Source organism: Kryptolebias marmoratus, linkage group LG21 (genome assembly GCF_001649575.2).
Source record: "Kryptolebias marmoratus isolate JLee-2015 linkage group LG21, ASM164957v2, whole genome shotgun sequence".
Classification (NCBI taxonomy): Eukaryota; Metazoa; Chordata; class Actinopteri; order Cyprinodontiformes; family Rivulidae; genus Kryptolebias; species Kryptolebias marmoratus.
The window spans coordinates 6,968,297-7,040,385 of NC_051450.1; the positions used below are offsets into that span (position 1 = coordinate 6,968,297).

General features: G+C 39.4%; 1 protein-coding gene across 1 annotated transcript; it reads left to right on the forward strand.

Moving 5' to 3' along the window:
- Nucleotides 1-16,604: 16,604 nt before the first annotated feature.
- On the forward strand, nt 16,605-50,280 carry snx7 (sorting nexin 7). The gene is made up of 9 exons (XM_017414031.3): nt 16,605-16,793; nt 23,167-23,358; nt 29,142-29,252; nt 30,974-31,132; nt 31,237-31,435; nt 32,612-32,811; nt 35,316-35,402; nt 39,546-39,698; nt 47,903-50,280. The coding sequence occupies exons 1-9, from the start codon at nt 16,710-16,712 to the stop codon at nt 47,981-47,983; spliced, it is 1,266 nt and encodes a 421-aa protein (XP_017269520.1). The 5' UTR covers nt 16,605-16,709; the 3' UTR covers nt 47,984-50,280.
- Nucleotides 50,281-72,089: the final 21,809 nt, after the last annotated feature.

The window sequence follows — 72,089 nt, forward strand, 5'->3', positions numbered from 1 at the left end:
GTAGGTGAACGCAGGGTTCACCACCCCAGCTAGTTGAGGGTATGAGAAGGCCTGGCACGGCATGGTTCCATATGCAAGCTCAGCAGGCTGAACAAACAGCAAGTCTTGACCATCCTCCCCGGTCACAGCAGGCTGGGTGATGTTATCTTGATATGGAGGGTTGCTCTCCCCCTCCTGACCAGATAGGGCCTGGGTTTCCTCACTGTGAGGTCTCACTGGGTCAGGTTTGTGACTCGCCTCGTTTCCACCATTTTCACCTTTCAAACATGTCCTAACTTAAATCATTTCAGAATCAAAATATTTTAATAGCTCCAGGTCAATTTGTACTGCTAATTGTGTGAATGCAGCTTTGGTCACTTTGCATCCATATTTTTTGGATAAGCTGTCTACCACAGGTACCTTGTCATTCACTTCAGCCTGTTTTGTTCCTGCTTTTGACCATTTTTTTACCCACCTTATCAGTGCAGCATACCCACCTTAGCAATTGATCATTTTAATCTACTGGAGCACACTTTTTAACTAAAGATAAACAAATTTGGACTGGTTGAGACTGGACATATGGGTCTGTAGTCCCAGATATTTTCTAAAAAACACCAAAAACAAATTTAAAAATCACAAATTGAACAATTCAAATTGGACATAATAATATGATAATCCTATAATAATGTGATTATCTATAACGTCTTGCCTACAAACACAAGCAGGCTAAGTTATGCTTTCTCTGTATTTTATATAAAAAGTGTCTGCTTTAAAACTGGCACTGTTGAGAGTTTTTGCATGGCTTGTACATATTTTATGCACGGTGATTGACCCATCATGCATGCCCCATTGGAGCTGGTGCATCTGCACATATAAGTGCATGCAAGGTCATGGATATGTACAGTGCATGCAGGGTCATTTGCATGCTGGTGTACATGCATATAGTGAGGTGCATGGGTGTAAATGTCATGATTTCTAGTATTTTTTGAGTTTGTTCTTAGTTTTGGTGTTGGGTTCTTGTTTTTCCTGCTTTCACGGGTTTTGTTTTTTCCTTTGAATTTTATTTTATACTTTTGGTTTTTGTTCTCATGTTCTGTCTTTGTATTGTCTCTGCCTCTTGGTTCTGTCCTCATTGTCTTTGTTTATCATTATCCTCTCTTTGCCCTCAGTCTACTCCTGGTTTCTGCCACACCCATCTCCACCTGTCTGTAATCGTAATCACTCACCTGTGCCCACTTCCCATGATTTCCCTGTGCTTTAAAATCTGGTCATTTTCTCTACCTCCCCGCCGGTTCATTGTTGATTGTTGCTTGTTATTGTTGCCTTGCCTTGCCTTGTCTCGCCTCAGTTCACCCCTGTCTGCAGTTTGGATTTTTGTTATAGTTGTTTTGCTGCCACGCCAGCCCTTTTGGTTTCTCGTTTTGTTATTTTAATAAATCAGTTTTTATTTTGAAAGATGAGTCTGCATATTGGGTTCGCCACGCTTGCACCACGCCCTGACAGTAAAGTGGCAACCGTTTTGTATCTAATTAGTACAAATTGTTAATCAATCAGGACAAAACGTTAATGACTGGGTAAGAAATGACAGGTGCTGTGTACAGAGTGTACAGAGGTATAATTTGACCAGCACCCATTTTAAATAGTCTTTCAGTAATATTTATGCATTTGTTGCAGTAGTGCTTTTATGAACCCTTACTCCACATGACATCTCCATTGGAACAAAGATTAGTCCAAACGCTGCACACCTGTTGGGAAACGCTGCACAAACTGCTTGTACATTTTGGCAGATACATTTGGGCCTGCTGTAGTAGTCTATTTGAATAATACATTGTGCATTTGGATTATCATTATGTGGTAAAATAAACAGAGAACAAAAAACAATGACAAAGGGGTTTGTGTGTGTGTGTTGTGTATTGTGCAGTGCCCTTTAACAGAAAACCCCCTCTGGCCTGCATGTGGTCCTAATTAGAAGGCAAAGCTTTTTGACGGTAAATTGATTTTTAATTGTTCAGTCCCTGCATTCATCCAGGTGGCCAAGTTCCTGTCTTTTTTTCTGCATCTGTGTCTATCCCTCTCTCTGAGTCAAGTATGTGTATTGCTGCTTGCCACTGTTTGTGGCAATTTCCTGAACAAGAGCAATTCATTCCACATTAGACAGAGAGGGTGGATGGAGGCAAACTGACAAACACACAACAGTTGTACCATAATTGTCAGTAATGCTTTTCTACTTTAATCATTTTGGATTTGGTACAAAGCAAACAGTCACTCTAAATGTTTTCTTTCTTCTTTGATTTGCTCTCCCTTTCCATCTTAGCAAGAAGCCACTCAGCCCTCTATGGGCTAATGGCAATGACAGTGTGTAAAAGCAGTTTGACAGCAGTGATCTACGTAGGTCATTGTTAAAAGAAGCCTGGGGATTGGCTGATCTGATTTTTTCTTCTGTTGCTGGTGGCTGAGCACGGCTCTGAATACTGTGGCACTTCCCTTGTGTTTTCGTAGGCTTACATCTATTTGTCAAAACTGAATGAGCTGAGATCTAGTCCACCACATGAATGCTGAGATCCTCCTGTCATACTGACAGATAATTAGTGTGCTTATAATTGTAATTTTATCTGTCAGTTTGAACCACTGAATTTCAGGATGCTTAACAGCATGACTGTTGAGTAATTTTTGTTTAAACCTTCTAATGTACCCAGGTTCCCAATCTTCCCAGGAGTGGACAAACCCAGAGATAACCCACAGTCAGTCCCTGCAATGTTCAGAGAAATAGCCAAAAAAAAAGCAGGTTAAAGGTTATATCTTGTTTGGAAGGGTTGCAGGAGAAGAGCTTCCTCTTTCTAAAAACATGGCAGCATGACTTTGGTTTGTAAAGTTTTACCTGCATGAACCACAAGACTCCTGAAACATTGTCCTTTGGACAGATGTGACAAAAGTAGAGATTTTTACCCATAATGCACAGCACCATGTTTGAGAAACAAACAACGAACAAAAACCAGCATATTACCACAAACACCTCACATTTGTGGAGGAAGAGCAATCGCCACTTGCCACAACATTCTGCCACATGCTGAAGTGTCCTTAGGTTTTCCTTAATTTGCAAATCAGTATGCGAGTGTGAGAGTTGTAATGTAAAAGTGCTTTAAATGGTCAATAAGACTACAAGCAAATGCAGTCTATTTACCATTCCATTAACACCAGCTGTCGGCATGGCAGGGGAGAGATGATGATTTGGGCTTGTTTTGAAACCACAGGACCTTGCACCTTGCGGACATTGAGTCAATCATGAATTCCTCTTTAAAGCAAAGTGTTTTAGAGTCAAATGTAAGACCATCTGTCTGACAGCTGAAGCTTGGACCAAACTGGTCATGATGCAACAAGACAATGATCCCAAACACAGAAGCTAATCTACAATAGAACGAGTCAAAGGAAAGAATCAAGGAGCTGCAATAAATTAATTCTGGCAAAACTCCATAAAATGAAATATCGTGATAAAGAAGAGGGGAGAAAACTCCATGTCAATGTGAAAGACTAAAAAGGTCTGACAAGTACAGGCTGTAGAGTAGATGTATACTTCAAGTGATTGATGCTAAAAATGGTTTTACTAGTAATTAGCTATGGATGGGCCTGCACAAATTAAATGGTTAAGACTGTTGCCTCACAGCTGACATAATCCAGAGTTTGTCGTATGAGCGGCACCGAAAACCAGACACTGAGGCGGAGTAAAAAGGTAAGTGATTTTATTTACAGGTGAATGTATGTACAGTGGGAGACAACCAGGAGGATCTGAAACGGAGGAGCAAGGTGAGTCTCGGGTACAGGATTAGTTTGATTGTGCAGTAGGAGATTTCAAGAGTAATAGTTCTTGTCTTACAGGTCCAGGGAGATGGCGAGGCACGGAGACAAAGCAGAGCAAACCAGAAGCAGTCCAGGAAGGGAGGAGTCCAGAAGCAGGTAAGTTCCAGGAAGGCAAACAATTGCAAGGAGTAGGGCAGCACAACCTGAAGCAAGGGAGAAGTACAAAACGAGGTTAGCGTAGCCATGAGCTTGGTATTAGGACTTAGAGGCTGAGACTCTGACCCATAAGGCGTGACGCTCCAGCGAAGATCTGGAACCAGCCAGAGGCTTAAATACAGGTGCTGCTCGTCAGGTAAAATCTGTTTCAGCTGGGGAGGAAGAATTAGTGGCACCGCTAACAGGGCGGGGACAAAAACTCCAGATCCTCACAACAGCAAGGTGGTCTCTCTGGTTTGAATCTTGCCTGGGGCCTTTCTGTGGGAGATCTGCATGATCTATTTTTTATTGACTCACAATGTGGACAAATTTGAATTCATTTAAAAATTTCACAAATTTGGTTATTATTTAATAGAACTATTGTCATGTTGAGAAATGCGAAAAGTTAGAAACTCTGAAATGTGGAATTGCAACACCAGAACATTTTATGGTGTGCACACACCAGAGATGCAACTAAGACATGGAAACATGAAGTTAAAGGGAAAAATTACTTTCAGAAGAGCCAAATTGTGAACGTGTTTTAGTTAATGGTAGCTGGTGCTGCTACAGGTAGTAACTGGGCTGGTGAACAGCTTTGGAGAGAGACTTTCCAGAATGTTTTGAAAAGTTTTTGTGGTTCTCACTTTGCTTGCATGAGTTGCTAAGGCTCACATTCATGTCAATTGAGTTTTGAACCTGTTTAAAATTTTAGGCGGCAAATTTTCTCTCAAAATAATCACAGAATCATTGTGGGCGTCTTCAACCCATCTCAAAAAAGTTAGAGCTGTAATTAGATCCCTGCAAGGAATCTCTTTTCTGACAGAAAATAGGCCCAGGTCTAAAAACCACACAGATCATAAATAGTAATTATTTTTTAAAAAACTGGTCCAAATCTGCCTAGCTTTATTTCTGAAATGTCCACCTTGAGATTAAATTGCAACTGTGGGAGTTGCTGCCAATGTGGGTACAAAGCAAGCCAAGATGGGTACGATGTTAATGGAAATGGGCAAGCAAAATAATGTGCACACCCAAGAATGTAGTTTTGAACAGGTTGTGGTTTTAAAAAATTAGCTGGGGAAAATTCAGTTGCACAGCTCGTTGGTCGCCAGCACTTAAAATCCACTAAAACTGCAATGGAAAATTTGACTTTTTTTTTTTTTTCAACTATGAGTCTTCAACTAGTGTTGCTCTCGTGTCTTTCTATAGAAGGTGAGTGAGTGAGTGAATAGGTGAGAGAGTGAGTGGTTTATAGGATAGACATGGTTTTTCTTCAACAACTCTGCAACTATTTTGAGAGAATATTTGGCACACAAATTTTTAAATGTTTAAAATTCAAGTGAGCCTCTGAGTCTCATGTGTTGGGTACCAGGTTGGGTTTGCTTTCTTTTCAGCTCTGACCAGCAGAGGGAGCCAGAGGCCGGTTTTCCTTGGGGAAGGTGCCAGTAGGTGCCTGCTGTACGCACCTGGCTCCAATCATCATCTAGAGGAGTATTTAAGCGGCAGGCTCCTGCTCTTTACCGCCAGAGTGTTTTACCAATTGTGGTACCTCCAGCCTTTCTACTGTTCGTCTCATTGCGATCGTTTCTTGTAGCCTTCTAGACCTTACCTGTTGTTTTGTGATTCCTTCCAGGACATCTTCAAGTTTCCTCAGAGACTTCCTGTGTTCGAGCCAAGAGGAGAGTCCCTTCGCGACGCAGGGAGCGAGACTCGCCGACAACAACCTGAGTCCGCCCCGAAACTCCCGGGAGCTCTCTCTCTCCCTCTCACTCACGAGTCTGCCCGTTTTCCTCATCCCTCTCCTAGTCAGCCTCTGCTCCAAGCCGCAGCCTGGAACCGGAACCCCTCCCTGACCGGAAATCATTACTACAAGTAAGCTCCGAACCCTTACAAGCAGCCTGTTTTCCTACGGTCGTTGAACTCACCCCCGCTCTCCGTTTGTGTGCAGCCAAACCAGTCTCCCACCGCAGCTTCCCGACTGCGGAGGATTAGAACTGTTTGATCTCTGTCAATAAATTTTTGAACTCATACTCTGCTTCTCTGTGAGTTTCTGCATGTGGACTCAGAAACTAAAACCCAGCATGACATCATGCAAGGAAACTGAAAATCACCCACAACTGTTTCAAGACTTTTGGAGGCTACCTCACGAAAGCTGTTCGCCAACTAGTTACAGGCCAGTGAGTTCCACCTGTAGGTCACTCTCCCAAAAAGAAATGATGTGAAGTTCAAATTTAATGACATGTAGTTGGTTCCATTCAGTTCAACTTATTCCAATGCGACTAATTTTCAGATTGGTGTTGTCATTGTTTTCTTTTGCTTATCTGGCCCTGGGGTGCAGGGGTAGCAGTTCTAGCAAGGAAGCCTACACTGTCCTCTATCCAGCCACTTCCACCAGCTCCTCTGGGGCGACCCCAAGGCTTTCCCAAACCAGTTGAGAGATATAATCCCTCCAGCTTGTCCTGGCTTGGCGCCAGGGTCTCATCTTTAAGGCTGAGCCTGGCTACCCTCCAAAGGAAACTTATTTCTTATTTCACCTGGTTCTTTTGGTCACTACCCAAAACTCATGACTATAGGTGAGGGATGGGATGTAGATTAACTGGTAAAGCAAGTGCTTTGCTTTCTGGCTTAGCTCCCTACAACAGCTGATTGGCTGATCACATGCATCACTGCAGACGCTGCCCCGATCCGCCTGTCAATCTTCTGCTCCCTCCTTCCCTCACTTGTCAGTAAGACCAATACTTAAACTCCTCCCTTGAGGCAAAACCTCAGAGGAGGTAGTCCACCTGTTTCTATCTGCATTGGGTTTGCATCAAGAAATTTTGTGACTGATAGTTATTGGAGTCATGAATATACCTCAACACATATTTTCTTCTTTTCCATGTCCCATGTCCTAATATGGCTGCCATGCTTCTTGACAGCAGCAGAACACTGCTGTGAAAAATGACATTAGTCCACAGCCATGTGTGATGTGCATATACAGTATGTATTTTGTGAAAAAGTAACATGCTTGTATTCAGTGCTTCGAATTTGACTAGACAGCTAAAGTTAATACAGTCAGCTTAATTCAAGAGCCAAATCCAACTAACCTAGGCTAAGGCTCCTTGAAATAAACCAACAATGGAGAAAATCTGAAAGGGAGCTAACCAGACCATAAGTATCCTTGGAAATACAGGTTATTGTCATCTTATTGGAGCTGAGATAAGACTTAACAGCATCACCTCAAGGTATTTTATTTAATATCACTGCCATAGGTTTTATCAAAGACATTTGGAGTTCTAATGTTTGCTCAGTGTCACACAAGACTGTTGCTTTATTTAATCAAAAATGTGCGATGGTGGATCTCTCACAGCGGAGCACTAAAAGCAGACAGCAAAAAAGGTGTTAAACATATGGAAAATGAAAAAAGCACCATGTCCACAGATAATAATGATAATAATAATAATAATATTATTATTATTATTATTATTATTATTATTATTATTATTATTATTATTATTAATAATAATAGGCTGTGATGAACTTTCAATCTGTCCAGGGTGTGACTTTTACACAATGACCGATGGAGATAGACACCAGCCACCCAGCAACACTAAATGGAAAAGCAAATGGTTGCATAGAAGTGAAGTGTGAAATGAAGTGAAATTTATTTATATAGCACTTTTCAGCAACAAGGCAATTCAAAGTGCTTTACAACACAGAAACAACAATCAGGTACATAAACAAATACAGCAGGTACAAGCAAACATCATAGAAACATCATAATCAAATATAGATCAATCATGTATAATCTAAATGAAATATAGGATAATCTAAATGAAATCATGAAACTAAACATATCTAAAACATGAGCTAAAACAGTCAAAATAGTAGCTAAAATAATCTAAATAAAATCATGGTAAAGTTAAAGCTGAACTAAACAACAATTAGGCTAAGACAGTCAAAATATGAGCTAAGATAAACTAAACTAAACTAAATGTACAGGAAGGCTAAATAAGCTAACATAAACTGAAACATGACAATGCTAAGCTAAGGGTACAAGTACCAGACTAAAAGTACCAGAGGCTCGATAGACAGCCAACATAATAATTACTTAGATAAATAAGCTATCATAAACTGCTAAACTAAAGGTAACAAGAGACTAACTAACTAACTAACTAACAGTACCAAGGCCCACTAACAGCCATCAGAATAATTACTAACATACTAAAATAGTGAAGGGGGGAGCGGGATAACAGAGATGACTCAGAAACAGCGGAAGGTGTGTGTGTGTGTGTGTGTGTAGAGGCAGTGGAAGACGATGTTGTGCATGTTGTATGAGTGTGTGTGTGTGTGCGCGCGTGTTTTGATATATGAATGGCTAAAACAGCACAAAGTATGCAGAAATTGTTAGATTGCTAAAAAAAAAAGCTATGGAAAAATGAGAAACAGGAACAATTATAGTGCTCATAGAGTTCACACAATGAAACAAGTAGTCGATTGAAAATAAATACTATTGTTATTAACAATAAGAAGAATGGAAAGAAAAAAAATAATGAATGTAATATGTAAAATATGTAAAACCTTTTTAATGAGCTGACATCTCCTCCCTCTGGGCTAAATGAAACTCAGCTCCATGTTTTACACACTGTTTGGTTTCCACACCTGCACATGTGAAGCTGTAACAACAATGGACTTTAACAAAACCCAGTCACTCATAAAGCAGGTAGTGCTCATCATTGTTACCATCAGAGATGTGAAAACTGGACATCTCTCTCTCTCTCTCTCTCTCTCTCTCTCTCTCTCTCTCTCAGTCCAACAGTCACAAAGCTCTGGCAACAACCCCCCCCCCCTTCTCGTGCATTTGCACAGCTTTCATTGTGAAAGAACAGCAGACACACGAAGCCTTGGAGGAGGTGCCGCTTTATTTTTAAAAATCAATCAGACAGACAAACTGGTATGAAATGGCAGGGAGATAATGTGATGGTGTGGTGACCTTTAAACACGGCCTGCCGCTACATCCCAACCACGGAAAAACCATGACCTTTGTAGTACCATTACAGAAGCCTCTAATCTGAAAGGTGGGGGGACAGGGAGACACACTTGTACACATATGTAATTTACACACACACATTTAGTCTTGTATCGAAGATCCTTCATGCACAAGTTGGAAGAAAAAAATACATTTGCACAGAGAATACTGACATGTAGATTAATTTATTTGTGTACAAACAGGCAAACATGAACACACATTATTGCACACACACACACACACACACACACACGAGGAGGAGACATGCTGTCTGACTGATCCACACAAACACACACACTGCAGCTTTAATGTTGGATGCAAAGGCCAGATGTGATAATGGCTTCCTGTATGTTAATGCTGCTCTCTCTCCTCAGTATTCCTGTCAGGGAGTGATCACATCATTTTGAATTGCAAAATGCCAAAAGTGGAATGACATATTATTTGTAATTCAATTGGCAGGGTGCATTTAGAGAAAATACAGAAAAATATCCCGCAGAGTGCTGGGATGGAATAATTATGTGCAGTGTTGCAAGTGTGTAAATATGAATGAGTAGATTAAATAGGAAGAGAAGCAGCCGTAAATGTTACTGTAGAGGAGAGAATGGATCAATATGCATTGATTATCTTCTGTCTGTTAGGAATAATTGGTGTTGTTTGAATGAGTGACATGATGACACGAAGTCACAAGTGAGCAAAAATTAGAATATCATTGATTTCAGATAAAGTGTACAGTTTAGAGTCAGTTTAGTTCCCACAATGTGATTGTTCACTGTGCTGCTTTCTGATATCAGTCAGCACAAGTGCACACATAAAAAAAAACTAGAACAATTTGTAGTTTCTGTGAAAATGCAGTGTGAATGCTGAAATTTAATGATGAAGGATAAGTTGCTAAAGTTAAGGCAAAGAGCACAGAAGCTAAAAGCAATGATAACATTTGAAGCGGGTGCTAAAAGTGAAAAGAAACACACGGGTAGCTAAGGTCTAAAAGGAGCACGAGGATCGCTAAAAGTTAAAACAGCAAAAGACTAGGTAAAAAGCTTAAATTACCATAAGAAGACAAAACTCAAGCAAGTATGTTGAAGCAGATTTATAAGAGAGAATGTTTTAAAGGAAATTAAAAAATCTAATTCTGTTTCTATGGGAACAGTTCTAGTATGTAAGGTAAACATTTTGCGACGTATAAAAGTTACAAAAAACAAAAGTCAAAGCACCCATCTCCTGCATGAGCTGATATAGAAATGGCAATAACAACACAAAGCAGGCAGAAATTGATTACAAAAACGTTTGGAAAAATATAAAATGGGAAAAAAATAGTGTGATAGTACATTAAAGAATTGAAAGATAGAAAATTTCCTGTCAAACACAATTTAAACTGATTGTTTCACATTTTGACGAAGTCTAGAAGAGCATCAACACAAACCAGCCATGAGAAAAAACACAGAATACTTCTGAATTGGCTAATTTTTTTTACAACCCAAACAGAGCAGCGTAGGATTTAATTCATGTTTATTCATATGATTGACAGGTGTTAGACCACACCCCTTGATTGACTGCTCATTTGGGCTAATTCTGTTCAGCTCAAAGACCAAAACCTTCAGCCAGTGAAAGTGGGCATAACAAGGCATCCTCTGTGCTGGTATTTACAGACCATAGACTGTGGTACAGACTGCAGACACAGCAATGGCGGTTAATAGCATAAACGCAATGTTTGTTTTTTTCATTCTTTTTAAAAATGTAATAAGTAGGATTTTATAATATATGTATAATGTGTTAGCCCATCCACCCAGTATCACTACCAGCTGCCACTGCTTGTAGATGTGCATCCAGTAATTACTTTCTGAATCTGTCCAGTGGTTCACGAGATATTTTGCCAACAGACAAACACACACAGACAGAGGCGAAAACATTATTGCTCTTTGGTCTTCTGTGGCGGGAATAATGACTCCCAACTTGTTTTTCTCTTTTTTTAGGAGAGGCGTTAGAGAGCGGAGGATGGGTGGATGTATGAAACTCAGAGTGAAGCACAGCCATCAGGACCACAGTAACTCAAGAACTGCTGGATAGTTGGTCCAACACTGACATCTACTGGTGCTGTGATTGCACCCTGCAGGCCAGCCTCCCTACAGTAAATAAAGGCTCAGATCACATGATGTAAACGACTGTTCCATGTGTACACAGCCTCTGCTTATGATCCATTTGCTCTGTGTTCTGCTGGTAACCTAAAACCGGGAGGCAGCACAGTGTAACTGTGCAGCCATGTGCTGACAACACTGAAGTCTGTCTCTGACAAATACACAAAACTACAGCAGTTGGAGCTTTGAGATGTGAGCTAAAGCACAGAGTGACTGAAAAACATTTTTCCATCAAGTTCTTTGAAAAACCATTCAGTCGGAAAAGCCACTGGGATCGGAACTGGTACTTACAGCTCCAAACGGGCTCTTCACAAGTTGTCCTAAAGCCAGCATCTTGTAGACCCTTTCTTGGCAGTGCACATTATTTTGTTGCCAACCTCTGCCCATTTTGTACCCACTTTGGTAGCCGCCCCTACATTTATGATTTAATCTGCTCGAGTACACTTTTAAAATGAAGACAGGCAGATTTGGACCAGTTTTTTTGTTTGTTTTTTAAATAATATCTTTTGTGTGTTTTTTAGACCTGAATTTGTTTTCTATCAGAAGAGAGCTCCAGTTCCAGCACTCTTGAGACTGGTTGGAGATGCTCGACACAACTCTGCGACTAATTTTAGAGAGAGAAAAAAAACCATTGCACAAATTTTTGAATGTGTACACAAGGAAATTAAGAATCCCTGTGTACGATTTGGACAATAAGGTACAGAGTTAAGAAATATGGATCCAAAGGCTCTGAGCCAGTTTTCTAAAAACTGGCTCTTTAAAGATCTGTCCACGATGGAACTAAACAAGCCAGCTATTGTTGGCAAGCTGAGCCAAATGAGCTGGTTTTGAGAAAAGTCCTCAGGAAGCTCCATCACAGGTGGATGTACTGTTCTCACCGAATAACATAACATTATAAAGGTGTTCAGTTATTGGGGGAGGGGGAGCTGTTATAAACATATAGTGCCTATAAAGAGTATTCACTGTTTTTTGCTTTTATTGCTGTCAAAAATCAGTCACAGTCAATATAAATTTGGCATTTCTGAGAAAAAAAACCTTCAAAGAAGAGTTATTTGTGGTAATAGCAATTAATTAAAAATATATAACGTAAAATAAGTGACAACATAAATATTTGCCCCCACTTCACATCAGTATTAGGTACAAGAACCTTTGGCTGCAATCACAGCACTGAGTCTCAGGGGATAAGTCTCAGTCTTCAATCAGTCTTCCACATCTGGCTACTGGAATTTTACTCCATTCTTCTTTACAAAACTGCATGTGGATCAGGCATGAAGGCATCTTGTCTGATGGCCAAAAAGCTCCAATTTGGTGTCATCAGACCACAGAACTTTCTTCCACTTAAACATGGAGTCTTCCACATGCTGTTTGGCAAACTTTAGTGGAGATTTACTCTGAGTTTTCTTCAACAGTGGATTTCTGTTTGTCACTCTCCCATAAAGCTCAGACTGATCGACAGTTGTTGTAGTTCAGTCTCTCCCATCTCACCTGCTGAAGTGAGAGCTCACAGGTGTCTTAGTGGTCTCTCTCACTATTCTCCTTCTTCACGATCACTCAGTTTGTGAGGACCACCTGCTCCTGGTAGATTTACACGTCTCATATTCCTTCCATTTCTTGACGGTGGATTTAACAGAACTCTTGGGGAAGTTTAGGGCCTTGGAAATCCTTTTTGGATCCATCCCCTGACTTGTACTCAATAGTCTTTTCTCTGAGTTAAATTAGGACAGCCACGAATATTTATGCAGTCACTTACTTTACATTGCACTTACTTTACAGTCACTTATTTGTATTTAATTGGCATTAGTATGTAGAGATTTGATTTCACTTTGTCATTGAAAAGGGTTGTTTTTATTTATTTATTTATTTATTTATTGGCAAAAAGGTCCATTCACAATTACCTGCATTGATATATGACAGCAATAAAAGCATAAACTATTCAAGGGGGTGAATACTTTGTAGAGGCACTGTATTAGTTAGAGCACGTATTGCAGTGTAGCCCCAGAGTTGAACATTTTCCCACTTTGTGTGAGGTTTTTCCCACTCTTGTTGTTTGTGTCGTTCTGGTAAAAAGGGGCATAAAGTTGTTTTTAATGCTTGTTTATTGCATCTCAGATCAATCAATCAATCAAATTTTATTTGTATAGCACATTTCAGCAGCAAGGCATTTTAAGGTGCTTTTCATAATTAAAAAAACAAAATAAAAACAGCATGTGACGTTGAATAAACAGTAAGAAAGAGAAAAACATCGAAGACATCAAAAACCCGCACTCTAACCCTAATTTAGCCATAAGCAACTCTAAACAGATGGGTTTTAAGTTGAGAATTAAAGGCAACCAGTGTTTCAGCTGTTTTACAGCTGTTTTACAGCTGAAACACTGGCTGAGGCTGCCAGTCACCCACGGCTTGTTGTTTGGGAAGCACTGGATTTCTCTGCTGGGTATGCAACTGTCAGCACAGGAGTTGATGTAATCCGTGATACAATCTGAGACCTTCAATGTCCATCTCCATAGGACTCACAGAACATGTTCCAGTCCGTTGTTTCAAAGCGACGCTGCAGATGCCTCCTGCGGTACATATAAGAGAGGACTAAAGCAAGGGGATTAGCCAGTTTGACGTCCTTATCATTCACTTAAGGCTGAAGGACAAGTTGGGCTCACCTGAAGAAAACTGAACAGACTACACGTAACATTGCCAATTCATGTGAACTAAATTCACACTCCAAACAGAAGACATTTAGATTCAGCAGACAAAATCATGCATTGAATAATTGTGTAGTGTTTGTTTAATGTGCTTTCTGCTTTTGTTGGGCTTTTGTTACATCATCAACCCACACTACAATCTCTAATGACCTGTTTAGATATCAATATACATGATTTTTTTTTTTTTTTGTCAGAACGATGTTCTTACACATTAGAATTGAAATTACAGATGTCTAAAACAATGTAACAAGTAAGATTACAGTTCAAGGTTTCCAAAACTGATATTGTATTATTTTATGGCCCAAGGCCATTTGGTTTGTAAAATGTTGTGCAGTTACAGGTTGTTGATCTGCTGGCCCTGTTATGTGGTTCCACATCTTGATTGGCTGGCCTCTTCTGACTCCTCCCAAAGGACACCCCTCTGTCTTCTGGTTCGACTGTTTGTCTCACGCTCCTCCAACCACAGAAGTGGCCCATCTATTTAAACCCACTCTACCTGTCCATGGGCACGGCTGTGATTTAAGCAGACCAGTTTGTCTCTTTGTTATTTGAACTGGGCTCATTAGTTTCAAAATATTTGTTAAATCAAACTTGTCATTGCCAGGTTTATTTGTGACCAAGTGTTCAGTTTGGTGTTTCTTTTTATGCACACTGTAAAAACCTATTAATGTTACTTCTTCTTTTCCCTGGTTAAAAAAATGAGAGAGAACTAAGTAAGAACTGTCCAGTTTAATACTTCCCAGTTAAAACAACAAATCATTTCAGATGTTCTTTTGATAACATATTCAATTGTCTCATTTATGTTTCAGGCTCTCAAATCCACATTTCCACAGCTACAGATATCCAGTAAATATGTGAAACAGAATTCTTTCCAGGAGAAACTCTTATTTCAGATGCCTACAGCGTAGTTGGTACTACTCATAACTTTATTTTCTCCCCATTATGTTAAATGGCTTACCATCAAGTTCTTGATCAAAAATCATTTTGTAGATAAAATGCAGCCCGTTAAAACTGTGTTGTGAATCACAATCTTTATTACCCACCCCCCAAAGTCAAAAAGTGAATTTTTCCCCTCCGCGTTTGTGTTCATTTGTCTGTCTGTTAGCCTAATATCTCATGAACCACTGCACAGATTTTAACGAAATTCTCAGAAAGTAATTACTGGACATACATCTACAACTGATTAACTTTTGCAGTCAAGATGGCCTCCATAGGTAAGCAACCTAAAAGCACACAAATGCATTTATTCAAGAAATGCGGGGATTTTATTTAGCATTTAGGGAATCTTTTTCCTTCACCTAAGTAAATTTAAGCAATACTCAGCAACACTGTCTTATTCTTTTTAAACACATCAGAAGCCTAAACAGCATTCTGTGCAGGAAAACAGGGACTGTCTCTGCTTTGTTCTATAATAAATCTACTCTTCCTTCCTTCCTTCTTTCTCTTCTTCCTTTCCTTCTGTCTTCCTTCGTTTCCTTCTTTCCTCCCTTCCACCCTATAGCAGAGTGCAGTTTTGAGCCTCTCAGTTAAATCTGAAACTTCCGCATACAAGCGCTCAACATTTCCGCTGAATCAGAAGAAAAGTAGCTTTATTACTACCGGAAGTAGGTTTATGTTGTACCACAATAAGAGCCTGAATTATTTTTCAATTTAATCAATCCATCATAGTTGCAGAGGAATACGATAGTAGTTGCCTTTGTTTCTTATCAGTATATACACTTGAAATTAAAACTTTAACAAAAAACTTTAAATTCATAACATTAGTAATGTAACGACATTTGCAAGTTTTTGTTAAAAACTGATCTGGGCTATTTTTTCTCTCACTTTTATTTCCCCTGTTATGTTGTCACTACATTAATTTATGTTTGGTAAAAGCTAGCCTAGAAAAAAAAGGTTTATTTTAACATTTTGAATGGTCTCTGTTTCCCATGTTTTAATATCAAATGCAGTCATTTTAAGAATCTTTTTTTTCATAAGAAAACAAACTGTTTTCTTGAAACGTGTCTCATCTGTTAGTCTTTATATGTGGTAAATATGTGAAGTAGACGGAAGATGGGAACACCTGAAAGTTATCCGAATTCCTTTTTATGATATTGTTTGGTACAAATGAAAAGAAAATGTCTTTTTTTTTGTAAAAATGCAGCGAATACTGAATGACTTTGCTGAAGAAGCTGAAACTGAGTTGTTCAACTTAAAATAAACAGAACACTAACTAAAATGAATAAACATGGTAGCTAAAAGTTAAAAGCAGCAAAACACTAACTAAATAAAGCAAACACTTGCTAAACACTAAAAAAGGCGAGCTAGAAGCTAAAGTAGCAAAAAATAGCTAAAATAGCAAAAGGCTAGCAGTAAGCTAAAGTAGCAAAAGGGTAGATAAAAGCTAAAAGCAGCAAAAAGCTAACTAAAAGTAGCTGACATATTCCTATTTTTACCAGAGAAGAAAAAGGCTTGAAGTAAGTATTAAAAAGATCGCTATACGCAGCATATTTCAAATAGAAGAATATTTTTGAAGGAACTGAACAGGCCTCAGTGTATGTCTATGGGGGAAATATTTGTAAATTGAAAAAGTTTGCTTGAAAAAATTAGGTTACAGAAACCAAAAGTCATAGCACCTGATTCTTGATTGAGCTGAGCATTTCAATATATAAATAGTTAAAACAGCACAAAATAGGCAGAAGTAGTCTGACTGAAAAAAAAAAAAAAAAACGTATTCAGGAAAACTGCTGAAATATCTGCATTGACTAAGTCGCTTACTTGGTGCTTTTATTTTGAAAGTCCCTTAGAGGAAGTGAAGTGAGTCGGTTCGTCGCTGTTGTGGTTCTGCTGCTCAGAAGTTCCAAGTTTGCCTCTGATGTGCTCACTGGAATAAGTCGAAGTGGAAAAAAAAAAAAGTTGGAAAGTGTTATGAGCGGACACACGGTCCCTGCGGACATTTCAGGACACATGTTGGACTTTGACGAGGACGAGGACCTGGAGGTTTTCAGTAAGGTAAGGAGCGAGTAGGTGACCGGGCGGAAGCCTCCGACAGGCAGAGTCGTGGTTGTCTGCGGCTGTCTGTGGTTTACAGCGGCGCTGCTTTGTGTTACTGGCTTCATGTCACTTTAACACGTCGACGAGTCCAACTGAACGACAGGAAGGGTCTGCTGACTGTCCACAAGTCTTAAACTAACTAATGAGTTAGTTACTCATTGGGTGTATGCAACTACAACTGATTAAATGGGAAATTAAATAAAATATCAAAATAACGAGTTTTAATGTTTTTCTTTTAGTTAAACACTATCATAAAACACTCCAATGGTCCATTTCTGTGATTTATAACGTTAATGACTTGTTTTTAGACTTTGTGTCAAAATGACAAAGCCTACTGATTGTGTGGGCGGAGTTATCTACTTGTTTGGTGACGTAGAAGGGGCGGGGCCAACTCTGGCAGACCGCTGTAGGACACTGAGGAGGTTACTGTCACAGTGTTTATCAGGGAAGATGGAAGCAGAAGAAGCCGGGTCATAACAGGAAGGTAATCCATTTTGTTCATGGCTCAAACAGCCGTGAGATGATGATTTTTTTCTGAAAAACTGATTTAATTACAGGTGTTTTTTGTAACTGACAAGATGGAGGGTTATCAACACTAGGGTGGACCCAGGGAAAAATAACAAACTGTCTTTGTTTTATATTTTTACCTATATACAAAAATAGAAATAAATTAGAAGCACTCAGAGAGCGCAAACCTCCACCAAGGCAACAGTGTGATTAAAAAATAGTGCGATCCGGATCTTAATCTTGATCAGCACCAAAATTGAACCCATTGTTTTGTGAAAACCCCAGCATTTTCTGCAAATTTCATTTAAATATGATAACTACTTTTTACCTGATCTTTGCTAACAGACAGACAAACAACTGAAAACAGAACGTCCTTGGTGGAGGAAACAAAAGGGTCACATGTAGAAACAGAGAAAGTTTTATTAAAGGGGTTAGCTGTGACCTTGACCTTTGACCCCATGAACCTTTAAATCAACAGGCATCATCTTTAACCCACAAGGTGTCCAACACTAATTGACCCAAATTAGATGCACATGCACACATGTGCCTTACAACAATAGCTGTAACAGAAGTTTAAATGCATGATTTTGTTTCCAGAGAATGGGGCAACCTCTTAGGCAACTAGTCTTATTTTTGCATGTACGGCATGCCAAATTGTATTGGTGGCCATGCACATTATTTTGTTGCTTAAAAATTGTCCAAGGAGTGGGGCACACATGGAAATCATGCAGATACTGTATTTGTTATGTGCACATTCGTTCTGTTGGTACAATTACAACACCATTTTGAAATTCAAGAGCAGCTCATTCAACGTCGGTTTAATGACGTTTTACTTCTAATTTTGGAACGGCGCCGGCAAATGCGTGAGGTGGTGTTAGCATTAGCAGCAATAATGCTATTTGTCCCATGATGCTTAGCAACGGTGGCCCGTGAAGTCCAAAAAGGCACATGCTTTACGTATTTAGTTCGGTTCAAGTCCGGTCTGTATTCACACCAGAAGCGAACTGCACCAGAGTTCGTTTGGAAGCGGACCGAGACCACCTCAAAAAGCGGTTCTCGGTCCGGTTGTTTGATCCGAACCGGAGTTCGCATGACTGTATTCACACCTGCACAAAGAGTCCGGACCAACGCTGGAAACGAGCTCTGCTTCGATTAAAGCGGACCAAATGTGTCAGTTCTGAATACGACCTAATAGAATAGTTTTACTGTTAAACAAGGATAAATTAGCACGCCTCATACTAATATTTCCACTAAGTCCAAAACATGCTTACCATATTCGGTCTTGTAAGGCCACCTGCTGAATTTCGGCTCAACTAACCATTTTTGGTTAAACCCGATAATGTTTATTACTGCGGCTCCAACGACCTGCTAACTCCAGCGGTATCTGAAGGTGGCTCGGCCTCGGGGCTTATTAGAGTCACGCAGGGCTCCGCGAACAGCGCGGGGACCTGAGCGTGCGGTGGAGGCGTTTATACTTGGCGCTTACGTCGGCTAAGTTATTAAGAAACAACAAACAGTGTCCAAAAGTCATAATTACCATGTTTCAGATTGGATAATTCTACTGGAACAGATACAGGAGGTTTCTATTATTGCATGCCATGGACGTAGAATTTAACCAAAAATATAAAACTTCAGTCCAATTGAGCTACCAGTAAATATGAACCAAAAGCACCAATATTTTCAGTTAATGGTTTTATGCAGTAGAGGAATGATTTTGGAGGGTAAGACCAATATTCCCAACAAGTAAAAAAACAAGCCCCACCCTGCTCCACCCTGTTTCTGGCTGTGATACAGAGAGGATGTTTAAACTTAAAGCATTCAGTTTGACTTTTATTGATTTATTTGCTTTACTTGTGATTCGCCCATCATAGAACTAATATTTCTTCCCTCTGTGGTCTACACTCCTTTTTATCGGCTGCAGCAGTAATCTCCTTCCATGAGTTTTGAACCGTTTGATTATCTTTGTGATCTCTCACAGAGGGATCATATAAATGCTGATACAGGCAAACCAGCTCTGCTAGAGCACCGAAATCGTCCATTTTGAATAGAATGCAGCGCACAGACCTCTGCAATTTACAAAAGGTGTACGACCACGTGACGTGACACCTTGCGGGACCTTCGCGCACGGGCTGGGACAGTGCGATTGCGTGGTGAGGTAGATAAAGGTAGCGGTTTTGGGGGTGCGGGTGGGAAAAAACGTATGACAAATGACGTATTTATAATAAACAAGCGGAACTTAGCCTGGTGGCTGGGTCACCAAAGCCTGGCAGCCCGCCAGGCTTATAATACGCAGGGGGAAACCCTGAGAACATGTTCTTCAGATGAGTACTTTTTCTTAAAGGAAAAACAAACTGAGATAGTGAATGAATCCAGCTGCATCAGACGGCCTTAGAGACTTGCTGATAACAGCTAAAGTTACCTGTTCAGTAAAATAGAGTTTGATCATCCACCACACTCAGCTTTTTTACTGGGCTGTTCATACACATTTAACAGTCGCTGCTTTTTGTTAAAATGTCCCAGTTAAACTCCAAATAACAGCATTTGAGACATTCATTGGAAGTAATTTACAGTATTTCAGTATATGGAATAGGGCTGCAGGAACAGGAACGCTAATGTCGGCCAGCCGTTCTCTGCCGGCCCCTTCTCTCCCGCGCGGTGGTTCACTTAGGGACGGCTGGCCAACATTAGCGTTCCTGTTTCGGGTCAGCCGTGAGCTAGAAGGCGCTAACTCCGTGGAGCGCAAATATCCAACATCCAACTTAAAACTAACTTTACTGTGGTGTTTTGCACGGTCCTTTGCTGAAATCTTTGTGGGCAAATGTGAAGCGTTAGCGCACATTTTCGCTTCGGTTGCTGCTCCTACATGCATTCTGATGTTAACAGGATGTGACGTCACATCTCTTCTTCATGAGTTATTTGGGGTTAAAGTTGCGGGAAAGTTGCGGTGATTTGGGCAAAGTTGCAAAACGTTGCGATTTTGCGGGGTTTGCTTGATTTTGCGTTTATAGTTGCGATCGCAACATTGCGAAATCCTGGAGGGTCTGCCTGCCTCTCGCACAGTGACTGCTGGAGACAGACACCAGCTCCCCGCAACCCAGAAAGGAGAAGCGGGTAAAGAAAATGGATGGATGGATGGATGGATTATGACCGGAAGTGTTAACTAATTTCTCTGTAGCCTGTATACGAAGTGTCGACAAAATAAAATCCATATCAACAATTTCTTTCTAGTCGACAATTGTGACTAATTGCCGCAGCCCTAATACGGAACGTTTCTGCAGCTGTACGTTGTTGCCAAGACTCCAGTCTTTTCTGCCACAGTTACGCTTGACATGTTTGGTGCCTAAACAACAAAGGCAGTTTCCTCTTTTCCTGCCATAAAAAAAAGAAGAAGATTGAACTTATAATTGCCCCTAATCAAGTTTAGTTGTGCTCAGAAGTTTACCGGGTTGACTGCTGGGTTTGCTGTTTTCTTGAAACACCAGTTGGAGTAAACTCTCTGATGGCTCTGTGTTTTCCTGCTGACCTCAGTAGTTTCTCTCAGCTGTTGTTGAAGGAAACAGACCTGCAGGCCGCACCAGCGTTTGCATGGATGGGATCATTTGAATAGGACAACAATACACCCACAGTGACGAGGGCTCTCTGTACACAGTAAATGAAGGTTTTATTGTCAGTTTGCAACTTGCAACTGAAACCACAACAAAGTTACTGACTGACACAGTAAATATTTGTAATCCTGTAACACATTCCTGTTTAAATTGATCCAATGAGATGTCAGAGGTGAGCTCCCCCTCCTCTACCTGTTGATGAGACCTGTTTATACAGTAGCCGTTCGAAAAATTTCCTCTTAACTATTCTTCCTTTTAAAATACACTGCTCAAAAAAATAAAGGGAACACTCAAAAAACACATCCTATATCTGAATGAATGAAATATTCTCATTGAATACTTTGTTCTGTGCGAAGTTGAATGTGCTGACAACAAAATCACACAAAAATCATCAATGGAAATCAAATTTATTAACCAATGGAGGCCTGGATTTGGAGTCATGCACAAAATGAAAGTGGAAAAACACACTACAGGCTGATCCAACTTTGATGTAATGTCCTTAAAACACGTCAAAATGAGGCTCAGTATTGTGTGTGGCCTCCATGTGCCTGTATGACCTCCCTACAATGCCTGGGCATGCTCCTGATGAGGTGGCGGATGGTCTCATGAGGGATCTCCTCCCAAACCTGGACTAAAGCATCTGCCAACTCCTGGACAATCTGTGGTGCAACGTGATGTTGGTGGATAGAGCAAGACATGATGTCCCAGATGTGCGCCTCCAGCCTCTGGACACTACGCTGACAGACACAGCAAGTCTTCTTGCCACACCTCACATTGATTTGGCATCCTGAATGAGCTGCACTACCTGAGCCACTTGTGTGGGTTGTAGAGTCCAACTCATGCTACCACGGGTGTGAAAACACCACCAATATTCAAAAGTGACCAAAACATCAGCCAGAAAGCATAGGTACTAAGAAGTGGTCTGTGGCCTCCACCTGCAGAACCACTCCTTTATTGAGTGTGTCTTGCGAATTGCCAATAATTTCCACCTGTTGTCTATTCCATTTGCACAACATCATGTGAAATTGATTGCCAATCAGTGTTGCTTCCTAAGTGGACAGTTTGCTTTTACAGAAGTTTGATTTACTTGGAGTTATATTGTGTTGTTTAAGTGTTCCCTTTATTTTTTTGAGCAGTGTATATATAAAATCTAGCCACTGCAAAGTAAAATGAGCCAATCTGAGGCACAAAACTCCTGAGCTGGAGGATGGACTTGTTGGTCAAAGGGTCAGAGGATGGACTTGTTAATTATTACTATCATCAAATTGTAAATTTTGCTGTTCTAACATATTTATTTTGCTTCTTGTTCTGCTGTCTCATAGCCTTCCGAAGTATATTTCAAGCAGTGGTCATTATGCTTTGATATCAATCATTTTATGAACTCCTGGTCAAAGTGAGCTGTATTTATTTTAAACCCAAGTAGCTTGTAATGATTCTAAATCTGGTCACTGAACAGTTTGTGAGTGTGTACTTTGTGTGTGAGAATAGATCTTGTTGGGTTTTGTTCATTTTTTTACTCTGGTCCGTTATCATCAAACTGTACATGAATGTAATGGGGTTAATGAACAGAGGACAATTGCACTCTATGCTTTTGGTACAAAACATTTTAAATTTTGTTCTGGAGCTGGACTAATTTGAAGTTCCTCCTGTTGTTGGATCATGTGAGAGGACAGCTGTAAAGTTTGCTGTTTTTTTTTTGTTGTTGTTTATTCCAGTGAGGGAACGAAGGTCAGAGGATTATGTCTGAGTCACAGTTCTCCACTGCATTAGCATATAATGTTGAATTAAACATTAATACTGTGATTAAAAGAGGATTTAAAACTACCAGTATACATATTGTCTATCGTGGTAAAGTTACAAAATATAGCAATATTAATTTTTGGTCATATCGCTCAGCCCTGCTTTCTGTGGAGTTGATATCTGAGGTACAAACTGAATACAGACACATTACTTCTGTAAGTAAGTACTGTTCACTGTTCCAGGGAACTTTACTGTTCTCTTTGGTTATAATGCATAAAAGGGAAATGAACATTTCATTGTGTGCATGGAGAAAAAACTGTTTTTTCAGTTGTTTCATTTAAGAAATTAAAAGATAAATTCATAAAAATATGTGGCAGCTAAAACTATTGAATTTGAATTTCTGTCTTTAACTTTTTCTTAAAGGATCCATCATTTTATAACCTAGAAAGGGACAGTAACTGTAACATTGTCTGATTTAGAACACCTCCCTGACTGATGGAGACCCCATACCCAACTCTCCTGGCTCGATGGTCAACCAGTACAGGCTGGAGGAGGATGAGGAGGAACAGCAGCAGGATGGCGACACTAAAGACATCTTTGTCACCGTTGACAATCCAGAGAACCATATCACTGCCCTTGAGACCTTCATCATGTACAGAGTTGTGACCAAGGTGAGGAAGGAAAATAATGCAGAGTCAGAAGTCAGTTGCTTTTTGAAAATGCATATTTGAGTTTTTCAGGTTACCATGAAATTCATATAACACTGTATATAGAGTTCCTATATAAGTATGGAAACGTTTGGAATAAAGTTTTAGTGTTTTGCAGGTCTGGATAAGTATGGAAATTAGAGCAACAAAGATGAAGAAAAAAAACATTTTCAGACACACTGTTAGGGATGGGCAAAATTGTACTGTTCACAATATATCATTTAAAAGAAATCCTGACTGTAATAATTTACCTTGCTAACTAATGACGTATATTTGTGTGCTGAAGGAGCCATTGACGTTTGAACGGCTCCTGTCTGCGAACTACTACAGCCCAGTCTACCTACTAAATAATTTAAATACTAATTTTGATGTTAGAACCTTATACTGTGTGTGAACTAACAGTGGATTACAGGTTTCTTATATATGGCTTAGCTTTGATGTTTTGAATGGCTGCTGTGTCTGAAGCTGGTTCAGTTAGTAAAATGGGGTTTGTTTATCATCTGAATGCAGTTTATTATAATTCAACAGTAGATTGGCTTGATCGTAAGGACTTCAGTGGTTTCCAAAATTAGGTTCAGGACCCCATTGAATTATCTCCACAAAAACCCTTCTTTATTGACTTATAAATTTAAATTTTGAGAGTCTGCACTATCAAATTTCAGGGAAAATACCCAGAATTTTATTTGTTATCTATTTCTTTACTTCTGAGCTTCAAAAGTGGACTTATGGCCTGACTAAAGCAAAATGTCAGCTTTGTGGATCAGAAGCTAAATACATAGTTTGGGAAAACAACAAAGACAACATACAGGTAAACACTGTTTCAGTTTCCATATTTGTACAAATTGTGCAAATTTACAGGCTCACCTGTAAAAACTGAGTTTTGGCTGTGCTACTGATTAGTTGAGCGCACATATCAATCTGTGGGCCCAACAATGTCTGCTCCCTCGAGCTGGCCTCGTGCATGGAAGACCATTTTAAGATACATCCAAATTACAATCGTATTTCTATTTACTGTTTTAAATATCAAAAATAGCATATCTTTCTTTTTTTAAACATATCTTTATTGATTTTAGATTTATAACAAAAACACAAGAACATGACCACTCATTTACAAAAACATAATTATAACCTTATAAACAAGAAACACACAAGTACAGGGGAGGAACAAAAAAAATGGGAGACCCACCAACAGACCAGTCAACATAATAATCAGTTTGTTTTATCATATAACCTTATGACAAGTCTTCTTTCCACAAGTCAAGTTGGATATCATTTTGATCCAGCCAAGTGTAAAAGACAGAGCTGTTTTCCATAATTTATCAAGCTTGTTCTTAGTAAAGTAGCTTATTTTCTCAAGGGCCAAGTAGAAGGAAATTTGTTGAAGCCATTGTGACATGCCACATAATATCTCTTTCTTCCATGAAGGTGTGATACAACGTTTAGCCTCCAAAAAGCAAATTTTAATCAGGGATCTGAAGTTGTTTAAGATAAAACAGCATTTCTTCTGCTCACAGCAACATTCTTACTGGTCACATCTTTCTTCTGTTCTGAATATGTTTAATTATTGATTATTAAAAGCAGAAAGGATGATAGTTACAGTCAGATGAAATTATTTAGTAACCTAATATCCAACATTAGGTTGGTTTTACTTTGGACAAAGATGCTAATTATTTCAACAGAAAATAATCTGTAATGTGATTCACAAAAGTAGCTTTAATCTGAATTATTAATCAGATGTACTGTAAATATATTTTTTGTTTTATTAAAACAAATCCCTCTGTTTAATCATCTGGGGGAGATTATTGGTAGGTTTCCAATGTCAGAGAGGGAAAGTTCAGTCACATGGGGATTTTTTTTTTAAATTTTTTTACCTCAGAGAAAAGGGTTTTTACTTTAACTTTATCTTTTAATTTAGTGCGAACAGTCAAATTATCAATTTAACCATAAATTAGGAAAAAAACAATGTTGTACCAGCTTCAGATTATCCAAAGAATTTCTGAGACACATATTTCAAACTCAGTGGCGGGTGGTGTATTTCACACTTAGGCCTTCAGTGATGTCCAACTTAGTCGATAAATACCTTTTCATTATGCCAGCATTTATAACACCAGGATGAATATCAAAATGGGCTATTATCCTATAATAGCCCTATAATCAACGAACCCGCATCAGCAATTGAAACATATCTGGTATGCTACTGTCAAAACTAAATAAAATAGAATAAAATAAATAAAATGTTTGCACTCATCAAAACGGCTGTGTCCCCCCAAAACACTTATTTCAACACAAAATCCATTCTGGAACAGGTTAGCTAGCTCGGGGGTCGGCCGTCCTCCTCTAACGAGATCTAGCTTCTCTTGGAAAGTTCATCTAGAAAACGGCCTTGCCAGTATATCAGCAACCAAATCAACGTGTTGCACTCCTTCGGCCATTGTGGGTTAAAAAAGTTTTTAACCGTTAACAGCCCGGGTGTGACTCTGTTGATCTGCATAGCATTGCTGTGGCTCAAACTAGTAAGTATCCATGTCCAATCACTGGACACGTAAATGTCACATTCAATGTGAGGCCAACTAGAGGGCCTTACTGACACAACTCAAGATCTGATTGGCTATTGCAACTATCTATCAACGGTATTTGCCCGTTCACTTACAGTGCACAGACGCCCACACTGTTGATTCTGAAGGCCCGGGCAGATTTCATACAGCTGGCAACATAAGATAGCTGACTTCTGATTGGATAAAACCTCCAACCTAAAAACAACAGCACTGAAAGAAGCATAATATGACATGAAGAGAATATGAATATTTTTAGATATCTAGGGAAAGTAAATTAAAAATTAAATTAACCTTTATCATAATTATGATCATGATTCTTGGTTATGTTAGGCCAGCAGAGAAGGCCTTGCTGGCCCTGACGGCCCACCACTGTTCAAACTACCAGCTGTCTGTTTACAGCCAGGAGACAACATTTAACTTTAATTTATTTCCCTGATACCTAGTCCATTCTGTTCAGCTTTTTTCATTTTAATGGCCACCACTTTACTTCATCTTACCTTTACAGGTAAAAAGTCTCATGTTTTTGCAGCCATTGACATTATTATTATAAAACATTATCATTAACATTATGTGTAAACGGCAGTGTGAAAGCTTTCTGTCAGTTTGTCACTCCGATGTTTAATCCATCTTTAATACTGGACACTTTAATGCTCCCCTCAACACTCTGAACCACAGAGACTAAACTGCAGCACGATCAAACTGACTGATATACCAGAATAGCAGTTTTTCAATAAATCAAATAATTTTAAAACTATAATTTGTACTGAGGGCAGCAGAGCAGTGATGAGAGCTGTCACCTTACTGTAACAACATCAGAGGTTTAAAACTCAGCTGTGGCCACCTGTGTGCATGTGTGGTTTTTCTCCAGGTACTCCGGTTTCCTCCCACAGACCGAAAACATGCATGTTAGATTAACTGATAACTCTAAACCAGGGGTGTCCAATCCTGGTCCTCGAGGGACACTATCCTGCATGTTTTACTTGTTTTTCTGCTCCAACACACCTGAGTCAGTGGTTAAATTACCTCTTCATGTTCTACAGAAGCCTGTTAATCACCCATTGATTCAAATCAGGTGTGTTGGAGCAGAGAAACAAGTAAAACATGCAGGATAGTGGCCCTCGAGGACCAGGATTGGACACCCCTGCTCTACACTGTAACTAGGTGTGCTTAGTTGTCTGTCTCGTTTGTCTCTGTGTGGTCGTGTGATGTCCAGGGTGTCCCCTGCCTACCCCACAATGACTGCTGGAGTTAGACAGCAGCTCTTTGTGACCCTGAGCAGAAAAGTGGGTACAGAAAATGACTGGATAGATATTTTGTTAATTATAGTTCTTTAAGAGACGTTGATATCGGCAGATGTCAAAAATCAGTATCGGCCCATAAAACCAGAATTGGTGCATCTTTAGCTGTTAGCAGCAGTAAATGAGGGAGGGGGAGTTTCTGCCCTCCCTGTGAAGAATAATGTTTCTCTTATGGTGAACCTCTTCCACCTAATGTAAATAATTAATATAAGTATAAAGTCTGTACTGAGTAATACGTTCCATTTTTTGTGATGGTCATACAAAGTAAAATGATAAATACATTTGATTACTTTCACATTCATATATTTCACATGTTATTTTAATTTGTTGTGAAATGTTATATTGCATTAATGCAGGGACATCAGGGTGATATTTACAGGTGGGCAGACTAAAGCAGGTGAGCTGATGATGATTATAAAATCGATCATCAACCTTTGGCCCAAAGTGGCCTGGTAACAAGTACACTTATGTACCAGCCTATCCTTGAGCATGGTGTTTGTTATGGACAGCCCATGCTTAGATCAGAAGTCCAAGGGAGGCTATTCCTCTCAATCACACCTCTGCAGATGGCTCCGTCATTGTCCATATGGGCATTGAAGTTACCCAGGAGAACAACAGAATTCCTAGATGGCATCTCTTCCAGGGGGTGCATCAGTACAAACACCAGTCAGAACCTTCCCTCCTGCAGCTTCAAGCTGCAGAGAGGTGACCCTCTCACTTGTGAGGATCCTCACACACCCGTCCAGCGCCTCTCTCCCCAAGCAACTCCAGAGTAGAAAAGAGTCCAGCCCCTCTCCAGGAGATGGTTTCCAGAGTCCAAGCAGTGTGTAGAGGTGAGCCCGACTATATCTTGTTGATATTGTTCAACCTCACACTCAAGCTCTGCCTCCTGACCTGCCAGAGAAGTGACATTCCCTACAATTAGTCTTTTTGGCCTAGGACCCTCCCCCGCCTGCCGCCCGGCTCACTGTGCACCCGACCTTGATGATCCTCCTCAAAGGTGGTGGCCCAACATGGAGGTGGCCTCCTGTGATTCATTCAGGCTTGGCCCAGCTGAGCCCCAGTAGATAAGGCACGCCCATCAGGAGCTCGTTGGTGAGCTCACCCTTCAGATCTGACTCTAGGGGGGTGCCCCAGTTTCTCTATTTCTGACGAGATATCCTGATGAGTTAGATGTCTATTTATCAAGATTTTTGAATTGTTCTGTGGTGATTTTGCACAGAACCAAGCCCTAGCTATAGGATTCATCAAAAAGAAAAGTCTTAAGTTTCGTCTTAAAATAGACACTGGAAGTTGGTTCCACAAGAGAGGATTTGATAGCTGAAAGCTCTGCCTCTCTACTTTTAGAAAGTCTAGGAACCACAAGTAAACCTGCAGTCTGAGAGTGAAGTGCTCTGTTTGGAAAATATGGAACAATAAGATATTTTATATAAGATGTAGCTTGGTTGTTGAGAACTTTGTATGTTAGAAGTAAAATTATAGTTCTATTCAGAATTTGACAGGGAGTCAATGGAGCTAAAACTGTATCCCACATTTTAGTTTTTTGAAGCAAGAATGCTCTTCTATATATTATTTTTAGGTGTAAAAATTCTTGTAAGGTTTGTGAAATATATGTTAATTTAAGTTGGGCAATAATTACAAATTAACCAAAAAACCCTGCAGTATATCAGCCATTGGCTGCCTTGTCCATAGTAAAACTCCTATTGATCGACCTCTTCTTTGACACATAAGTGTTTCACAAAAGCAGTGTGTTTTAGTTCCATTCATTCAGTCTTTGTTTTTAAAAATGAACTCTGGCTAATGATCTGCCTGGACAGTTGAAGAGTTTGTGTCAACAGTCTGTGGGAGGAAAAAAAAAAAAGCTAAAATCAGCATTTATAACTCTTTTCTCCAGACCACTCGAAGTGAGTTTGACTCTAGTGAATTTGAAGTACGCCGCCGCTACCAGGACTTCCTATGGCTCAGAAGCAGACTGGAGGAAAACTACCCAACACTAATTGTCCATGTATGTATCACAGCACCACATTTTCTGTTAGTTACCTTGATTAGTTTTAAATTAATCTGTTCATTATTTGCCACCCAGTTGTTTGTTGTATAATCATTCCATTCTGGAAAAAAGATTGTTTCAAATAAATTGATAAAAGCCCCAAATTAATATACCATTTACACCAATGATGAGTGGAAACTTCTGACCACAGCAAAAAGTGATGTTGCTGCATTGGCCAATGGTTTAGTGTTACTCAATCACTGTGTTCCTCTGGTGGTGGCAAAACAAACACATACCCAGGTCCTTAAAATCGCTCTCTAGTGTGATTAACAGTTGTCTTATCTCTCAGAGGGGCTGTTCACATTTAGTTTTACAAATCTGTTTTGAATCCTTGTCAGATAATTTGACTGCATGTGGTCAGCTCTGAAGCCTGTGCTCAAATTTGGTGGTAAAATGTGTTTCCTGAAATGTTTTTTGATCGGGTGTAAGTTACCCACGCTGTATGCAGATACACACACAGCCACGTCACAAACAGGGCTGTCAGTGTGCAGCAAACAGGAAATCAGCAGACCTGACAATGTTTCTGTAATAACAATACATTCAGACATCTGAACGTTATTATTATGTTGGCATTACCACAATTCAGAGCTATTTGAGTTTCATTTTTGTCAAATTATCTTTTTAACCCTTTTAAAACCACAGGGATCACTGAGGACATCGCAGCGCATGTGTATTTCAAATTACCGTATCTCCTTGCTGCTATCTCAGAAATGTTAAATCTGCACTTTTTTTAAGATGAAGCAATTCAATTCCATGTTTGTCCTTTTCTTCTTATAACACAAAGTTTTAGATATTTAATTACATGAGAATGGTAAATACTTGACAGATTTTAAACCTTCTACTTTTCCTGGAAAAAGGGTGTAAATTATTAACACATAGGGCAGTTTTTGACACAATTATTGACAAAAATAGACAAGAAAGACCAGGCGTTTTAATAGGTATATCAATTATTATGGTGCTAAAAGGGTTAATAAGGTTAATTATGTAACGGATGTGATATAAGAGAAATAAAGGAGCAAAATGATCAGTGACTTCACATAACTCAGTGTCAGAGCAAAGACTGAAGATTTTAACCTGTTACAGTTTAACCTGACAGCCATTATCTGTTTTATACTGAGCTTCACTGTGAACAGGAAAAATAGTTCATTAAAACTCTTAGGTAAAAATAAGCACAAACACAAAGCTGCATCTTGAGAATATTCTCAAATATCACTGTTTAATTAACCTCGGGATGTCCACTCGGCTGCCTTTGTGGGGTCACCTCAGTTCAGTAGAAGGTCCTACATCAAGGGTTGAGATGGATTGGTGTTCATATCAAACGGATACAAGTGGTCCAGATCACCTCCGAAGTTGGTTTAAAGGAAAGATTTTTCATTTATGAACACCTTAATAAGGTTAAAATCAAGATTTTTAACAGAAGGAACATTGGATATGTGCATGTAAGAACAATTAAAAAACCTCTTTAAAAGAGGATTTATCATCAACGATCACTACACATCCCCAACTTTATTAATGATCAGCTACATTTCATTGTTCTGACAGTCAACACAAATGAACTTACTCAGTTCTATGTGCTGCTCCATTTTTCCAGAGTTTACTTCATGCACCCCCATCATTACCGTGTGTGCTTGTCTTGAGTGGTTTTTTTGTTGATGTTGACGTTGTTCCTCTTTGTTCAGCCTCTCCCAGAGAAGTTTGTAATGAAAGGCATGGTGGAGCGCTTCAACGATGACTTCATCGAGACCAGGAGGAAAGCCCTGCACCGCTTTCTCAACAGGATCTCTGAGCATCCCATCCTGTCCTACAGCCAGTACTTCAAAGTCTTTCTCACTACACAGGTGTGTGTGTGTGTGTGTCCCCAACACACACATTGCATCACTCTTTAGTTTATTCATAGTCTATCCCAAGTTTTTGGATTATGGACCCTTTTGATTTGTTACAGGAGCTAGCATCTCACAAGAAACAGGGTCCAGGCTTCCTGAGCAGGATGGGGGTGACCATGAGAGCAGTGGCTAACTCGGTGCGAGGCCTGAGGAGCCGGCTGGATGAGTTCACCGTCATGCAGGAGTATGTCGAGGACTTTAGTAACAAAATCGGCATTGTTGACAAAGTCACCCAGAGGATCATTAAGGAACAAAGAGGTACCACAAAAACTTCAAACGTCATCTGGCATGAATTGTATATTACCAGGAAAAATCAGCACTTTCTGTGGAAATGCAGCGTGAACGCTGAGCGCTGAATGACTTTGCTGAAATTTGCTAAAAAGCTGAAACTAAAATTTTAAAAGCAACAACGAGCAGAACAGTAAAAAGTTAAAACAAACGGAACAGAAAGAAGTTCTAGGCTTTTAGTTGATAAAAAAAAACTTTGTTCAAAAAACTTTGCTCGTGTTAGATTTTATTTCATAACTTTATTGTTGTTGTTTTTTTTTCCACACTACATATATATGTACAACAACAAAATCCTCCAAAAACTAAAAACGTTATAGCAGAAAGTCAACAACATGGCAAAAAGTATGTCATATTTAAGTTTAGGCGGTGTCTTCGACATATTTTTTCTTTATGCCTAATAGTAACTAAGGTTTAGAGAATATCGAGAAACTAAAAGGTGTGTTGCACAAATAAAATTCATTCACCTTTCTTTATTTGTGCAACTTATTTATGAGTTGCCTGATTTAAAAAAAATAAAAAAAAACTGACACGACATAGGAAATTAATTAGAAGTCAGATTTAGATTGGACTCTTTTTTGGCACAAATCCCGAAGATTTATGACCTAATCCGACAAACTGAGCAGTAATGATGACATCTCTTTAGGTTACAGTTTAGCTCCATTGTGAAGGTTTTATGTGGAGCGTTAGAACAATAATTCACATGTTGTAATTCTGAAATGAAATTATTTCCATTTCATGATTTGATTGTATCGATGACATGTTTGTGTTGGTCTTTGAGGTTCTTTGATCTGTTTCTTCTTTTCTGGCAGTACATTATGAGCTAAGAGCCTCTGTTACCATGGTGATCAAGCCAAAGAGATTTTTCTTTGTGACACTGAAATCTCTGACTTTTAGCTCAGTCAGAAATCTTACTTCGAAGTAAAAGGAGTGAATGAAAATGACTGATTGATTGTGAGTCACATGGACACAAAACCAATTCATGGGAGCAGAATTCTGTCTGGGTTATCGAGGATCAAATATTGACTTTCTCTCAGTGAATTAAAACTCAGTTTATAGGTTTTGCGTCTTTTCTCTTTCCTTTAAAAATGCAGGAAAGACTGAGACTGCTCATTTCTTTGTAAGCGAGTAAGTCTTCTGTTCTTCCAGAGTATCTGGATGACCTGAAGCAGTACAGCCCCACTTACTTCCAGTGGGCGGAGTCAGAGGTAGAGCTGGTAGAACCGCTGAAAGGTGTTGGCAGCTGTGTGGAGCGGTGCACTAAGGAGACAGAGGAGCAGATCCAGCACCTGTCTGAAGTCCTGGTCCCTGCCCTGCATGAGTACATTCTGTGTGCTGACACACTGAAGGTGAGGGCAGGCTGCAGCAGCAATTCCTGCTTTTTTTCCAATTCTTTAGGCCCATCTCTTTTCTTCCCAGATTGAGATTTCATAAAGTTAAACCATCCCTGAGTTTAGTATCTGTCAGGTAAACCTCCAGACTTCTCCTTCAGTACAGCTACAAATACGCTATAAAACCCAGAGCTTACACGTTCCTGTCAACGCATCAACAAATACTGTCGGATCAGTCAGTTTTTCCTTTTTTTCTGTTGGCAGCACCGGTTCCTCTGAATCGATTTTCTGGTTTCACAAGAAAAACAAATCTGAAGGTTTTCATGTTTTTAACCTATCAGAAATGTTTTTCCTTTTTTCAAAAAATGAAATCAACATTATTTTTAGTCATTTAGGTGAACTTAAGAACTTTTTAAGTTCAAACCATCTATACAAGACATTCAAGAAGACAGTTCAAATTATCTACATTGAGTTGCAAAAGTATTCACCCCTCTTGGTATTCTTTCTATTTTGTTGCCTTACAAACTGAAATTTATTTAGATTTTTTCATTGATTAAATGTAGGATTTCTACACAAATACTCTAGGTTAATTAAGTTAAAAAGGGGATAAAACATGTTTTAGATCATTTTGAAATATATAAAAAAAAAAAACTGCTGCATGCAAATGTATTTACTCACCTCCTCTGCTTTGAAGCTCCAACCATTACCTACAGAAGCCACATAATTCGTTAAATAAGGTCCACCTGTGAGTGATCTAAGAGTCAGATGATCTCAGTATATGAACACCTCTAAGCAGTAAGGTCTACCACCAAGCAGGAGACATCATGAAGCCCAAGGAACACAGATCAGAGACAAAGTTATGAAGAAATACAGATCAGGGATAGATTATTTTTAAAAAATGGAAGCCTGAACATCCCACAGAGCTCCAATAAATCCACTATTAGGAAATGGAAAGATGATGCCACCACAGCAAACCTGTGAAGAGAGGGTTGTCCACCAAAATCAGAGAGAGATCCAGGAGGACAAAGATAACTCTGATGGAGCTGGGAGAGGGAATGGTGTGTCCATAGGAACACTAGAAGCTGCACAGAGCTGGACTTCATGGAAGAGCAGCAGGAAAAAGACACTGATTGAAGAAAAAAGCTGGACTGTTTGAAACTTCTTTCCTTAAACCTGTGGAAGAAGCTGCTGTGGTCAGATTAGACCAAACATCAAGGACACCATGTCTGAGGCAGATCTACCACCTCTCATCATGCTGACAACACCATCCCAACAGTGAAGCATGGTGGTGACAGCATCATGCTGTGTGTATGTTGTAAATTAGCAGGGTCTGGGAAACTGTTCAGAGGTAAAGGAAAGATTGATGGAACAAAGTACTGAGAAATCCTTTTAAGAAACTTGTTGGAGTCTTCCAGAGATGTGAGACTGAGACAGAGGTTCACCTTCCAGCAGGACACTGACCCTAAACCCTCTGCTGCAGAAACACTCCTCTGGTTTAAGGAGAACCAGTTAAAGGTCCTGGAATGGTCCAGTCAAAGTCCAGACCTCAGTCCATCTGAGAATCTCTGCTTTGATTTAAAGATTGTTGGACACAAGCAGCAGCCATCCAACCTGAAGGAGCTGCAGCAGTTTGGTCCAGAAGAATGGATAAAACGTCCAGGTTAGATGGACCAAGACCATGAAGACAGACCTGAAGAGACTTGATGCTGCTGGTGATGACACAAAGTATTGCGTTTTTTGAGCTAAATACATATGCACGCACCAATTTTCTTTTTTTTTTTTTTTAATTATTCAAAACAATTTTTCCCATCCATTTAACTTCATTAAGCTGAAGTATTTTTGTAGAAATATTACGTATAAATCAACAAAAAAGGTGCATTTAAAAACTAATTTGTAAGTCGTAAGAGTTTCAAAAACAAGGTAACTGGACTTTGTTTCTGTAGTTGAAGTCATTTTGCTTTATCCAAGAAGCTTTGTCAGTTCAAAAGTAAAATGTGGACTCTGTCCAGTGAAGCAAAACATCTTCAGCTACAGAAACAAAGTCCAGTTGTCTTGTTCTGAGAATCTACACAAACATCCAGGTTATAAGCCAGCTAAAACAAAAAATTATCAAGAGGGATAAATATTTTTGCAGCTCACTGTAAAGTTAACATTTAGTATGTCAAAATGATGATGTTGTAGTGGTGGCCCCAATATTTTTATGGTTTTATTCGTTTTAATTCTTTAGAACAATAAACTTTTTGATGTCATGTTCTTTTATGTCTCTACCCACTCTCACATTCATTAAAATATTCAGACCCATGCACATAGTTGTTTTAAATTGAGACTTTGTCTTTTTATTTTTTATAAACCTAAATAGTCAGCAGTTATTTGAAGGTTTGTTTTTTTTATGAACAAAGCAACTAAATAAATCACCCCTGAATGTTTTGATCCTGTGCATGCTCAGTGGATGTGATTCATAAAAAAAAAATGCAAAAAAAGATTTGTTAAAGTATTTTTTTTTTTTTTTTTTGTTTAACAAGGGTGTGATGAGACGCAGAGATAACATCCAGGCTGAGTTCGAGGCGAAGAACGAGGCCATGGGATCAAGAAAAAATGACGAAGAAATAGTAAGTATTTAACATTCCCTCACTTTGATTGTTCATCTCGCACACACACACACACACACACACACACACACACAGAAATCAGTAGGGGTGGGAGTTACTATCTTTTTTTTGACGCATTGCAATGTGGACATGAACGCTTCTGAGCTGATTTTAAAAATGTCAAATATCGATTATTATTAAAGGTTAATTGTATGAAGTTGAGGAACTCTAAAGTTTAGAAGTACACCATTTACAGCGTGAACAAAACAGAGACAAGCTGGCCAGTAGGGCTGTGAAATTAATCAAATGTGTATTTTTGATTTTGGCTTTAAACAATCACAGAAACTGTGAAATCGACAAAAAATGGTTATTAGAAATATTTCACCATATTCCACTTTTTGAGCATCATTCATAGATAGATAAAACTTCATTGATCCCTTGGAGAGATTCCTTCAGGGAAATTAAAAGTCCAGCAGCCATGCACAGGTGATTTCAAAAAAGGGACAGTAGCAGCACAGGGTGTCAAAATGTAACAGTTAGCACATATAAAAATGCAAACAAAGTAAAGATAAATAGCATGTATACAGTGTATACATATTTACCAATAAATAATCTTGTAGAACCAGTTCCTATATATTGTTAGGGTGGCGGTGGTCCTCTGTCCTCCTGTTACCCCTCCTCCCCCCACAGTGAGGAGTTGGACAGTTTGATGGCATGAGGGACAAAAAAGTTTTTCATTCTGTTAGTCCTTCACTTTGGAAGGAGCAGTCTGTCACAGAACACACTCCTCTGGTTGATGATGACGGTGATGAAGGTTTGTCCACAGTTCTCTTCTCTGCCTCCGTCACCATAGAGTCCAGCTTCATGCTGACCACAGCTCCGGCCCGCCTGATCAGTTTGTCCAACCTGGATGTGTCCTTCTTGCATGTGCTGCCTGCCCAGCACAGCACGGTGTAAAAAAGAAAACTAGCAGATAGAACATCCACAGGAGTTTCCTGCAGCCTCCTCAGGAAGTACAGCCTGCTCTGACCCTTCCTGTATACGTGGTCGGTGTGTGCTGTCCAGTCCAATTTGCTGTCTAGCCACAGTCCAAAGTACCTGTAGGAGGATCTTTCCTCTTAAGCTGATCAAGCCCCCCCACCCTACTGCCTCTCTGTGTGAGGGGCAGACACAACCCCACCGCATTTAGAAATAACGACTTTTCCATAAATCTTGTTCGTATATGACTGAGAACGCACAACGAACAGTTAGTCTGAACAAAACAGAAGAAGAAAACTGTTGTTTTTCTTGACTTCAACAAACTCTTCCATGTGGAAACGCATCAGGAGAGATGAGACAGGACTTTTAGATACTTTGCAGCTGTTCGTGTGGAATCAGATTTTCTGCTATGAAAAATAATCCAGCAGTGCCTGTTTAGGTGAAGCGTTTCCAAAATGCTCATCTTCGTCATGTAGTGAGTGAAAGACAGCGTTATAATACATTAGTTTTACTCTATATGTACTGTAATATTCATAAACTCTGATGTGAATGTTGGGTTTATATGTGAAGTGGCTTTATTTTACCAAAGAATGTACTTTTCTTTCATGTTATTCAACATTTTAATGCACCTTTTACTAATCATTGAGTGCTCTGTTGAACTAAAACACTTTTAGCTGCGTTTTTGTTGACATGTTATTAATTTTCATGAATTTTGGACCTTTTTTCATTGAATTCTTGAAATTTTAGGTAAAAGAAATTCGTCACATTCTAAAATGAAATTTATAAAAATGAAAATTGAAATTTAGAATAAAATCAGATGTCATAGAGCCGTACAATAGATTGGAAGTGCACTACATTGCTGATTTTATTTCTTTGTTTATGTTTCAACACCCTACATTTAAACACTTTGTCAGCTTTTTTTAAAGAGAAATTGTGAAAATAATTGTCCAAAAATGTCAAGATTAAGCAATTTATCAGAACTGGAAAGTCTTGTGGATTTTACGAGTTGTCTCACACGGAGGCAGCCAGGAGGGGGCACTGCTGCTTTATTTGAGCACTATTCTCAGATGCCTCTTTAATTGTTTGTCTGACCAACAGTCTGACAGAATTAAAGGTTATGTCATGGCAGGTTTTATCAGGAATGTTCCCTTCATACTCTGGGACACCGGAGTTATGAACGTCAAGCTTTCCAGATTTCCAATTTGCAGAGCATGATGCAGACAAGTCCAGATAACAGGCTTTCTAGGCAGCCCTGAAATATATGGTAGGGTTTTTAAATTCAGTGTTTTAACTTCTCGATAAGAATGGAATACAGAGAATAGAATATGAAAAATATTAGTGTTTCCAGGCTTTCTTACCTATTACATGTTCTATAAAAAACAACAACAACAAAAAAAAAAATAGGTAAATACATACATTATAATGGGCTTCATATCGTCCTATCAGCCTGTTAAATGTTGACTTGAAACTGCTGGGAAAGTTACTTAGAAGCAGTTTTACCCTCAAAAACTGGGTTTAAAATCTGCAGAAAGTATTTCATGTGGTTTACAACCTCTCCACAACTACTGAGGCTTTAATTGCACTTGATGCTAAAAAAGAGTTTGACAGAGGAGAGTGGGATTATCTGTTTTCTATTTTGGGAAAATTTCAATGTGGGGAAACACTGATTTCATGGCTAAGATTATTATATGCAGCCCCAAAGGCAGCTGTCAGAACGAATGGCACAAGCTTTGAAGTTTTGCTTACATCGCTCTATAAGGCAGGGATGCCTCTTTTATTTGCCTTTGTAATGGAGCGTCTGTCCATTGGTTTACAGTTTCATCTCAATATATCCCAAATTAGTGTGGAGTTAAAGGTGGTCCTGTATGCAGATGACCCTCTGCTACTCCTGTCTGACCTGTCACGTTCTAACCCCGCTGCCCTTTTAGTCCTAAATATATTGAGTAAAATTTCTGGATATAAATGTAATCTTGGCAAAAGTGAGGTATTTGTTCTTAACAAAGAAGCAAAAGAGTACAGGGTTTCCCCCAGGCTGTTATAAGCCTGGCGGGCCGCCAGTCTTTGGTGACCCCGCTGCCAGGCTAAGCTCTGCTTGTTTTTTATAAATACGTCATTTTTTATACATGTTTTTTTTCCACCCAGTCCCCCAAAACCGCTACCTTTATCTACCTCACCGCGCCACCAGTGACACAATCGCGCTGTCCCCGCCCCTGCGCGAAGGTCCAGCGCGGTGTTTATGTCGTGCACCTTTTGTAACTTGGTGTGGACCGCGCGTGCCGCGCTCCATTCAACTATCTGCTCTCTTTTTACCGTATTTCCACTGGTTACATAGCTTACTTAGCATGTTGTCAGAGCCACAGTAATAAACATCGAACGAGCGGGTTTAACCAAAAATGTTTAGTTGAGCCGAAATTAAGTTGGTGGCTTTACAAGACTGAATATGGTAAGGATGTTTTGTGCTTAGTGAAAATATTATCCTTGTTTAAGAGTAAAATGATGCTATTAAATTCAGCATTAGATATGCACAGTACAGTACAGCATCTCTCTGTTTTTCAGTTGTTTGTTCTTATTCATTGGCCTGGAAGTGAGACGTGGGTCGGTGCTTTGTTTTGCACTTTTTCATTTATGTTAATTTAATTTATTTGAAAATATGACTTAAATTAGGATTTAAATTAGTTGCAATCAATTAGTATTTATTTTAATTATATTTTTGTTTTTAAAAGTATTTTAGAAGTTCCTTTTTGTAAAACTGTAGTTGTGTAAATATTTGGCACAAATATCTTACAATATCAAATAATAAAGAGCCATATTTTAAACTTTTATTTTTTTTTTACTGAATCAGATGTCCAGTTCTTGTTTTGTCTATCTTGGAGTGTGCATAGCTGACACAATGGTTAATATGTATCAGAAAAACACAAATTAATATAATTTTGAGCAATTGTCTGTTCCATATTTTTTTGTGACCACTAGAATTAATGCCATCAAAATGACTATCTTTTCATACTTCTTATATCTATTTCAATGTCCTCTAATTTTCCTATTTAGCTTTTTTCCACAAAGTCAATATTCTTATCCTGGATTGTATTTGGAGCAAGAAGGCACCCAGGTTGCACCATTAAGTCTCACATATGTAACGTTATTAGTGGGAGTGTTGCTGCTTTGTCATTTGTCGTTTGTTTGTGGCAGCTGCAGGAGGAAGTGGACAATCTAGCGGACCGAATGGAGCAGGCCAACAATGCCTTGCGGGGAGACTGGTCCCGCTGGAAGACCATTATGAGAACTGACCTCAGATCAGCCTTTGTCGCTACCGCTGAGAAGAATATGGAGTACTATGAAAAGGTAAGCTCAAGAATCAGCCCAAAGAAAAGCCTTTACTTTAAAGATTAACACTCTGCTCTAAAGCAAGGGATACCTTTAATTTTTAGTATTATTAAAGTTATTAGTGATCAATATTTATAGCCAACTTGGAGCTTTATTTGTTGTATTTGCTGTCTGACTCAGGAAGCTTAGTTATTCTGTTTGCTATGGAGACATTTAAAATTAGAAAAATCTTTCAGTTATACACTACCTTATAACCATACACCAGTGCTTCTTACATTTGTCTTGCTTCGCACTCCTTTAGAGGGAGAAAAAGTTCCAGATTAGTTCCTTTCTTCGCCACTTAGTGCCACTCATTTGCCATTTTGCACCCAGCGGTTGTCAATTCGTACTTAGCAAGTGTCATTTTGTGCCCAGCAGTTGTTGTTTTGTACCTATCGTTTATCATTTTGTACCTGTTGGTTATTATGTCAAATGCTGGGTCATTTTGTACCAGGCGGTTGATGTTTTGTGCTAACCATTTGCCCGTAACCCCTCATGTGTATGACCCTGCAGGCACTTATGCATGAAGAGGCACCAGTTTCACATGATTCTGCACAAGATCAAGCTGTGTTTGATTTCACAGTCCAGAAAAAGTATGGACAATGTGCATGAGAAATTGATAAACCAGATATTTTCAAAAGTGTACTAAAGTACATTAAATTTCCTACACTGGAGCATGCATAATCGTTCGATTGCGATGTGTAAATCAAACTTTCGGCAGTGCAGATGTGTTTAAGCGAATGCTGCTTGTACAAGATGCAGCAGAAGTACAACCCAGCTTGTTTGTGTTTTGAAGCAAACTTTAAATTGTCATATTGTTTTAGGAGCTTAATTCCTGATTTGATTAGAACTGCATTTTTAAATTTAATTTCCTCATGAGATCCAGGCTTTTTTAGAAAACATTTGAGTGTCAGGCCTAACCAAGCTGAGAACAAGCAAACAACCAAATAACCGTGACGAGATATAAAATCAGAAAACAGAAAAAATGCATGGCACTTTAGTATAGTTAAAATAAAAATAAAAATACATTTTTGGTGAAACAGCAGTGCAGTGGTTAAAGCTGTCACCTCCCAACAATAAAGGTTGCAGGATCGCTTTCCGACCTGGGTGGAGTATACATGTTCTCCCTGGTACCAAAAACATTCATGCTAGGTTCAACTCTAAAATTGCCCCTAGATTCGAGTGAGAGTATGAATGGTTGTTTGTCTCTCTGTGTTCCTGTGATGGACTTGCGACCTGTCCAGGGGGTCCCCCGCCTCTCGCATCAGCACCCCACGACCCTGAAAGGAGAAGCGGAGAAAATGGATGGATGTTGTTAAAGTGCAAGCTCAGTGCGCTCAGCGTAGAGTCAGCAGGTGCATAGTTTCTAGCAGCAATGTATTTCAGCTTATATTAAGACAGTATAAGATTAGCAGCCTAGCATTCCTTGAAGGATTGCATATCACCCTTTGGCTTTCAATGCCACAGTGATAAATTAAGATCATCTTATGATGAGAAATGATGGAGTAATAACATGAAAATAACATTATTTGCAACATCTCGCACGATCACTTGGAGCTCCGAATATCTGCTGTGAATGACTGTCTGCTACTACCACACCAAATTTTACCTCAATATTTGTATAAAAGTACACTGAGGTATAACCATTTGTAGATTGGCTGTGGCAGCCATCTTGAATTGGGGCTACTCAAAAATTGATCAGTTGTAGATGTACATCTAATGGGTACTTTCTAAGATTTTCAGTAAAATGTCATAAAATGGTTTATAACATTTTACTGACAAGACAGACACATGAAGAGACACACAGACACCGGCAAAAACATCATCACCTTTTGCCTTCTGCAGCCGACAAAAAGCTTCTTTTAAAGAAGAAAAGTTCAGAATATGATTTGTTTTACAAAACATGTTTCATTGGATTATAAATCAGTTTAAAGACTTTTCTGACTTTGTTTTATACAATGCTTGAATCCGTTGTTTTGTCTTTTTTTTCCCTTTTCTCTCAAGGCCCTTTTCTAGCAACTCATCGTTTCTCTGTACTCCCCAGTCTGAACCTTCCCACCCCCCATCACCTGGATGGTATAAAAGCCTTCCAGTTGCAAGTGTCTTATTAGATCCTCACGGGTCATCTCTCTATGCTCCACAACAATAAATCATTCACACACCATATGGCTACACTGCTCCACATATGCACAAACGCAACAATAGCTTCAAAATAACACAACAGTGTGTATGTTCAACAGATTTCTGTCTTCAGAGCTCCACTCATCTACTGCTAGTTTTTGCTCTATGTGGCAGGAGTGGGCGGCAGCCATATTTAATACTGATTATCAAATTATACCACAGTGTATAATTTGATATTTGGCCTAGAAAGGTTTGGGATGTTAGCTTATGACTTTAAAGGGTTTTTGATATCTTTTAGACATTCCTTTTAATCTCTCGCCACCAAAGGGTGAAGGATGGAGCGATGTTTTGGCCTGTGCGGTTGTTTGTGTGTACTGTTCACAAAATATCTCATGAATCATTGAACAGATTTTAATGAAACTTTCAGAAAGTCATCAGTGGATGCACATCAACAACTGATAACCTTTTGTAGTCAACCCAGTTCAGTAACCACCACAACCAAGTGACCTTACAAAACACAAACATGGCGAAAGCTCAGCAGATCTTACACATATTGAGCTATAATTTGGTGAGGTAGACACGTACTCTGAATGCTTCTGTTAGCAAAATACCTCATGAACAACTGGGAGGATTTCTATGAACTTCTCAGAAAGTAATCTACTGGCTGTACATCTACAACTGATCAATCCAATTCAAGATGGCGGCCACAGCTAATTGATGTTACCCCAGTGGTGGAGTGTCAGGGCCAGCAAGGCCTTCTCTGCTGGCCTAACATAACCAAGAATCATGATCATAATTATGATAAAGGTTCATTTAATTTTCAATTTACTTTCCCTAGATATCTAAAAGTATTAATATTCTCTTCATGTCATATTATGCTCCTTCCAGTGCTGTTGTTTTTAGGTTAAAGTTTTTATCCAATCAGAAGTCAGCTATCTTATGTTGCCAGGCTGTATGAAATCTGCCCGGGCCTTCAGAATCAACAATGCGGGCGTCTGTGCACTGTAAGTGAACGGGCAAATACAGTTAATAGATAGTTGCGATAGCCAATCAGATCATGAGTTGTGTCAGTAAGGCCCTCTAGCTGGCCTCACATTGAATGTGACATTTACGTGTCCTGTGATTGGACATGGATACTTACGAGTTTTAGCCACAGCAATGCTATGCAGATCAACAGAGTCATACCTGGGACTGTTAACGGTTAAAAACTTTTTTAACCCACAATGGCCGAAGGACAGCAACACGTTGATTTGGTTGCTGATATACTGGCAAGGCTGTTTTCAAGGCGAACTTTCCAAGAGAAGCTAGATCTCGTTAGAGAAGGACGGCCGACCCCCGAGCTAGCTAACCTGTTCCAGAATGAATTTTGTGTTGAAGTATGTGTTTTGGGGGACACAGCCGTTTTGGTGTGTGCAAACATTTTATTTATTTTATTCTATTTTATTTAGTTTCGACAGTAGCATACCAGATATGTTTAATTGCTGATGCGGGTTTGTTGATTTTTAAAATGCGCCGGATAATAGCCCATTTTGTACACAACTGAGGTGATGTAATGCCTAGTACTGCTGAAGTTTGTTTCTAACTACTCTCCAATCCTGGTGTTATAAATGCTGGCGTAATGAAAGGTATTTATTGACTAAGTTGGACATCACTGAAGGCCTAAGTGTGAAATGCACCGCCAGCCACTGTGTTACCCATCATAAAAATGTTTATAACTACAGATATTTAGCGATAATTTGAGCTGAGGGTCATTCGTAACACATACTTTCATACTTGACATCTTGCTATACTGTTACAAAGGCTGCGGGTGATATGCAATCCTTTAAGAATAGGTAGGCCTTTAATTTGAGATTAAAGAGAAACAGATTTTTTTGATTGCTGTTGAAGAAGTGTATTAGTCTTCCAAAGAGCTTCAGTGTTATTGTTCCTGAGGGCATTTGATGCCTTAACGCTTGAACCCCAGCCTCAGCTGTCACGTACTGTTGACAGTTCCTGTCACATCACATGAATATTGCCAAGCCGTTATTCTGACAAGATATGTGCAAGAAGAATACAAAGAAAGAAGAAAGTAAAAGTCACATGTACACTAGAAAGGTAAATATAAGGCATAAAGGGTGAGAGCTGCTGTCACACTCAGTGCACAATCTTGGCACCTGATACCTTTAATATCACAATGCAGCAGTTCAGCAATAATTGATAAGTTTCTGTACAAACTAAAATGATCCATTCCAGTATTAGTCTAAGTATACAGCAGTGTCTCCCTTTATCCTGCATTTAAAACCCAGGATTTAAAAGTTAGTGAGTGTGCCGACTCAGATTGTTTTTTCCCCTGGGTTTTTTTTTTTTTTACTTGACCAGTGGGGCTTTTGCTTCTAAATTTATTTCCACGACCACAAGTCCATCCTTGTCTGTCAAGGTCCTGCAGATGCCTCTGAGAGAAACTGGCTGTTAAAAAGAGAGTCGGCAGGCCGAGGCGCTGACTTATCGCTGCCTCCAAACAAACTGCGGCTACCTTGGTAAAGCTTACAGCGTTTTATTGATGTGTTCTGACAGAGCAGAACCCGAGTTCACAGAACCACTTTCGAGTGTGTTTGCGTCTGCTGGCGAGTGGGGCTCTCGCTTTCACTCGGTGGCTGCATGATTTCCTGCCTCCCCTGTCATCTAGATTACTACTTCTGCGCAATAAAGGAGGGATTTGCTTTGTCTCTAGCAACACACACACACACACACACACACACACACACACACACACACACACACACAGCACCCTTTGTTGATCAGATCACCTAGAATTTACGGGAAGAAATGAGTTGGATAAAATGAAAAAGTCCGAGAAGTGCTGAGATAGACAGTTGAAGGTGCACTGTGACAGTATTAAATGTGTTTATAATCTCTTTGTCAGTGATGGGAAACACAAACACATCAGCCAATGTCTGAATTAATCCTGGTGGGAGCTGCTACCCAAGGACTAGATGAATAAACCACTAGACTACAGAGCAGGGGTTCTCAAGCTTTACATTCAAGTCCAAATCTGATTCCTGGAAAAGGTCAAAGGTCCAGAACAACTAGCAATACCCAAATCCATTTTATTAAATTTAGTATTAAAATAAGTTCATCAGTGAGTCCCTCCCCACCACAAACCTGTCAACCTTTAGGAGAAACGGAATCGATTTAAAATAATTAAAATACGATTAGACAAACTCGGGAATAAACATTTAAGCCTAACTTTTATCTTTCCATATCTTTGGTAAAATGTTTTCCTATTTTATCATTTGAACACAATGAGTATTGATTTATTGTTACATTATGCTGTTGTGTAATAGGTGACAAAATCTGTCAATATTTATTCTGTTTTTTGCCTTTATTCATGCTATATATGGAGTTTGGTAATAAGATCTCCCTGTTTGTCATGTTGATGCTTAATTTTTACCATTGTGGAGCTCTGAAGCAGAACTATCAAAAAAACAGGCCTTCAACATAAAACATCATAGTATTTTGTTTGTAACATTTGTTCCCAGAGATAATGGTGTTTTGTGTGAAACGATGGACTGAAGGTCATTTATTGTGATCTGTACCTGTATTGCAAATGGCAGACGTGATGTTAAAACAGGGAAAATACTAAAAATATAAGAGCTTTTATGTTTGTACGGAATGGAGCTGCCTTTATGTGAAAACATGAGTCATACCACTCTTTATTGAAATGTACCCAAAGTATTTCAGTGCAGTATAGCATGTGGGCTGGGTCCAGATTGACCTGTTGTTTTGTTAAGATCCAGACCTTAAAATGATAATTAAAGTCAACCTGATGGAGTTATAGTTAATATTTTTTTTTCTCATCAATGGCAGCCCTGTCTAAAATCACAATTATTAAAGTCATTCAATACATAAACATTCAGACTCTCAGCATTAACACTAGCTGCTGGTTTGTAATTTAAATGGTGGCAGTTGGAAGCTGTGCTGGTACAACAGTCTGCTGAAGACAGATGGTGAAGATCGCTGATGTAGAAATATGTTGGAATTGCCACTGACAACGCTAGGAAATATTTCTGGGTGTCATTTTGGTAGATGCTATACCTATTATTGTTTAATGTTTACTCGTAGAAGTACACAGAAATATCACTATTTTACCTAAAAAAACATACACCATGCATATTGTAAAAACAGAAGACAAGAGAATTCTGAAATGATCCTCCCACCACTCTTGTTCAAGTAAACAAACAAACTAGGCGCTCTACATCCCTGTAGCAATGGGTCAAGCACTAGGTTTTGGAAAAACATGCTGTCATTTAATATCAATTAGCTAGCATTAAACCAAGTGATACAATGACCAAATCATTATAACCAGAACATAATGTACTTTAAGTTATTAGGTACTATACATGTTAATCTAACCAGTGGTTGGCTACTAGAGTCTGGAGTTAATTTCACTAAGGATGTATTCCCACCTGATAGTCTGGTAGACTCGGTTTGATTGGGAACCAAAATGTCAACATTTGTTCCATTTTCAGCTGCTGCAGTTCTTATTCACACTGCTCCGAGTCAATCGAGCCAAACCCTTTGATCAACCTGTTCAATTGCCCACCTCCCAAAACGAACCGGACTTTCTAGGCAAGCGAACAAGAGTTTAATTAAAGCAGACTGAACAGGGCTGATGTGAATGCACCCTTAGACTAATAACTTCAGTGGCTGGATCAAGCTGTCCTTTATGCTCTTGGGTGCTGTAAATGGCGGGCCTTCTACTGTTCACGGCAGTCTTTTAACTGTGCGTCTCCAAGTGGCATACTCACATATATACACCCATATAACATGAACACAGGGTTTTTTTTTTGTTTTGTTTTATATACAGTAAGTCTTTCTGTTACACATATGTGCCCCCCCCCCCACACACACACACACACCTTCCTGCACCGATTCACAAACAGTCCTGATGGTTGAAGGTCTTACAGACAAGTTACTATTACAACAATGTAGCCTGCCTAAAGTGCTAGATTCAGTCTTAATTCAATACAGTAAATAATGCAACTAGGATCTCATCTTGAGATCTCCTTTTTGTAGAGCAAATCTGTTCTGGCACACGTAGGCAGCCATCTTCTCTGTATGGTATGCCTGAAATGCCATAACAGGACAACAACAACAACAACAAAAAAACCTAATAGCTTCAACCTACTGTATATAATGTAGTTTGTTTTACCTCATAATTCTGAGACCTTATATAACATGCACCTCAGTATTTAGTCACTATTATTTAGCGTATACTTTAGCTATAAAATAGGTTAAAGATGGTCTGTAGACTAATACTTTTATTTAAGAAAATATGATCCTAATGTTGTTTTTGTTTTTTCGGCTGCTTCCTTCTTCAGGGGTCGCCACAGCAAGCAAACTCTCATGAAAGATTTAGCAATTGTTTTACACCGGATGCCCTTCCTGACACAACCTGGGCTCGTACCTGCAGCTTTAGGATTACAAGACTGGTACTCACCGAGCTACTACCTGCTAAGAAAATACGATACTACTACTAATTATTATTCATTTACCTGGTAGATGCCAGTCTTCAGTGCCCTGCTTTACAGTAATTACAGCAGCCAGGTTTTTGGGAGGTGTAGTTAGCTATGCATTACAATGGTGGGTAAATTTATCACTATTACACACAAATAAAAAATAATATGGATGATTTTCTTATAGTTTTAGAAACACAGAGTGAACAAGACAGACAAAAACTGAAAAGGTCACATTTTCAATGATGTATGAGCAAATATGGCATAAAACACTGACTTGTGAAATGTAATACCACATTCTCTGAAGTTCTTGTTCTTATAATTATAATAATATCCAAACATTGGGCTCCTTTTTTGAGTTTTTAGTTTTCTTACTCAGATATTTATGGTCTGCTGCCACAGTATTTAAGGACGCCTTCTAGCATCTAGCAAGATGGCAGCATAAATCCTTATCTCGTGAGCACAGACTACGCTGCGGTTGGCCGTTCCTCTGTATCTGTTTTAGTCATGAAGATGCTTCAAATCTTTTGTCTCATCACGCTATGAAGATGTCCGTCTGTCTTTCAGTGTCTGGCTGTATGGGAGTCGTTCCTCGTGTCGCAGAGAGGAGAGTCCACGGAGCAGAGAGAGGAGGAACATGCGTCTTAAAATGGGGAGACTGTCTCTTCTTTGTAAACCACCCAAAGGTCATCCTGTGGTTTGCCCACCAAAACCACAAAAAAGAGACCAAACCACTGTCCAAAGGTGCAAAGCTGTATCATGTCCAAAAGAAGCACACTTTCTATTTGTTTTTCCTTTCTCTTTGACCAAAGAGCTCAGCCTCATTCATAACCATTCCACTGATGATTGTGTGTGACTAAAATGTACAAGTATGCTTTGATCTAAATACTTTCAATAATTTGACTAATTATGAACAAAAGTAAAGGCTCCTTCGGTAACAGTTTGCCGTTTTTGACTTTCCTATATTTAGCAACTCCACTTCAAAATACTTTGATACATTTAGTTTATTTAGCGAGTCATGGCAACATGTTCAAAAGTCACGGTACATTTGGTTTAAATTTAAAAAGAAAGATTCTCCAATGCCAAAAATTAGTTTCTGACAGGAGACGTTTTATGACTTCGTTTGACTAAGAAGAATTCAAAACTATGATTTTTTTGTTGAATTATTGAGAAGTAAAGCTAACCATTTCATCATCATTTACACAAACCTAATTATTTTTTTGTTGCTCTTATGTGTAGTTGGGATATTGCGCTGCCTACACACCTACACACTGTCATGTTATTAGGCATGAAAACAAGCCGCCGTGTATTTCAGTTCACAATCACCATATAATCTGATCCACAAAGCACTTATGTATTGTGTAGTCGGAGCTTTCAAAGACTACATATACCTTTGACTGAAAGTAAATTCTACTCTTGTATTTGGTTTTCAAGATCATCAGCCTAAAGATGGATGCACGTCAAAGGTGTACAACCCTTAAAGTGATAATTCCTTCATTTTGAAGTGCATTTCTGTGTGAAAGTTATAAAGATTTGACATCTTACCTGTTACAGACAGCTTGTGAAATGACCTCAGGTTGTGGAAATGGTAGAAAATTTGAAGACTGGAGTGGTTTAAAGACAGCAGCCATTTGCCTTGGCGGTGGGTCCATTCCATCAACAAGTATTATAACCATAGACATGTATACTGATAGACCACGTGTCCCTGCCTTCTCTTGTTGTTGGGAATTGAAGCCACAAGATCCAAGTTTATGGAAGCTGCCATGTTCTATTTCTGAAACCGGCATGTGGTGCTTTGGTGTTAGAAGACCTCGCTTTTAAGCATGAAATAACTAATTACAGCCTGACGTATTAAAAAATGGGTATTTGAACGTACAGCAGCAAGGTGAGAACTACGTTAAGACCTGAATAAGTATCTGAAGTGTTTTGTTTTCTTTAACAAGGGCAAAGTCTAGTTAGTTTGTGTGGAGGGGCAGGATCTACAGCTTGTACTGGGACCACCATATGGCTTCAACTTCCAGGATCCTGTATGGTGTCCAGTTTTGTTATAGGCTGATGGTCCGTCTTGGAGCTTATTCACCATCTAAAAATGGTGATCCTCTTCCATAGCAGATTGTTGCTGCATTAAAACACCTCCAGTTTCAAGATTTTCATGGCAGTTCATGCAAGTTCTATTATTTAAACCTTTACGTTGCTGTCAAATTTGAAATGGATGGGTAGGTCGGCAGAATTAGGAAAATTCCTGCCAGATGTGACCCCTGGATTTCCTAAAAGTGCTACATGTCACTGCTGCTAGTGCCATTCATGTTTCTAATTAACTATAGAATTCCATGTAAATTATGGAAAATGAATGGTGTAAAGGTTTAAATAATAGTGTTTGCATGAACTTCTCCGATTTTTTTTTTTCAATCTACTTAGTTAATGCCTGCGCTCAGACTAGTCATTGGCTCATCAGTCTTGTTGCACCTAAACTCTGTTCCTCTAAACTGAGGTCATTCAAAGAGCTAACCACAACAGATAAGTTATTTGTAACGTCTACACTGAAACCCACTTTAGAATTGTTGCACTATTCTTTTCACCCCATAAAGCTGTCGAAATGCATTAAGATTGCATCAGTTGAGTAAAATATGCATCCATATAGTTTCCTTGTGATCCTGTCAGATCAGTATAACAAACCATGACAAACATGCCTGTTGATCTGATCACAAACAGAAATGTGAAGCTGCTATGAATGTCATGGATTTTCACTTTCGTTTGTTTGGGTTGATACAGGTAAAGTTTACATACACAAAGGTGAGTGACGTATTTCTAACTGAATAATAAAGTCGTGTTTTTATGATTTATTTTTTTTCTTCCTGTTGCTTTTGTCTTTTCAGTGTAAAATATTCAGAAATTTGTTAAGAAAAGATTTTAACGTGATAATAAAGATGAATATCACTCTAAAACTGTTTTGGCTTCTTTAAGTAGACTCGAAAGCAGCATCGGGGAACCAAAAGATGTGAGCACTACAGTAGGTTACAAAAGTATTCACACCCTTGTGGGGTAGGGGTGTGTGAGCTTCAGGTTGGATGGCTGCTGCATGTGTCCAACAATCTTTAAATCAAAGCAGAGATTCTCAGACAGATTGAGGTCTGGACTCTGACTGGACCATTCCAGGACCTTTAACTGGTTTTCCTTAAACCAGAGGAGTGTTTCTGCAGCAGAGGGTTTAGGCTCAGTGTCCTGCTAGAAGGTGGACCTCCGTCCCAGTCTCACATCTCCTCTCTAAATGTTTTCTGTACTTTGCTCCATCCATCTTTCTTTGACTCTGACCAGTTTCCCTGTCCCTGTTGATGCATGATGCTGCCACCACCATGCTTCACTGTAGGGATGGTGTTCTCAGCATGATGAGAGGTGGTAGATCAGCCTCAGACATGGTGTAATTGGTGTTTGGTCTCATGTGACCACAGTAGCTTCTTCCACAGGCTTAAGCAAAGAAATTCCAAACAGTCCAGCTTTTTTTCTTTAATCATTGTATTTTTCCTGCTGTTCCTCCATGAAGTCCAGCTCTGTGCAGCTTCTAGTTCTCTTTTGGACAGATCCTCCCCTCTCCCAGCTCCATCAAGGTGTTTGGTCTCCTGGATGTCTCTCTGATTTATGCCCTCCTTAATCGCTCCATGAGTTTTATTGGATGACCCTCTCTTGACAAGTTTGCTGTGGTGACATCATCTTTCCATTGGATTTAGTGGAGCTTTGTGGGATGTTCAGGATTTGGGGATATTTTTTACAAGCAAACCCTGATCTGTACTTCACTCCAACTTTATTTCTGACCTGTGTGAAGAGCTCATTTGTCTTCATGATGTCTCCTGCTTGGTGGTAGCCCTTACTTTTAAGACTGGTGGTGGTTTTGGGAGCAATGTGGATATATTGAGGTTGAGATTGCCCACAAATACTAACACATGCACCACTTTTCAGTTTGATGTTTGTAAGAAGCATTTTAAATAGATTTTAACAGCCCACCTTCAGAGGATTGTTCTGTACAGGGATGATTCCTCTTTAACTTCATCACACCGGATGACGACCCCGCTACAGGTCTTTAGGTGTGTATTAGGAACACAGTGGACTCCCTGTGACATGTCATTTATTGTGACAGGTCATTAAGGGGTTTGAGCATGCACAAAACCTCTGCAGTGAGGTCCTGGTGGTTTCTCATCATGGTGGCAGCAGTAGGAGTGTATCCATAATGTGCAACCTGAGCTCGCTGGTGTGGCTTGGTCATTTAAAGTTTTGAAGCAGGACGTGTTCACAAGTTTTAGGCTTAAGTAGGTTACACTATATACTCCGTCCTATTAAATATTAACAAGGCTCCTTTGTATAAAGCAGTGCTTTTAAAATTAAACCACTCACAAGCACTTATTTTTCAAAGTGGAATAGAAAATGTAAAGGGTTGGGGTGGTAATCAAGTATTTGCCTGCATATTCAATCTAAGAACAGCAGCTCTTTTTTTTTAAGTTCTGGAGGCGCATTTGTGTGTTTAAATATGTCCACCACATACACACGTTCATTATTATTATATTAAAGTATGCATGACCTACTTCCTCTGCTGCCAACAGAAGCGAGAGATGTTGAGGTAGACAATGTAGTTTTCTTTTGTGTGTGGGGGGGTTTTCTTCATATTTTCACCTTCAGATTTCTCTCCTTTTGGGTTTCATTTACCCCCATTTTATTAGCACACTGGGAACTTCTTGGCATCAGCTTTTATTTTCCTTTTTTTTTTTTAAATAAAGAAAACACATCAGGCACAAGGTGGCAAGTTCAAAATATTTATTCATCTGCTTACTCAGTTTTTCTCATTTCATAATATCCTGGCAGAGTAAAAATTCATCTTATTTGTGTCCTTTGTGATGGAAGTAACCTCTGACCTCCACATATTGCCTTGCTCCAAAGGTAGGCAGAGGAGAAATCACAGCCTGTGTGCTTTCTAATAGTCGAGTGTCCAAACTGACATTTGTCTGAAATCTTTTTAGAACAGTTAAAATTTTATTAATCGCTTCTTTATCATCAGACTGCAATCATGAGTGTATTTAAATGAGCTGCTGTCATCTCCTTCAGCTCCAAAACTGGAGGCTTTAAGAGTTGCCCTGAGATGACGCCTGCTGTGAATTGGCGCTGTATAAAGAAACTGAACTGAATTGCATTTGAGAGTTTCATTTCAATTCATCCAGTGGCTGATGAGATATTTGTCTAACGGTTTGTACAAACACACACACACACACACACACTGCAGAAGCAAGCAAAAACTTTATTGCTCCGCCTTTGCCTTCAGGGGGGGCAGGGAATGTTAAATCCCCTCCATGTCAGAACGTCTCCAGTTGAAAAGGAGCGGGCACTTTTAAGTCTTACAGCGTGTGTCACGGTCCTTTCATCACGTTCATTAACATTTGACTGTGAGATGTGCATCATAAACGTACAACTTGTGTTTACATTTCTGGTATTTGAGTCCCCCCCCCCTGTTTTTTTTCTCCTCTCATCCTGCAGACATCAGCAGCGATGTGCTTGTTTTCCCCTGCAGTGAGCAGAAATGAGAGGCTGCCAGGCTGAATGGGAGGTTGATTACTTACTGCTGTGGCAGTGATCCACCTCCTGAGACTTCCAGGCTTTTTCCAGCTTTTCTGCTTTCATCTCCTCCTTCTGACTAGAGAATAACTTGGAGAGAAAACAACAAAAAAAGAAGAAAAAGAAAAAAAGAGCTGGTGGGTAGGGGGATAAGGGAATTGGGGTTTAGAACTGTGAATCCCCTGGATTATAGGCAATTTCCCCTGCAGCAGCTGCAGGGCGCTGGGCTGGCGGTAACAGGTGGAGATGACTGACAGGAAGCCCGGTGGGAACACTGGTGATGAAGCTAAATATTCTGTTACTCCTGTCAGATGGAGTCAACACGAATCATGCTGCTATAAATAGAGAATCAAGAATTTTACACACACACTGAGAATGGGAATCAGAAAAAAACTAGTATCGATAGAGCTCTGACATGAACCTGAAAGTTGAAGCCAGAATGCTACCAGCTTCCCAGAACAAGTTTTCAGTTGTTGAATCTTGTTGATTCACGTAGCTCTTACCTGTATGTTCAAATATTCAGTTTTTAACATGTTTAGTTGTAATTAGTTATTTAAAAGAAAAGTCATGTGACATCACTAGTGCACACACCCTAGTCTCAAAAAATACAACACGGCTGCTTCCGTAAACCAGGTCCTGCTGGCTTCAATTTCCAACAAGAGAAGGTAGGGACATGTTATGAATGACTCAAAGCTACTACCACATCAATGTTTGGCTCTATATCTGTAAAATTAGCTGAGTCGTTTTTTCCGGTTGGCTAATGTCGATTAGCTGTGACAACCACTTTAATTAGATTGACTCCAAAAGTGAATAAGTTGTAGATACTGTATATATCCAGTGATTACTCTCTGGGGGTTTTAATAAGGTCTGTACTGTGGTTTATGAGATATTTTGATGACGTTAAAACATGGTTTACTCCAACAGTTGTTGCCTAAGTTGTAAACAACTAGAAGCACTCAAACCTCCGCCAAAGCAACAGCAAGATTGAAAAATACTGCGATCCAGATCATAATCTGGATCACCTCCAAAATGTAAACCATTGTGTTTTTGTGACAACCCTAACATTTCCTGAAGATTTCATCCAAATCTGTTCATTAGTTTTTACCTGATCTTTGCTAACAGACAGATAAACAACTGAAAACAGAACCTCCTTGGTGGAGGGAACAAAAGGGTCACATGTAGAAGCAGAGAGAAGGTTTTAACAGAGGGGCTACCTGTGACCTTGACCTTTGACCCCATGGACCATGAAATATACATGACACTGCTGCAGTTAAAGCACTAGGTGTACTGTGATTTTGACCTTTGACCCCATGAACTGGAAATCAATCATGATAACCTAAGAGGTGCAACTGGGAGGTTTAATTTTCCTCCATTACATGGCTGCATAGTTAGAGCACATTACCTGTGAGCTTGACCTTTGACTCTGTCACCTTAAAATCAACAGTGATCACCCTTGACCCATGAAGTGTCCAGCAGTGGAGTTTAACATGCTCGGTATACAGAGTTAGAGGGTGGGCTGGTCTGTGACCTCGACCTTTGACGTTAAACTTTTACTGGATCACCACCAAAATGTAATGATTTCTTCCTTGCACCATGTTTGATGCTTCCTAAAGATTTCATGAAAATCTGTTCATAACGTTTTGTGTACTCTTGTGCACAGACAAACGGTACCGATACACATAACCTCCTTTGCCGGAGGTAAAGATCTTGCACAATGAGTAGCACTTGAAGAATGTTTTTGGGATGACTCTCAGGTACCACACCAGGTTTAAGCATGATATGAGTAAAACTGATTGAATTAGACCCATTTCTGTGTCTTCAAGGTCAGTTAGCTGTGGTGGCCATCTTGAATTTGGTTGTAAAAGTTAATCAGTTGTAAGTGTACATGCAGTGATTATTTCCTAAACGTTTATTTAAAATTTGCGCAGTAGTTCATGAGATATTTTGCTAACGTACACACTCCTTCTGCCTTTTGATAATAACTTATTTTTAACCTCAGTTTTGTGACCTTAGTAAAATAAAGCTAAGAGATTTTTTGAAAAGCCTACATTTGTATACAAGCCTGTAAACAAAAAATTGTCAAAGAACAAAGTTAAAACAAAATGTGGAGAGAATGTAATGATAATAAATATGTAAATCTGACTTTCAACTGAATACTTTCACCACCAAAAATACACCTTCTTTGTACAATATTAGACATTTCAGTACACAATTAAAATATCCAAACAAGAAATCTTTTTAACTATCTCTATAGTGAATTTCTGTGCCAACCAGTAAACTTTATTTATTTTTTAATTTTTGTTTTTATAAATCAACAGAGATTTCCTAATAGATGAGAGCTCTGGACTTGTAAGTGGTCATATGTTTGGAGACCCCAGGTGGATGATGGTCACAAGCTAGATCCAAATTGGTTCTTAGATTTTAAATGAGTATTTTATTTTTTATAAACTGCATGTTTTCTCACATTTACTGAAATTCATTTTAAGCTACACAGTCTTTTAAGGCTTCATGGAAGCCGAGGTGCAGTAATTGCTATGGTTTACAGCAGGAGATTGTGGGCTGGCTGGCCTCGTCAGCCAACAGAAAGGAAGAGACTCTTAACTGGGAAAATAATACCTTTACTGAGTCAAAACAGGCAACATGTTTGTTTCTAAATCGAGAAAAATGAGGGTAAGACAAGAGAAATTGCATTTTCTGGAAAACTAAATTGTAGTGTGAACACTGAGTACGGAATGACTTCATGTCCAAAATTTTAGAAAAGGCTGTTCTTAACCAACTTCAGACATTTTTTAGATACTCAAGGTGTTTGTGAAGAGTACTCTTCTCAGTGAGTTAACTGATATCCTTGGCCCTCTGGATCCTGATTGCTCTTCCACTGTCAGAAATCTCAGTGTTTTTAGACAGTTTTTTAAAATTTAAGACAAATATCCACAGTTGTCTAAACCACTTTTATCAGTTTTCTCTAATTGGCAAAACAAGATCTTACTTTCCTCCAAAACACCTCAAAACTCTTGTCCATGTCTTCATCACCTCTAGATTGGACGACTGCAGTTCTCTATATGTCGGTCTTGAACAATCGTCTCTCCATCGCCTGCAGTTAGTCCTGAACGCCGCTGCTCATCTTTTAACACGTACCTGAAGGCAGGACCACATCACCCCAGTTTTAGCAGATTTACACCGGCTGCTCGTTCGTTTTCATTTCCACTTTAAGAATCTTTTACTCCCTTTTAACATTTTCAGTGGGTTAGCACCACCTTATTGAACTAAACTTCTTGACTTTCCTAAACTTAAAGGAGCACTGAGATCTTCCAGCTAGATGCTCTTAGAGCAGCCGAGGGCTAAACTAAAGCTCGGAGGGGATCAAATTTTGCAGTAGCAGCCCCCAGACTCTGGAAAAACCTTGGTATTCATACTTCAGAATCTATAAAGTCTTTTAAAACCTGCCTGAAAACTCACTTTTTACGTTGGCTTTTAACCCAAGTTCAGTTTGAGTTCAGGAAAGGTTTTACATTGACGTGTTTCTTTGTTTACTTTGTTTTTAACCTATTTTATTGTACTTGTTGGTTTATATGTGGGATTTCACTGATGTATTTTTTATGATGATTTTTCCTGTTTGTTTTTAAGCTGACTGTAAACAGTAGCTAAAAGTAGAAGGTGGATCTGGCTGAGGGGGTTCCCCATTAAATTCTTGATAAAAGCCTCTTGGTGTCCAGTTGATGTTGTACAGCTTCAAGCACTTCATATTCATTCATTCCCGTTTTCTAGCAGACTTTCAGGGGGTGTTTTGTCACTTAGCCTTGGCAAGGGTTGCAGGTCATAGATGTCTAACTTGGTCACAAGCTTCAGACTCAGGTGCTGCTCTTGTATTCAGGTCATCAGGGATTTCTTGTCGGGTTTGTCAGTCATACTTGGCTGGTGGGGATGATGAAATAACCACCGCACCCCCACCCCCCGACCTGTCGACCTAACTCTGTTTTGCCATAGCGTCTTTGTTACACTTCATCAGTCTCCATGTGTGATATCAGATTTTTCTTGCAAACATTGGTCAGACGTTGTTTCTTTGTTAATTTGAATGATGGGTTTTGCAGTTTCCATAGCACCAATATCCTTTGTATGTAGCTTCTTTGATTGGGCTTGCTCTTATGGTAGCATTCCAAGAATGTTTACTTCTCTGCTCTCGTCCATTAAAGTCATGCTCCAGTGGCTCATTTCTCATTTTCTTATCAAGATTTTCTGGATCTCCAGCATGTGATGTGGACCGGTTCTTGTTCATCATTAAGCGCACGCTGAAGGTAATGACTTAGATGCACCTACTGAAGCACACCATCCACAAAAAGCAAAGATGAAACCCCAAGCCTCTGAAACTTGACACCTCCTTTTTCTTGGCTGCATCTTGAGGTCTTGTCCATGTACGCAAACAGGATGAGAGACAAGGGACAGCTCTGGCAGACTCCAAACTCCACCAGAAATGAGGTCAGTTTTGTAAAATCTCCTAAAATGGTGGTCAACCAATCAAAATAAACAAGCAAAACATTGAAATTGAAAACTTTTCATCAGAGACCCGAAGGTTCAGCGTGCCGCCACTCCTCGAGCGCCGCATGAATTTTTGCCATCATCCTCACCATTTTTGTGCGACAAATTTCATCGTCACTGGCATCTGGATCCAAATTGCCTGTCTTCGTTTCTAGAGTGTACTTTAGAAGATTCAAACATAAACGTGAGGACTGCTTGTCAAGACGGGGACAAACAGGGACAACATGGTGAGTGGAGATGGGAACCAAATTTATGCCCACGCCCTAAATACCGTTTTGCAAACTGGCACACACAGATATAGGTTGTGATTTTCAAAAATCAGCAGCTCAAAACACAGCTACATGGCTCACAGGTCAGCTGCAGCCCAGTGAGACTTTAGTTCAGTGCTATCACTGAGATTTTAGTTGCCAGATTTTGTAAAGAGCCCTTCAGTGAGGAAGCAAGCTAATCCCACTTTCCTATTGGGTTAATCAAGTTCTGTGACTGTTAGTCTGAATTAGTCACATAGAGCTAGTGTGGATAGACCATAGGTTTGTTCTGCTGTTTTATTTTACTGCATTTTACTGCAAATTGTTGATTTTATTTAGTATTTTTACATTTAGTTATTTTTAAAAATGAACTACTATAGGCAGTGGCGGCTAGTAGTGATATTTGTAGGGTGGACTAACATATATAATAAAACGCTGCAGTTTGGATTCCAACAACAGAAGCATCCAATTCGGAATCAAGAAAACCTGCTATAAATTGACATTATGTTCTTTTTCAGCACAAAGACAACCTTAAAACAAACCACCAAAAACCAAGCTCACACAGAGCCTCTGTCAGTTGTCCAATACTTCATTCCCTGCATTAAGAGTTTCAACTATAATTAGTTCAGATGATTTTTCCCAGTCAAACAGCTTTGAATAACACTGCACCACACTCCTTGACACGATTACTAATCAAACTGATAAAATCAAATCAAAGAAGACATGCAATACTGGAACATGCACAATTTTTATTATTTTTTAAAGAGAAGCTCACTTCAACAACTTTTCTGGGATGTAAAAAGGTTAATAACCACCTCGTTAAAGATTTGTTAGCCAGTCCTTTAACTGAAACCAGGTCACAGAAAAACTTCAGTTTTGCTACTTTTCCTTCTTTGAATATCCTTTGGTCTATCCGCCCCCAACCTCTTCACTTCTGTTTTTTTCCTCCAAAGGAAAACTGGTGAGAAGTTAAATAATCCACCTTGTTTATGTTTATCTTGCTCACCATCGCACTTATCTCAGTCCACACCAAACCACGCCCACAAACACTCACGCTCAAGGCCCGTTATTGTCCGTCCACCCTCATTGGCTGAAGCCTGAGGCCTTGGGCTGACCCTGGGCTGAAGCAGCAAACTGAGTGGGAGGGACAAGACATCTGTCTATCATTCTGTCCCATGAAAGAAATTAAATGAATGGGGCTGTGAAAAGTTAGCTCTTTGGAAAGACTCTGGGATTTTCTCAAGACTGTTTGGCACTGGTTTTGTTGTAAATTTCACAAAATGAGACACAATATTTTTAATTTGTGTTTATTAGGTATTTTAACTTTTTTATTGTAAACACCAGGGAGGGCCATTCCTCGGGGGCCGCTGTCCTGCATGTTTTAGATGTGTTCTTGCTTTAAAACAGCTGCTTTAAATGAATGACTTGTTGCCATGCTCCTGGAGAACTTGATGATTTGGTGAGGAGGTAATTAAACCATTTGAATCAGGTGTTGGAGCAGAAAAACCTAAAACTCCCAGGACAGTGGCCCTTGAGGCCTGGAGTTTGACACCCCTGGCTTAGCCCTACTAGCCCACTGATACCAGCCGTCCCAGACTACAGGTGTACCATGGTATGTCCTGTTGTATATCTCCCCTCTGTCCTTAATGTTCTGTTCTGTTCATGTCTGCTCTGAGTTGCTCGATTGATAATTTATCTTCCATTTTTAGTATATGTAGTTGATTTTTTTATTTTTTTTTAACAGAAAATTGACACAAAGGGTGACAGAGCTTTTTGTCCTTCCATCTGTGCTCTGTGGACTCAGATGGATTTGTTTTATACTGACATTTAAGCAGGATTCATTATTGTATGTTTTTATCTGGTTGTGTTTTCGGCTTTCATTGTTGCTTTCATTTTACCTAACCTATTTTAACTTGCATCCTAAGTTATTTTGGTGTGAAGCACCTTGCGGTTTTTATCTTGAAAGACGCCATATAAATAAAATTTTCTTTCACACCTACACCATCCTGCATTTGATAAGATCACGTGAAGTCTAGAGTTAGTAGTGGTCATATCATTGAGCTAAAACCAGCAGAATCTTCTTCTTTCTGACCCAATGAGACCCTGTTGGAGCTGCCTGCAGCTCTGGTGTCTGCTGACAGGGCGATATGATCAATCTACTGACAACCTGTCCTGCCCCAAAACTGCAAACAATAAAAGCCTGAGAACGCCTCACCCCGAACCATTTTAACTTCCATTATAAAGAGTGAAAATGATTGGGAAAAACAACCCAGAAAAGAAATAAAGTAAGTAACATTGTTTATTATGAGGAGCTAATTTCTAGAAGGGCGTGCCCCACGCTTTGTTGTTCACCGAGCGACGCTATTGACTCATTTGAATAAAACCTCTGTGTGGATTCTTTTTTTTTTTTTTTTGCAGAGCAGAGACCCAAACAGAACACACAGGGTAGAGGTCACATTATTACAGCTAATAACTGAGCTTTACATTTCAGCTGCTAGATACCCAGACTCCACATGACTAACACTGACTCATGAGCTGTATTCATCACATCACAAAGTCAGAGAAGGCCAGCCAACTGCAAACCGGAAGACAGCCGTGAAGGGGTCGTGCCTGTGGAGCGACAGAGTGGGCTGCACTCATTAAGTCCGATTATGTCGCCATCAGTCTGGATCCGTGCCGGGCTCGGGGCTTGAGGCTCTCCAGCGTGGGCTGCAGAACTTAGATGATGTCAGAAATAGAAAGAGAAGACCAGTAGTTGCACAATGAGATATTCTGGAAAATAACATGGTTTCTGGCATGTTTAGTTGTTCAGGAACAGGATAGATGAGGTGAGTTATACAATATTCCTTCCATTCATTTTCATCTGGCCTAAAGCTAGCTGTAATGTTTAAGTCTCAATGCATTTCCATTAAAGACGCAGCCTTGAATTAATGCATGTTACCCACCGCCTTTCATGCCAGAGATTGAAACCAAGATTACCTTATCTTATATTGAGAAACATTTTGGTCAAACCTTGAAAATAGTGTTCTGTATGATCTCACGCAATATCGTGAGATCTCTCAAAATCTGTTAGCGCACGCAGTGTGTGTTGAGGATGACTCTCAGTTACTACCACACCACATTGTAGCTCAGTATCTGTAAAACTAACTGAGTCACCGTCATATTTGTGGTGGCTAATGTTGATTATCTGTAGTAGCAGTCTCAAATTGGATTGGCTCGGAAAGTTAATCAGTTGTAGAAGCACAACCAGTGATTACTTTCTGACAGTTTAATTGAAATCCATCCAGTGTTTCACGAGATATTTTGCTAACAGAAAGACAAGGTTGACAACAGTTAATTCCAAAGCACGGAGCAAAAACATTGTGAAATGTGCAGTGCTTGGAGTATGTGTTGGGGGACAATGTTCAACTACTACCTTGTTGAGTTTTAGCTCAGTGTTTGTAAAACTGGTTGAGCTGTAGTCATTTCTTTGTTTCCTAAGATCAGTTGCTGTGGCGGCTATCTTGAGTTGGGTTGACTCCTAAAGCTAGTTAGTTCGAGATGTCTAACCAATGACAACGTTTTGAGAATTTCACTAGAATCTGTCCAGTGGTTCATGAGATATTTTGCTAACAGACAGACACAGTTGACTCCAACAGTTAATGGCAAAGTTTTACAAACAGATCTTGCCCAATTGGAGTATGCATTAGGGATGGCACTCAGCTACTAACACACCTAAATTTAGCTAAATAAAATGAAGTTATAAACATTTATGTGTTTGCTAAGGTTGATTAGCTGTGATGGCCATCTTGAATTGATTATAAAAGTTAATCAATAGATGTGCAACCAATAAATACTTTCATTCAAATCTATCCACAGGTTTATGAGATGTTTTGCGCACACTACAGACAAACAAACACACAAAGATGGGGATTAAAATGCCTATCGCCCTAATTTGTGGATAATAATAATTAATAGCTCATTTAATTTGTTTAAATTAGACTTTATCACAGCCTGAGTATGGGTTTAATCTGTAGCTTTGTGTTGAGGATATCCCTGGTTTCTATTGCAGTAAAAGATGTTTTCCATCAGTTAGTAGGTGTGAGTGTTTCCGAAGCAGGAGGGATTTCCAGCCCAGCTGACAGAGCACTCGTCACTGCGTTCAGGAGCAGCATTATGTAGTTTCTGTTTCATTAACCTCATAATGGCAGCATTTCCTCGGTAAACGATCCACTTTATCTTGTGTGCTTTAGTGTGATTAAAAAAAGCTGTTTTAATCTGCAGCAATCCTGAAGTCAGGAAGCAGCTTTCACTGATTTACTGTAAAATATATACTTCCACTTTGTTTGACCTCCTCACACGGTGCTAATACATAAACCCCACACGCCCCCACCTCCACCTCCGAAGGATGTCCAACCTAAAGGTGATATCTCACTGGGCTGGAAGCTCAGAATTGTGAGGAGAAAGGTAACCTTCCCGTTGCATTTTCACTCAGCCGGTAGGGTTGGCAGACCTCTGATGACTTCTGAAAGCATGTTTGTGCTGTAATCTTTAAAATGATAGTGGCACAAACGAAAATCTTTGCTGCACAAACGTTTGACACCAATTTTGTTTGATTTGAGCAATGTGTGGAGGCTGGTTGACCTTTTGACCTTTAAACTTTCATTAATATCTTCAAAACAAAAGCAGCACAAATGTAGCAGAGTTGATTGACACCAATTTTGTTTGATTTCGTAAATGTGTGTTTGGCGGTGGGGGTGGGGGGTAGAGAGCTGGTAATTCTGTTTCAGGATCAGTCGGACTGGGTAAAAATTGAACAACCCCAGTCAGGCAGCTTTAGGGAGGAACGGATTTGGAGAAACTTAAGGTTTCTTTCAGAATATCTGCCAGTGAGCAGGATGACATCACAGAGTGTTACCATGGTAAGTGTTTTTTCAGTTTTTTTTTTTTTTTCTTTCAATGTTTATTTGGGCAAATCAACAAGAAAAAAAAACATGTTCTCATGGCTATTGCTGTGCTCATTGAATCTACTGTAATTCCCATGCCAGACAGGGCTACCAGTAATTTTGACCCAAACTATCATATGCGCTGAGTCAGGTGCTTTGTCTCTGAGAGGGGGAAGTTGAAAGATTATTTGAGTGTTGTGATTGGTGAACATGTGCACAGAAAAGGAGGGGGACTTAACCCTAAAAATGTGTAATAAAAATGGTAATTATCGTATATCTGGCAACACTGATGCTGGCTTTGAACAAGGTGGGCACACAGTCTGGAGCAGGGGTGTCCAACCCTGGTCCTCAAGGGCCACTATCCTGCATGTTTGACTTGTTTCTCTGCTCCAACACACCTGCTTTGAATCAATGAGTGATTAACAGGCTGCAGAACATGAAGAGGTCATTTAATCACTGAATAAGGTGTGTTGGAGCAGGGAAACAAGGAAAACATGCAGGATCACTTGTTTGAACCAGTTGAAGGCAGTTTTTTTGGCGACACAAAGTACGATTACTGACATCACAATTAGGTGGTGCTCCAGCCCTCTGTGTCGGGCGGAGCCTAGGATCTATAAGAGTCAACGATTCCTTTGTTTGAGGCTTCTCTCTGCTCCATCCATAAGATGTTGTAGACAGAAGTCCCAGCGTTGGCCTTGTAATAATATTCTGCCTTATTAAGAATAAATAATTAAGCAATAGGTTTTTTTTTGTAGTGTCATCCTTTAAAGGGTAAATTGTCTGAGTTCTCCATCTTCTGGGATAAAAGGACCGGAAGGGAGACAAGGGTGGGTTCGACAAAATACCCTAAGGTACAAATTGCAAATTTACAACCCAAAGTTAGCTCAGAGCCAGGGGTAAGGACTGAAATCATTATTTTGCCTAAAAAAAAAAGGGAAAAACATTTCTGCTACATTTTCCCATGAGCCCTTTAGTCTGCCTTCATATTGTGTAGTTTTAAAAACAATGCCTTTATACAAATATACTGTATATTTATTTAAATTCCATGCAAAACAGCAATCGAGTCAGGTATTTGAGCACTTTCATCTTTTTTTTATTAAAAGGTTTTCAGTTTCTCATACAGTGTAAAAGGTCAGAAGTTGAACTTGAATTGAAAATTAGAGAAAATAAAAACAACAGCAAAGAACAAAAACAAACTTGAATCGGGCCAGATGAAGTGCCGCCATAGTTCTATAAAGTACAGAACAGAACAGAACAGAAATGACAGATTTCTTCAAAAGTGTGTGGAAAATGGTAAACAGTCCAAGACAAGAAAATGGTTTTCAACACACTGGAGGAAACTGAGTGAGGGAAATGCAAAACAGGAAGGTACTATTCACAAAACAAAGTGTAAAACATGTTTGTATGTCGGAACAATGCCATGAAACACAATTCGCTAAAATGCCAAGAGGAAGAAGGAAAAATTGCCACAGGAATAAAAGAAACAGTCACACAGTGCACAGTCATAAGAAAATAGCGGTAGTTGTATATATTTGTGTTTATATAACATATACATCTTTACAATTTTTTTTTCCTTTAATTATATAAGGACAATAAATAATCTTAGAACACACATTAGAGCAGGTTTGATTCTTCTGGAGTGAGGTGAGACTGAGTGGAGTTTGTTTTCCAAGCAGCTGTGATTTAAGTGCTTATTTTATTAGCAATGAGAGTACCAGTAGCTTCAGAGCGGAGCTGCGTTTAACGTGCTGTTTCCCTGTAATCTGTCCACAAGTGCTACTGTCATCAGTACAAAAATAGAACTGTAAATGGGCACAAGGTTTACAGCTCACTGCTTTCTTTCCTTCTTTCTTTTTTTATTTTCAACAATATGTGACTCGGGAACAGGGTTTTCCTGGACCCTGAACAAACAAACCTCTTTTGTTCTCTGTGTTATTGCTACTAAGTAAAACCAAACAATAGATGGCATCACTCAATAAAATAACTAAATTACAATACAGCAGACGCCTGTCTTTTAATTAGGTTTTTCTTTAAATTCTCTCTTTTTTTTTTTTTTTACTGAATCCTGAGTAAAAATGCCTTTTTATGATGCTAAATTTCTCCCCAGACATGAACCGACCTTACATTTAATGAGCTACGCACCTGTTTCATGGGTGTATTTTAAGTTTTAATCCTTCGTGGAGTAAAAGACGGGGCGATGAGAGGAACTAAGACCAGTAATACAAGGATCCATATGCGTCACATGTGGTCAATAAATTACATCACAATCACACATCCCCACCAAGGTGCCCTGCATTAATTTAGATTCAGAACATTCTTCCCATTGTGCATATTTTATTCTATTGTATCAAATGTTGTCTTACTCATTGTCTTTCAGCAATAAGAAGCTGCATTTGATGAATTTGTGGGTTTTTTTTCAGCTGAATTAAAAGTTAAACTTTCTTTTTAAATTGCTAGTTCCATTGATCTTGATGTGTTTAGACCTGGTCAGACAGGATCTTTGTTGTAAAAACCTGTATATCTCATTTCTTTTAATTACGTCTTTGTAATAAACCAGTCAGAGAAACATGATTATCAGTGGGAAACGTTTTGAATGTCCATTCTGTTCTCACAATGACACCCCTTCACACAGGATGATGACCCTGCCACGCTCTCCATGGCCTACTACAACATGGTTTGGTGCATACGGAGAGCCTAGCAGCAGCATGCTTACCTTCACACTGAAAGACATTTTTTTTCTGTGACCCAAGAGGCTTCACCTGCATCTCCGAGCTGCTCTCACTACACCATGCAAGCAGCATGTCCCCACAACAGTACTAACTTGAATCTAGAGCCATCAAGTCTACCTTGGGCCTCGTACCATAGCCCCCCCACCCCCTTTTTGTCAAAAAGTATTCTTGTAATCACAGCACTATTTGTATAACAATTTTCATCCACATGGAAACACAGAAAACGACCCAAAATGCTAAAGTAACAATGCCAGGCCTGTATGTGGCACTGTAACACTGTCATTAAAATACACCAGAAACAGGAAATAAGATGTGGGGCATGCACATAAAGCTTACACACTGGGTAGGAACCATAGACTGTGTGTATGTGTATGTGTGTTTGTATATATTCATCCTTCCATCTTCAATTGCTTATCGGCAGTTGGGTCACGAAGGCAACAGATCCAGTAGAGAAACCCAGAAGTCCCTTTCCCCAGGAACACTCTTCCTGGGGGATCCAAAAGTGTCCCCAGGCCAAAGAGGATATATAATCTTTTCAATGAGTTATTGATCTGTCTCAAGATCTCCTCCCAGTGGGACATGCCTGGAAAATCTCCAAAGGAAGGTTTCCAGGAGACATCCTAATCAGATGCTTGAATCACCTCAACTAACTCCTTTCTATCCTTATGACCATAGGTGAGGGTTGGAACGTAGACCGACCAGGAAATTGAGAGGCTGCTCCAACACACCTGATTTGAATCAATGGGTGATTAACAGGCTTCTGCAGAACAAGAAGTGGTAATTTAACCACTGAATCAGGTGTGTTGGAGCAGGGAAACAAGTAAAACATGCAGGAAGTGGCTCTCCAGGACCAGGGTTGACATCCCTGCCGTAGACTGTGTTGGGATGCAGGTACGCACTACATCATCATATGATATCACAATGTTTCCACTATGTGCATCATGTCTGTGTTAGGTTGTTCCTATGCATGAAGCCACCATGGCTAGTCCTGCTTCAGATTCTCAATGGTCAAGTCACATATGTGTGTGGGCCCAACTTCATGCCAGCATGCTCCCTCACATTCACCCCAAAGCCAGTACAACTATAACATACCACAACCTCACTACAGTTGTTTTCTCCATGCTCCAAACTCTCCATGACCTATCAAACATGATGAGGAGCCTACTGAAGACCATGCAAAAACCATCCACATTCTGGCAAGATTTTTATGCAACCCCCACCCCCCACCCCCACCCAAAAAACCAAGGTCTTCATCCTATGCGAAGGGGTGCTGGGATTTTGGACCGAACTAAACATGATAACGAAGGATTCCAATCTACAACATTAGCTTATGAGTACAGCTTTGCTTTAGGAAACCCACTTGCTTTGATAAAAGCTGTAGTGCAAACCCAAGATAGTGAGCAATGCAATAAAAACAACCTGGTGATATGTTAGGGAGCGTGGGCAAAACCCCAGTGGCTCCACCAAAAGCTTCAGGCATCGGCAGCATAACTTCAGGCTTTTTGATTGTATTAATTATTTTGTTTTAAATGCAGTATCACAACTACATTGTTCCACAATACAACCTGTATCAGATTTTACAATAAAGGCTCAGAAATGTCAAGATTTCTTAAGACTCCAAAAGGGATACATAATCTCAGCAGCAAACTCCAACATACCTTTGTTTTACATCATGTTAAGCTGTCACAAAACTGAAACTGCACAAGTACATCCTTAAGTTGTTCAGGATGTGGTGTGTTTGATGATGTCACGTTTTGGACCGTTCTGCCTCAGAACCAAGTTTAATACCCATCAAACTAGTTATAGTTTAAACACTTTTTAGTATTATTTTGGATGCATGATATTTTGTTAAACCAATAAAATACATAATTATTGGTGTGACATTAATAGATTCATAGAAGTTTGAATTTTTGATGTGGACGGTGACTGATACAAAATAGACAAAGGAAAGCAGTGCACCTTTCAGACATGTTCTGGTGCTGTGGAGAACCATTAAGTCGTTCTGATTGCACTGATAATTCAAATGTTTTATTTAGATAATGCTAAACTGAAAAATGTACATCAACCCAGAAAGGTAAAAAAAATACTTATTGTGACAAAATGGGAAGTTTGGAAATGAAATCTTCAGGTCAATTTGTACTTTCACCAACTTTGCAGTTTTAGTCACACTGTACCCATACGTTTTAAGTATAAAAAGAAGCCGTCTATAAGAAAAGTCTTTGTACTCAACTCTGCCTGCTTCGTATCCATGTGCATCACTGCCTTGTTCCCACTTGTGTCATTGTTTTGTACCTACTCCTGTCACCAATTTGTACCAACTTCTGTCACAGCTTCACTCAAACCTCTGTCACTGTTTTGTACCCACTCTCATCACTGCTTCATACCCACATCTGTGACTGTTTCATAAACCACTCCTACCATCACTTTGTATCCATTTCTTTCACTGCATTGTACTCACTTCTGTTACTGTTACGTACCCACTTGTGTCACGATTTTGTACCTATGTTGGTAAAAGACCTTGGTACAATATGGTAACCACAGTGTACGAAATGGCAACAGATAAGTACGAGGTGGTGGTACGACTTGGCAAAAGTACAAATTGACAAGTGAATGCAAAGAGAAAGTTAAAGTTGGTGGTCAAACCAAATCCACATTAAGAAGAGCCAAGAAAAAAATGGTGGAGTGGCACTGTCACAACCGGACTGAGGTTTCACTCATGTGTGAAGGCCATTTCTCTGCTCTTTATTGCTCACTATCGAATTGTGAAAGGCAGGCAATAATGTTTTTGCATGTTTAAACTTATCACCTTTTGGAGTTAACCCAATTCAAGATGTCTGCCACAGCAAACTGACTTTAGAAAACACAAAGACAGTCCAGTAAACTTACAGCTATTGAGTTTACGTTTGGTGTGGTAGTAGCTGGGATTGATTCTCAAAGCATATTCTGGCCACTTACATTTTGTGCAAAATCTTTGTTCAGTGGTTCATTAGATATTTTGCATACAGACAAAAAAGTTGATTCCAAATAGTTGATAGTAAAATTTTAAACAGATTTTAATGAAACTGTAAAATGAAGCCTAGGCGTAAATTCAGACTGGAAGACCTGCTTCAGCCTCACCTGCATCTAATCGCTGCGTCGAGCACCTCCACTCCACCCTATCAGCATCAGACCGCGCCTCCATCTCAGCCCATCAGCATTCGACCGCACCTCCAGTGTATCCAATCAGCGAGCAAGCCTTCGTTTAAAAGGACTTCCATCATGCCCCCATCCGTTCGCCGGCCGAACTTCAGCCCACCTCCACCCCTTCTCCACCTCCAGTTTCTCAGCTCCCTCAAGCTTCCTTCCCCTCTTTAACCTCCACCACCAGTGTCCGGCCCGGGGAAGACACCTCTAATGCTCAACCTGAGCTTCTCCTCGAAGCGCATTGCTATTGTCGACACTCGCGTCTTCCGCCGAGGTCCGAGCGCCAAATATCTTATGTCATTCATGTCAAATAAAACCATTTAATTGCAGCTTCTCTTTGTCGTGAGTCTCTCCAGGTTGAAATAATCATTGTACTTGTATCTACAACTAATTAACTTTTGGAGTCAGTCCAATTCAAGATGGCTGCCACAGGTGATCGATATTAGCCAACACAAAAAATGGCTCTATCTCAGTCAACTTTACAGACACTGAGCTTAAATTTAATGCAGTCATTTACAACACACTGTCTGAGTGTGAGATCTTGTGATATTGCACAGACTGTCATGCAGAGTTATGGATTATGATAGCTTTGGGTTTCTGTTCAACTATTCTACGAAAACATTCAGAATATTCATAGATTTAGCTATAAATACATGTCACCAAACTACATTATACCATTTTCATTGACACCAGGCATAAACAACATCTCAACTCATTCATGGCAGCCTGCCAAGACTCCAGCCTTGCATCTTTCTCTGCTGTATGAGTTTCCAACAGTTTAACTGCTGTGTAAAGAAAATGCTGAATTTATTTTCTCCAAGGTTTAGCGATATTTCATGGCAATAGAGTACAGAAGGTCTTTCCTGCAGACTGCAGTGTATTTACATATTGGCACTATATTCTTTTTGTATTTCATATTGTTATTCTTTTTGTTAAAATGTATGCAGCGAAAAATAGTTTCCATTTAGAAAATAATATTCAGTTCAACACCTTTTCACTTGAATTACAGTAAATCCAGACTGTTTTGTAAAATCTGTAAAAGAAAAAAAAAGTGCAGTGAACTGATACTTTCCCACCAAGGACACTTATCCAAACTGATAGTGTTTGACGAAATGTCAAAAATGATTGGTGATGATGATTTTTCCTTCAATTTACGTATAGATGTGTATGACGTTTTTGGTATTCTTACAGGTCATTGAAACAATGTTTCACTTCCTGTGATTTTCCTGAATGACTGTGACATTCAGTCTAAAGCATCTGTATATCCATACAATCCGTATATTTCAAACAAAGTCTAACTTTAATTAGTATCACCGGCGCCTTCAAGCTCTTACCAGATCTTCAGCCTATTTAAAAAGAACAAACATGCCAAAGGGTAGTTTGATATTGTGTTCACCACACCGGGCTTTTCCCACCAATGGGGAACCAGCGCTCACTCTCCATTTCTACCACTGTAAACTCCGGCTCTAGCACCAACTCTTTGCTGGGCTAGACCAAAGAATCACTTTTGTTCAACAAGAAATCAAAATTTAGTGAGCACCAAGTTTAAAAATAAAGTTAGTTTTACTTTTACTCTGCCTAATGTAAGACGTTTTTTTGTTTAATATTGGTCACGTAGCACTGGGCAGCAGGTTGGAGCGCCACATAGAGCTGCTTTTACAATCACTGTTTTCATTGAATTCATAAACACTGATTTATGAACATTTTTGGTTCTTTTAATCTCACCAGCTGGTGTTTATGGATCCTGCTGAATCATTGTAACTCTTGTTCACAGCAGTGTTTACAAATATAACCGGAGATCAGAAATGAGCGTTCAAAAACAGTGCTGTTTAATACTGTGTTTATAAAATAGGCAGGTGCCTAAAACATCTGTTTACAGGAATAATGACACAAACCCTGTGACCTGAGGAGATAAAATGTCTCTCTGCACTTTGATCCTCAACAGAGACTCAGAATCCAGAAGGGGGGAGCAATCATTTACTGGAAGAGATGTTTAATGTGACGTAATGACATAGCTCTGAGTAGACTCTCTGGCTGTGGAAAACCAAACTGATTCTTAACGTGAACAAGCTAGAGCCAGCACCAGCCCTTAACTAGCACTAGCACATCTTTAGTGGAAAAACCCAATAAGAGAAAGCAAAGCTTATAGATCTCACTGTTAAAGGAAAATGCAGGTTTACGTTCCTCTGACCACCGCTGCCAATATTATTAAAAAGTAAAAGGTAGGGACTGTAGCCAACATTCTAGGATGTGGACGCAAGAAGAAATGCAACCCCTGGTTGATCAGATGGATAGTGTGCATGGAAGTAAAAGAACCAAGGAAACCATCCAAAACCATTCGAATTAAACTCCAAGTTCAAGTTAAGTCACCTTTTAATAACACCACCCATCCCATTTTGAATCATATTGGGCTGTGTGGACTTTCTGTGATAAAATTTGAAAAAAAATCATAAACTTAAACTTTGATTGTGTAAAACTGGTAAAGATCTGAAAACACCAGTTCAGTCATGTAAAGTCCAACTTTCTGTGACCTGTTTAAACTTTAAATTGTGTTTCTACTGTGATATCCATCTGAGCCGTAGAGCTCCAGGTTTTTACCACTTTTTTAGCCAAAGTTCTATTGTTGTGTTTAAGGTAATTCTTTGGATGTATTTTTTTGTTAATTTTATTTACATCGTACTCTGTATCACTACCAAAAGTCACAGCATACTGTTCACAAATGAATCCCACATTTGGATTTATATTTGAAATTTATCTCAAAGTGCAGGAGGAGTAGCAATCTGCAAATCTGCGTGGAAATGGAAGAGTAATTTCCAAAAAGTAAAAACAGTGGTTCAATGCTTACCTATTGGCACCCATAAAATATTGAGCCTTTATTGTGAAACTGCAACATGTTGCGCTGTGGTTTAAAGGATGAATTACACATTCTTTCTTGTGTTCTGGTTGCCATCCTCTCCATGTTGTAGTAAGTTACAGAATCCTTCTCTTGGAAGAACTTGATTTTAGACATGAATCAGAGATTTATGTAAGCGTTTATGCTCTGCTCAAAGTGGAGGAAACATTCTACGCTGATTACCCGATTAAATAATTTCATTGCTTCGTGTTTCCATGTGGCCGAGTCACAGCCGGTCTTTATGACCGTGCAAACGAATATCTTCCACCTAATATACCAAGTATAACAAGACTTCTGCAACTCCTCTCAGTTGGGAACATTAAATACACTCCTGATCAAAATCTTAAGACCAGTCAAAAAATTGCAAGAATTTGCATTTTGCACTATTGGATCTTAAGAAGGTTCTAAGTAGAGCTTCACAATGTTAAAGGAAAAAATCAGTGCAAGAGACAAGAACTTTTGAGCAGGGAATTCTCTGCAAACTGCATTTACACTCAAATATGATTTTTTCAGCTGATCAAAAGTTTAAGACCATAGTCTTTAAAAGCCAAAAGCTGTGCAAAAATCTGGATTCCATGTCATTTTCGTTCAAGTCTTTACACTGTCAAGACCTGATGGCAAAAGCAAAAAAACTCACTGACTTTAAAC

Excerpts from the sequence above, each read along its gene's own strand:
- snx7 (XM_017414031.3), top strand. The coding sequence starts at position 16,710 with ATGAGCGGACACACGGTCCCTGCGGACATTTCAGGACACATGTTGGAC. Across the intron at positions 16,794-23,166 it reads ACCTGGAGGTTTTCAGTAAG|AACACCTCCCTGACTGATGG; the intron begins GTAAGGAGCGAG and ends TGTCTGATTTAG. Across the intron at positions 29,253-30,973 it reads ACCCAACACTAATTGTCCAT|CCTCTCCCAGAGAAGTTTGT; the intron begins GTATGTATCACA and ends CTCTTTGTTCAG.